The sequence below is a fragment of the Fusarium graminearum genome, chromosome 2 (assembly GCF_000240135.3).
Source record: "Fusarium graminearum PH-1 chromosome 2, whole genome shotgun sequence".
Taxonomy (NCBI): Eukaryota; Fungi; Ascomycota; class Sordariomycetes; order Hypocreales; family Nectriaceae; genus Fusarium; species Fusarium graminearum.
The window spans coordinates 892,291-959,808 of NC_026475.1; the positions used below are offsets into that span (position 1 = coordinate 892,291).

The window sequence follows — 67,518 nt, forward strand, 5'->3', positions numbered from 1 at the left end:
GGAAACACACCAGGGTCCACTGGAAAAAATAGGCCACTATCCATCTGCAACAGCTTGGCATTGAGGTCCTGCCAGCCAATACTGGGCTGCACTACAACGTCCATATCATCTTTGTTGAACTGGATAATCTTATCCATATACGCGAAATCCACACTGATTCCTCCATAAGGGGCAGAGAAGTTTCCTTCCAGGCTTGACCCTCCAGAGTAAGGAATGATGGGAACTCGATGTTCGTGGCAAATCCGGGCTATCACAGACACTTGTTCCGTTGTTCTAGGGTATGCCACAGCCACAGGTAAGGTGTCGGGATTGACTGTAGACCACTCAGAGTATCCATGTGCATGCAAATCCTCTGGGTCTGTTGATATAAGTCCTTCTATCCCGATCTCTTCCTCGATTCTTCGAATAGCCTGTTCTCAGAGTCAGTCTATGGTCATAATGGTGCTTCTAAGGACAATTTACCTTCTCCATATCAGATACACTGGCGTAATGGGGTGTAGATGACCAGATAGGTTCACCATCGCCGTTCAAGTTGGCAAGCCCCCATCCAAGAGCCCCTGCTCCGAGTGCAACTGCAAAGACCTTTGGTTGAGACCATCCCGACGCCTTACTGGATCCGCTCTGGGCAACCTTCTTTATCTCTGGAGCACGAACATGAGAAGAGATTCTGAGGCTTCGTCGCACATCCAATCTCTGAGTTCGACGGCTCAAAAGAGCTCTAGCAGTGGTTCTGCTGACAAACATTGAACAATGTTTAAGCAGCAGATAGTCTCGTGTGTTGTAAACGGCTCAGGTCCGCAAATGCAGTTATGTGGAACCAGTATCGATCCAGTACCTAAACTCTATCCGTTTGTCGCAATGAACTCTATTCGCGTATGTATCATTGACTCTTGCCGTATCTAAGCGAATCTGAACCGAAATGCCGAAAGGGAGAGGGTACACGTGAGATGGAACGAAAAAAGAATGACCAGAATCCTTCGTTTAAAGCAACGAGGTGAGAGAAAGCCACTCTAAAGGAAATCCGGACCCGGAGGAGACCTCGATGGGCCCGCCTTTCATTTATAAGTGCCTGAGCCAGTCTCAGTCAACATCGTGGGGCAACGGGTAAGGGAACCTTAGCTCAAAGGGTCCTCTTCTGCTACGTGGTAACCATTAGCTTCGCTGATGCAATCCCGATGGCGGCGATGCTGTACCAGTGAAGTAAATAGATGACTCTCCATAGCTGGTGAACCTGACTAGTTTGGTCAGGTAGCGGGTCAAGTGCTACAAAAGGTGACTGTGCACACGATTCATGTATGTTGTGTGCGTGTGGTCTTGTCGTACTCCAAGAACATTGGACCGCTGAGCCTCATTCAGTAACTTGGCTGGCATATTATGCGGTGTTCCCCACGCATTAGACTATGCTCAGGTGCGCATGAGACTCGCATTGTCGAATCGCAGCTCCTCGAGACGTGGCCATCAGCATAACACAGCCGATGAGGATCTGACAGCCGCCATAGTGGGTGTAGTTCTCATTAGTCATGCATTTCCAACCCCGTACATAATTCCGACTCGGTGCTGGACGACATGACCTTTCCCCGCTCTCCAGACAGCTCGGCTTGCTGGCCGAACCAGGATTCACTCGGTTTGATTCAACTCCAGAGCGTGGGAGGGTGTGGAGAGGAATATAGAGAGGAGACAAAGAGGAGTCCACTTGATCATTTATGCATTTGGGGTTTAGAGGATCAAGCACCTCACTCAATAGATAATAAGTTGGAGAACCGTGACTGCTCAAGATAGAGGAACATTCATGCGTGGTTTTTTTCATTTCTCAGCACAGGTAACAATCACCGGTCTTCCTACGAGACGTGGAGTAAGAGAAAAGAACCTGGATAGGAATTCGCCTACGTCCGATTTTCTACAAGAAAGGTACAACCCGCTCCGCTATGTATGTTCAACCTCACACATCACTTAGTAGGTCAACTGACCACCCCTGTATATGGTTGGCAGGTATTTCTCTGTCATCTCGGGCTCAACTTGAAACAACACTCGGCAGTACTCGGCCAAAACGATATCTCTGTTTGGTTTAAGCTACATCAAGTAGTGTGGTGATGCCAGTATGCCTACTCATTTTCGGCCGAAACTACTACCCTGCACAAAGAAGAAAGAAGAAGATTTTTCGGCATTTGAGACAGTTATCGCAACCGATGTCTCAATCCATTGTACCGTAGGATAGCGGCACAATAGACCAAATCCATAGACCAAACGACGCACCAACATTCACATTTATCACAAAACAAGAGCGGCATCTGTACGGAATCGACACTTCGTGTTGGGCTTAAATTTATCTTTTATCATAGCCTCATTGGGGCTGGCTATCTCCAGGTTAGGTAGTTAAACCCGCAAAGTAAACGTCAAATCCGGACTCCAGACCACATGCCATTTTTTACCATTCCTATCGCAAATCCACAATTTAGTGAGAGATGGCGTAAGCGCGTCGGCGGTCACGCTCCTCAGCGATGGTGAGCTTGACACCCTTGCCCTTGGGCAGAGAGATCCAGGGCTTGTCCTGGCCAATGATGAAAACGTTGCTCTCACGGGTGGCGAAGCTGTTGTCAATGGCATCCTTGACGTGGACGATGTTGAAACCACCATCGTGACGCTCACGGTGGGTGATGACACCAACACGACCCATGTTGCGACCACCAGTGACCATGACGACGGCGCCGGTGTCGAACTTGATGAAGTCGGTGATCTTGCCAGTGGCGAGGTCAATCTTGACAGTGTCGTTGACCTTGATCAGAGGGTCGGGGTATCGGATGCTAAAGATATATCGTCAGCAATGGGGTTTGGGGAGGGTACATACAACCGTCAAATAAAGCTCCTGTCTTGTCGGGTGACTTGAATCGACCAAAGCTTGATCCAACGGCTGAATGATGTCTGACAGAACTCACGTTCGTGCATCGTGCGTGACCAAGAATGGGATTCCACCGCGACCAAGCTGGACACGCTTGACCTTGCCCAGCTTGTACTCGGCCTCCTCGTTCTGGATTCGGTGGACGGTGAATCGACCCTTGGTATCGTAGACGAGACGGAAGTTCTCGCCAGTCTTCTCAATGGTGATGACGTCCATGAAGCCGGAGGGGAAGGTGGAATCGGTGCGGACCTTGCCGTCGACCTTGACAAGTCGCTGCATCAGGATGGCCTTGACCTCGCGGTAGTTGAGAGCATACTTGAGTCGGTTTCGGATGAAGACGATCAGGGGCATGCAGTCGCGGAGCTTGTGAGGACCGGCAGAAGGCTTGGGAGCGTAGGTGCCGGACAGCTTGTCAAGCAGCCAGTGCGAGGGGGCGCTGAGGCGCTTCTGGTGCTTCTTGCTATTGAAATTGTCAGATGCTGGGTTTCCAACAGCGGGGCGGCAAGAGAGAAGCCCAGGTCATGTTTCGATTTTGCAATCGCTGCGATGACCGTTCTTCCCATATCTTCTACTCACATTCCGCGGGCCATTGTGTCGGTTGGCTGGTTTGTCGGCGGTGATGAGGAGGATGGACGAGAGGGACCTACTTCACAAAGAACAAATTTGGAGGATAGGATTGACGCACATTTTCGCTAGTAGGGGTTTCGATGCCCTAGATACTTCGAATAAAAGTGGAGATACTGTGCACGTGACTCGCAGATCTTGAGAAACTGGTGAGATGGGATGGAGCCTGCTTTCCAACCAGAAAGAGGCACGACGAGTTAATGGTTATGTTGCTCTGGCTTTTGTCATTTATTTCAGTAGCTTTGGCGCCAAAACACCCAAGAAACAATTCGTCTTCAATTAGGTACCTAGGTATGTAGGTATCGTCATATTATTGGCGTATTAGAAAATTCTTATCATACAAATTTTTCTCATCCTTCTCTACCAATTAGGCAAACTAAATTTCCATTCCTTCAAGCGCCTTGTCATGCTCAAATTCATACAAGTCAACGCTTTACCGCGTGTTTTGTGTTCTCGTCCAGAGTCATGTATCCCAATATACCTAGATGTACTCCCAATCATGTCATTGCAAAACAATTTCCCGAACTCCCGTCCTATTTGGACATCCGTAACCATTAAACACAAAAAAACGCCGTTCGTTGTGTGGCATCTGTACTTACTCAACCCATGACTTGGCACTATTTTCTTGACTGATGTGTCTCATCCGTAACGTGCCTTTTCTGTGGAGCATTGACGTGTGGGGAAACCCCAGGGACGCCATCGATCCCAAAGCGTGAAGTCGCTGGCGAGAGCTTAGCATCGTCAAGTAGTAGACGCGAGATGTCCATCTCACCACCCATGAAAGGCACTGCGACCTCGCCAAACTCAAATACTTGTGCGGCTCCTACGCTTTCGTTTACATCAGTTCTTTGGTGAACCGGCCATCTCGGAAGATCCTCGCGTGATACTGATGAGTTCGTCTGCGGCTCCAGTGTTGTGCCCTTGGCCACCTTGAATGAGCTTTCGATGGATATGCTCACCGATGGCTCCATGGGGCCGTTCCCTCGACCCGTTTCTTTGGTCTGGAAAGTGCCTTTCTCTATGCGCTGGTAAACATCTGCGTACTTGTTGCGTACTCGATCTCTCAAATCGGTTGGTTGTCGGCTTGAGAGATGGAACCGTGGGTCCCGCTGAATCTTGGTCCAAGAAGGGCCATGAATTTCCAAGCCCTCGAGAATTTCAGTGTCATCTTTCTCAGTGAACAGTCGTCGTTCGCGACGGCGGGATTTCTTAAAGGGACCATGAATACCAAGCTCTACAAGATCTTCCATTTTTTTGCGATGCGCACGGCTCTTCTTCCTCTTGGGGGATGTGTCGACGTCTTGCTGTGGAGTCAGAGTGGCATCCTTTGCAAATGCAGCATCTCCATTTACCAATCTCTTTTCCAAGTGAATGTCTGTTTTGCCCTTGACCGGCATCTCTCGACCAGACCATGATGGTAATTTTTTACGAAGCTCGTCAGGACAGCAAGTCCTGAACCGATCCTTCAGATCTCCAGCCGTGCGGCCATCAAACGTGAAATCGGCGTCCTCGAGGATATTTGTCCATTTCCCTACTCCGTGCCGGTTGACACCCAGCAGGAGATGGCTTGTTTCCTCCTCGGACCATTTTCTTCTTGGCTTAGCGGTTCGCTTGCGTGCCTTGTAAGCGGCCAAGTCCAAATCGATTTCCTGACACATTTGCGCAAACTCCGGCAGTTTCTCTGGCAGTGCCTTCATCTGAGAACCATCATTACTGTGGAATGACTCAGATGAGATGGGTGGGAACAAAGCAGCATGTGGCGGAGGTTCATGAAGTCCGTTAATGATCGGTGGCATAACCGGTACTTGTTGGGCGGCCTTTTGTTTTTTGAGAGGTTGCGGAAGCTGTACAAAATCATCTTTGACATGGATACTGCGGTGTCGCTTCTTGTTTGTAGCGTCGTCGATGACCTCAGGGTCATCACCTAGAATCCGGCTTATCGAATTGGTGAATTCTGCAACTTCCGAATCGCTTGTGACTGTACGGAACGGAAATGCCCCAGAAGATGGCGCGAGCCTTCCATCTTGGCCAGGTCCTTCTTTGCGATGATCAAATGCACCATCATCACTGGAGATTTGTATTGAGCCACCTGCGCTAGCAGCAGATTGTGTGTCGGGCCCTGGTCTGTCAGCGCGATGATTTGTATCAAGCGGTTCGAGTGGGGGTAAAGATCGATCTGTAGTCGTGGTGAAGGAAAGGGAATGAAGCGGAGGAAGATCGGTGTGATTGATTTGCGATTTTGTCGGCTCGTTGAGCAGATGTATCAAGCGTGGCTCGATTGTGGCCATCGTGGGCTCTCGGCCATCGGTTGGCGCATTGAATACAAATAAGTCGACACCAGTGGAGAACGCACGTTGAGATGCGATGGCGGGGAGCGAGGAGAGCGAAGGATGAAAGGGAGGGGTTTGAGCTGCAGTCGGCAAGAGATAACAGTTCAGAGCGTCATGTTGATTCGGTGCCTGTGAATGGACACTGCTTCACGAGAGTCGGGGTCGCGAACGTCTTGGTGTGGTCTCACGGGCCGTCCGTCTTTCTGTTACGGTTGCAGTTGCAGTTGCAATAACACGTGAAATCGCCCCATATTGAAGCTTCCATGTCGTAGGTACAACTCTGGGGCCATGCCGGTGATTCCCGGGCGTTTATCCGGGCTTCAACAAAAAAAAAAATAAGCGGTGGAATAAATATTGGTCCCTTTCACATGCTAAAATAAATGGTCTCTCAACGCTTTGGAGCACATGATAAACCATTTTAAAATCGATGCCTGTCGCCATCATGTGTGAATTATGATGTTTTTTATTTTTATCTTTTAGATAGTGCCCCTTAGCTTCTTTAACGTCAGTATCAACAGCGTTTCATAAGCACAGTGGGAACTAGTAACGCTTTTGTTTCTTTTTAATACACGGTGCCACGATCATGCATGGGATCGAGTGAGCGTCTAACCCTTGTAAGGACTGGGACCGACCATCAGCTCAGGCTTAACCAAAGTGTCAAATTCCTCCTCAGTCAGAGCGTTTAGTTCGAGAGCACTCTGCTTGAGGGTAAGGCCCTTCTTATGAGCGTTCTTGGCAACCTTGCTAGCCATGTCGTATCCAATCTTGGGGTTCAGGCAGGTGACAAGCATAAGCCTACAAATTTTATCAGTATGTACGTCGTTATCAATTAAACGGAAAACTTACGACTCCTTCATGATGCTGGCAATCTTCTCCTCGTTAGCGTTGAGGCCGGCAACCAGGTTCTTCTCGAAAGAGCGCATGCCGTCAGTCAGAAGACGGGAGCTGTGGAGCAGGTTACGAATGACCAGAGGCTTGTAAACGTTGAGTTCAAACTGGCCGTTCATGCCTCCGATAGTGGTGGCAACGTGGTTGCCCATAACCTGGGCGCAGACCATAGTCAAGGCCTCACACTGGGTAGGGTTGACCTTGCCAGGCATGATACTGCTGCCAGGCTCGTTCTCGGGCAGGTTCAGCTCACCAAGACCGCAACGGGGGCCGCTACCAAGGTATCGGACGTCTTGTGCGATTTTGGTAAGAGAAGCAGCCAGGGTGTTGAGGGAGCCGTGGGCCTGGACAATAGCGTCGTGGGCGGCGAGGGCCTCGAACTTGTTGGGGGCAGTCTTGAACTCAGTACCGGTCATCTTTGTGACCTCCTCAGCGATAGCCTCGGCAAATCCCTGGAAAGTGTTGATGCCAGTACCGACAGCGGTACCACCCTGGGCGAGGAGTCGTAGGTCGGGCAGAGAGCTCTCGACACGCTTGATGCCAAAGTCGAGCTGGGCAACGTAACCGGAGAACTCCTGGGCGAGAGTGAGAGGAGTGGCGTCCTGAAGGTGAGTACGGCCGATCTTGATGATCTTCTTGGCCTCGAACTCGTCGACCTTCTTCTGGATAGCGTCGCGCAGGCTGCGGAGAGCAGGCAGGAGCTCGCTTTCAATGTCGAGGACAGCAGCAATGTGCATGACGGTAGGAAAAGTGTCGTTGGAGGAAGCGCTGCGGTTGACGTGGTCATTGGGGTGGACAGGCTTCTTGCTGCCCATGGTACCGCCAAGAATCTCAATGGCACGGTTGGAGATGACCTCGTTGGCGTTCATGTTGGACTGAGTACCGGAGCCAGTCTGCCAGACGACGAGAGGGAAGTGGTCGATGAGCTTGCCATCAGCGACCTCCTTGGCAGCCTGCTGGATAGCGGCACCGATCTTGGGGTCTATGGAAAGCAATTGTTAGTTAGATGTCAATCTGAGACAAAATCCTATCTACATGGATGATGCTTCCGCTACGCCTTATACGCAGAGAAATGTGCAAGTCGAGCTATTGGTCTCGACTGTACAACCAGTTCTGACCTCCTCCGAGAGAGACAAGCAACAATTGACTCTTATTGTGACTCACCAAGTCCATATTTCATGTTAACAGTGGCGGCAGCACCCTTCAGGATACCAAACGCCTTGACAATAGGTGGGGGCATGCGGTCCTGGGGCTGGTTGATACGGAAGTTCTCGAGGGATCGCTCCGTCTGAGCTCCCCAGTAGCGGTCGGCGGGGACCTGGATCTCGCCAAAGGCATCGCTTTCTGTTCGTGTTTGAGACATCCTGACTGAGGTGCTGTGAATAGCTCTGGAGAGTCGAAGACCAGCAACAGAAGACTTGCTTTGGAGTCGCAGCTGCGGGGCAAGCGAGCATGTGGGAGCTGCTGCTTGGGAGACCCGAGGCAGAGCTGACTTCATAAGGCCCGAGGCGGCAGCGCGTCCCGTGACAGATCGAAGCATGATAGGCAGTTGGCGACCAATTGGGTTGTCTTGATTCGACTAGAGGTGGTGGTGGGAGGATTCTTCGGTGTCAGGATACCGGAGATGTCGCACAATTGCAGAGAAATTTGAATAGGTAGTCGGAGAGAAGACCAATTCCTTGTCTTCTCGCCTTCGGCTGTTAGATTTTAACGGCTCAGCTTTAGCTCAGGCCCCGGAAGTACAGTTGAAACGGAAAAAAGCTCCAATATTGCCCGGTTTTATTCGCCGGACATCCTTGACCGGACAACGATGCTGGTTATGCTCCGGTCCATCCCGAGCGATGCCGGATTTCTATCATTTGGTGCGGCTCTTCCTATTGGTTGGCAGCCCACTCGACCGGAGGTCCTTTCTGGGGAAGCGGGAAATCCAGTTATCAGATCCGTAGTCTATAGAGTACTCACAAGCTCTTCAACCTCATTTGCTTGGCTACTGCACATGTTACTGGTCAATATACAAATTACTACTGCCCAATCATGGCATCTTCTCTTCCGACCTTCCCACGTGTGGTGTTTACAATCATTGAGCCCATTTCATTGTAAGATTTACAACTTCAAGGCCTTGCGCTATTGGCCAATAGCGGTTTGCTCACATCCGAATAGAGTCGCTGGTTTTGTTGGTGCCGTCATTGATCCAGCCTGGTTCATGAACGAACAAGTTCCCCAAAGCAATGTGATCAACCCTTCTGGAAACAGTATCATGGTGACCTGGCAGTTGGGAAATCTTTATTTGTTACTAGGGTTTCTCGGTATCGCAATCCTGTCAACGACCAACGAGATCAGGGTCGTCCGGGCATACCTTGTTGCCCTATGGCTTGGAGACATTGGCCATGTAGGGTTCAGCTATTATGGCTTAGGGTGGGATATGTCAATGAGTCCCATGAAATGGAACGCGGTGACTTGGGGAAATATCGCAATGACAGTAAGTCAACGGAACGAGGTGCCTATTGTAAAATTGGCCAACCCTTCTCATAACAATGCTAACATGCTTCTAGTTGTTTCTCTTCTTCACAAGAACAGCCTACTTTACTGGGCTCTTTGGCACAGATCACGTCAAGCCTTTCACTTCGAAAAAGGCCATTTAACGGCGATGGGCGTACTCCCACAAACAATAGCGCTTGGATAGTATGTGTAACAGAACCTTGTCGATTTACAATATGAGTGCCTTTATAATTTGTGATATTCATAGTACGGGCAGGTGGGTTTAGAACTAATGTAACACCTATAGATGGCGGACGGTGCCTTGCAGGCTGGCTTAGCTCCTTAACTGGATCTGGGGTAGCTTTCACCTTAGGGGCGGCCCCTGCACCAAAGTACAAAGTCCAAACACCAAATCCAGTGCAGGGTTAGGGTTACCTTCGATATCGTTCACTCTTGGGGTCAGTGTTCGGGTTAACCAGCCTTCGGTTAACGGTGGAGTTGGCGCTTATTGGCCAGTCTTTCAAACTTCAATAATAACCAACGCGTCGCGCTCTGTTCTTGCATACTCATCTTCGCACAAAGATGGAACACCTGTAGACCACTTCACGTGTTGACGACCCAACGGCTACATCAGCCTCAGAGAGTTATGCGCAACACTCGAAGTAACGCAGCGGCGGCTGCAAAGGCACCAAGAGAGGCGCGCGATTCCCCGGCCAAGCCACAGATGTCAATCGAGCAAGAAACAGTATCGCAGAGATACCCATTAGCTCGCCGCAACCCTCCGCTTGAGGCGGCTCAACGAGGGTCCAGTATCTCAACCAACCCAGCGAGGCCTGACGATGAAACTGAGTTTATAGATGATGATGACGAGTATTTTCAACGTGACGAACCTGGCAGCCAACCGAAGGAGGTCGAGATATCGAGTGAACACTCCCGGTTGAGCCCAGAGCTCGATCCTGAGAAATTGAAGAATCTTAAGATCCTCGAGCCTCTGGTCCCAGATTTGGCCAGGGCTGCTGATAGTCTGTACAAATTCTCGAAGCAGAAATCATTGGATAAGGAGAGTTTTCAAGGAACCTTGGGCGTCAAGAGACACGCTTTCGATAGCATGCAAAACAGCTTTAAAAGGCTTGGGCAACCCTACAAGGGCGACTTCGTTGAAATCACAAGCTTCATGGGATTAGGCTCTACACAACAACAAAGATCTCTGGTTGGTCAGATCGCCCGCGTCAATACCGTTATAGCCTACGACAGAATCAACAATATTGGGGATGACCAAGCGCCAGAAATCTTCAAGTTTCTCAAAACTTTCAACGAGGCCTTCCCCGACTACTTTCTTCTGGCCCCTGAAATGTTCCAAGAACCTGAAGTAATTTTGGATATGCGGACCTGGCTACTCGTCGAAGCCCTTTCAGGTACCGACGGTCAAAGTAATATTGAAGAAGCGCTCGTTGAGATATTCTGTGATCCTTACAAAATAGGCAACCTCGCCAGCGTGGAGGAACAGTCCAACTACCCAGCGCTTTTGTCAGGGCACTACTTTCGAGAAGTTGGCGACAGTGGTCACGTCGACACTGAGGAACTCTGCTCAACACGCATACTCGAAATAATCGAAGTCTTCAAAAAAAAAGGAAACCGCGATGCAACCTCACATCTATTAGAGAAATATCCTCTTCGAGAGCTGCTCAGAAATCTCAGCGACTGTTTTGACGCCATGTACAATATCTCGGCTGACGAGGAGAGTGTTCCCGTCGACACCCATCCACCATACCCTGATCACCAGGCTACCGTAGAGAGTGTTCCAGTTGGTACTCAGTCATCGTACTCCGATCAGCAGCCTATTGTAGAGAGTCAAAGTGATCCTTTCGGCTCTGACTCTCAGTCGATCATTCGCGCAGAAACTCAAGACGCAGAGTAAGTAAACATGCTCTCAGAGCAGGGCTAGCAACTAACTGGTTCTTCAGGCCCACTCTCTTCGTTGACAAACGATCACTTCTCGCTCTAGAACGTGGCACCCAGAGAGATGGTACTCTCCCACCTCCCAACCAGCAACTTGCCAGGCCCAAATCAATTCCTCATGACTACCATCAGCATGCAAACGCCGACCTCCTAGGCAGTCCATTTCCTCCTGCGAGTTCTTTCCGAGTCGTTTCCAACAGCGACAGAAGCCAGTATCAAGGTCACAAACGACCGCGATCTGTCACAACAGAAGACGACGACGAAGATGATCCTTTTGAAACTGACGACCGTCGCGTGAATCCGGCGAGACGTGCTGAATTGAAACGACAAATGCCCCCACCGCCCAGGCCAGAGTCGATCTCTAGATCTCTCCCGAGACGTGTCCCCGTTCCTTCGTCTGCAAGATCTGTGCCTCCTGCTTTTGATCAGGAATCCCTATGGGATTCGACTTCCCAAGCGGATTTGCGGCCGCCATCGTCCTCCGTGGTCAATTACGATGCACTTAAGAAGGCAGCATCCCAAAGAAATAGAGAAGCACGTTTGGCAGATCCGGGCAGACAGGGGCCAAGACAGCGCGTCCCTTGGAGCGATCATGACACCCAGCTGCTACTTGATTACATTCAAGAACATGGTGCTCGCTGGTCGATGATTGAGTCGGAGTGCAAACATTATTTTGAGTATCCACGAAATCAACAGGCTTACCGTGACAGAGCACGCAACCTCAAGACTGAGCTTCTTATCACGGATGCGGTCCTGCCGCCAAACTTTAATGACGTTGTTTTGGGCAGCAAAGAGATTATCAGGGTAAAGGCGGTCGGAAAGAACCCTGATCGCAGGGAGGAGGATGTCGACGCCGATGGGGACCCTATAAATACTGAGCTTCCGGAATCCACATCGTTTTGATTTCTTTGAGGTGCAAGGGAGGTTGGGGTTGTAAGTCGGGTATGGCGACTCAGGTTTATTTGTAACTTCAAATACTTTATATATTGATATCGTATTGCATGTACCTATATTATCACATAACGAGAACGCATGTTTGGTTCTAACCTCAGGTGTGAACGAACGTCAAGTAGTGAGGTACTGGTTGACTCAAGTAGCACTTCCACAGTTAGGGCAAAATGTTGCAATGTATTTCTAGTAAAAATGACTAAAGAAAAACAACGTGGTTGTACAGTCGCCGTAAACATACTCTTTGTACATTCCCACAATTCTTGCCTAACTCTGTCGTCCTGAAGGCTCATTGTGTTCCAGGTCACAACAGATAGAGCTGTTTACTCCTAGGTTTCCTCCTCTGCCTAGGAATGAAAGCAACGAGCCTTTCTAAATTGTGAGTTCAAGAATGAGCGTAAGAGATTTGGCAGAGTAACCGCGGAATGAGGATTCGAAGAGAAATCCTCGTTTGAAATCGCTGACGAAAATGCCATCGCTCAAGAATCCCTCCTTCGTGCCATAAGGAAAAAAGAAAAAGTCAAGGAAAACGTCGTAAGCAATTGATGGAACTTTCGAGCTCGCTCGTCCACTGGTCCAATAGTCAAAAGCCATGTAGTTGAGAGGTTTCAGTCTCACAAAAAAAAGGGGTATCAGCCATAAGGGCAGTGAGCGCAATGCCTATATACACAGGGCAATGCTACTCCCCGCAAGTTCAGAAAAGAATATAAGGTATCAAGGGGTATGCTGTAGGTTTCCGGCAATTTGCATGACAGGCGTAATGTCAAAGTAATGAAAGATGTTCGGAGGTGGACGTGTTGTTTACATGTCGCATCAAGCAAAGACATGTTTTGGCTGCAAATCCGGCTTGTAGGAAATAAAGAAAGGAGTCGTGAGTCCCCCTGAGAGTGCAAACAACGCTACTATTCGCCAGCGTTTATCTATGGCGGTGAGGACCGTCCTTCTGCTTGAGGCGATTTGTTCTCCATCCCTCATACCACTGCTCCCGACTGGCTTCACGAAGCTCAGCACGCCATTCGCTAAAGACGGCCTCTTTGAGTCGTTGGAAATCGCAATGTTCGTCGTTGTAAGGATCAGCAAAGCCCCATGGGAACTGTCGACCAATAACATCAGGCTCATATAGATCGGGGCTGATGATAGAAAGCGGCAAGAAGGGGATCTCGTCTTCCTTCTCTTTAGCCTCCTCCTGTACTCGGTGTCGCCGCATAGAGCTGGTGGACAGTCTTTTGGAGCTTGGGGAAGCCGTCGGACTTTCCCGCTGGCCTTGCAGAGGGAAATCTGGGCTTTCTGGTGTTTGTGCACCGTCCCGGTTGTTTTCAAGATCATCTTCCTCGTCTTCCTCGACGATCTTCTCAGAAGAAAAACTACTTCCATCCTCATCGTCAAGGCCGAGCGCCTCTAAGGGATCCAGGCCAGCTTTCTTGATACTGTCCCAAACACTTCGCTTGAGAACATTCATGTGTTTAGTGGTGATCGTATCCGCCTTAGCAATTACAGGAATAACCGTTGTCTTGCCCTGTAGAGTGCGCAGGGCATTCAATTCGAGACTTTCGTCCAGGCTGCCGTATACGCGAGAAAAAAGTTGGCCGTTCTGTTGACCGTTGATGGCTGGGTTCCTTGCTGATGCAATGTTGCGATCCAGGCGAGAGGGGTCGAGAACGAGGAATGTTGCATGAATATGGGTATCTTGTACACCAGGTGAACGCACAACCTTCATCTCCTCGGCAAAGGTCTCTTCAAACTTGCTCTCGAGAAAGGCTGACATCTCCCTAAGTTGCAGGTCGACAACGTTATTCTCCAAGCCCTCGGAATCCCATATAGTGAGGCCGATACGCTCCCCATCAATCTCGGTCTCGAGATAGTGAGGAATAAATCTTCCAGACGGAATGCTGTGGTTCTGGGATACTTCATCGTCACCCTTCTTGGCCCGTTTCTTGGGCGGAAGCGCAAAGGCTGTCTTGAGGAACTCAAGGAACGAGGTTTTGCCGGAGTTTCGAGTGCCAATGACGAGAATGCTAATTATTGTGTCAGTGGACCAGGTATTGAGAGTTGTTTAGATGTAGAAACTTACTTCATAGGCGTTGGGTCCTTTCTTCTGCGAACGCGACGAGGACTGTTGACCGTGCTGATAGCACTACTGGCATAGCTGTAACGGCCACGGTTCGTCATGCTCTCAGTCCTGGCATATGGGTCAAACCCATTATTGGGCAGAGGCGGAACAGGAGGGGCGGCATGCGCAGCATTGCCGTAACCTCGCGAATATTCACCTGATGGTCGAATGGAAGAGTAATCTGCCGACCGAGGGACGTTGGCTGGGGATTCGGGGCGCAATTCGGGGCCAAAGGAATTGGAAAGCTGCTCGGTATGGTTGGCGAACTCTGGCAACTTGGGAGCGATGCGAGTAGAGGCATGGCGCTGGCGTTCAAGCTCGGCCTCTTTGAGGGCCTGAGCCTTACGGCCGGCTTTGCCCAGATCACCACTCTTGCTGCGTCGAAGTAACATGCCGAAACTGGTACGGCGAGGTTCCTCGTTATTCATCTTCTGGGGGAAAAGTCACAAAAAGAAAGAGAGTCGCAATCAGGAGACAATGCCCAGAAGGGTATGCGCGGGCAGCGCAAAGGAGGTGCGGAGCACGTGGAAGCGGCGAGGGACTAAGACAGAAGGATGGGGCAGTAACCAAATAGGCGACTGCAAGTGAAGTCGAGAACGAATGGAAGAAACTTGGGGGTGGATGAGCGGGAGCGATCGAGCCGATGGGAGGGTGGGCGTACGATAGTCAGTCGAGTGTTTGGCTTGATAGTTTGAATGCCAAAGCAGTTGTTTTTTTGGCAGTCAGAATGGCCAGCTGGTCGAAAAGGAATATGTAGTTTGAAGACAATGAAACAGAACCTTGGCCATCTGAGTAAGTTTCGTAAGCCAGAGATACAGAGATAGATTAAAGAACCCAGGGACAGTACGGGTTCAGACAGACCTATAGAAGAGGATGAATTGATACCCAAAGCGCGTGGCCGCGTGCACACACCTCTTGTGGAGAGCCGCCAGTGTCGGTAGTGGCTGTCTGAGATTCGTAGAAAGTGAGAGGGTGTGAGTCGAAGGGTCCGTCTAGAGGACAGTAGCTTCCATCTAATTTGCAAAAGGTGGAATGAGTCGAGCCTGGATTGCCTGGTATAGCCCTGCTTTGTTTTATTTGCTGGAGATCGAAGGAACAGGATTGATGCGCGTCCGAGGTGGGTGACTGGCAAGATTCAGAAATGGGAGACACTTTCCAGGGGAATTAAGGCCGTTTCGAGTGGGAAAGGGTAGTTGATTGGCCGCGAGTAAAGTGGTGAACGGCCAAAGGCGGTACTGATGGGAGTTGTAATTATTAAGGGCATGGGTTTACAGGCATTGAATAAGCTCAAACCACTGTGTACAACCTCCAGACAATCACGGAGCACGCACCAAAAAGGACAACGACTACCTATATTAACAAATGGTCACTGTATTGACACAGTAACTCTGGGATATGACACCAATGGCCGGGTTTGCGCATTTACTTTTAGCGAGACACTGAACAAGTTTAGGATCGGTACCCCATACAGGTGGAGGTGATATCTGCGAAACATTTTCACATTCTATCAAACAACAAGAGGGATTGTTTTGTTTTTTTTTGTTTCATCGACTCATGGGAATAACAACTGATGCCAATCTGCCTGTCTGCTTACCCGCCAGCGTCTTATTTGCTTTTTGTCGATGTTTCCATCGGATCATGTATCATAATGACGGCCTTGAGATTGGGCCTTGCACGACCTAAGACTACACGACCACATTGACTCTCCCTGAGACAGTCCCGTCCGGATGCGGATCAATTAGAATGATTCGCTAGTATGAAGGCTACGTTCTTTTCTGCAGCGCTAAGGTAATGTCCGGGTAGGGTCCAAGACAATCTGAGTGGGTGGGGTTGTCAGGGGAATCAGGGGCGAGGGGGAAGCGAGAATGATGGATGAAAAGCCCACTGCTAACCTTAGTAGGCAGGCACCTACCTTGCAGGTCCGCTGATATGAGCTGGCGGCTGTTTACTATCAGTTACAATGCATATTTCCGAGGCATGCTTGACAATAAATTCTTACTCTATTTCCCTCTAATAACTTGTACATGAGGTAGCGAGCAAAGTCTCAGCTTAGACTTCATCATTCAACTGTGGGCCTTGATGAGTGGGGAATGGAGATGGTTCGTTTAATGGTTAGAACAGTCCATGTTAGTACAAATACTCAACCGCCACAAGCAGGTCCACGATTAAGTCCCTGAATTTGTGTTTATATGTCTGGCCCCATGTGTAGATACTACTCCCATGTACATTGAACCGTATGAGCATAGACATTAATTATCACTCATCAACCAGAAATACATATCTCATCTACCACAGCGCCACATGCCTAGAAAAGCAGACCCTTCTCATACTAAACTATCGGACCTTTGTTCAACTTCATTTGTTTTATATGGGACGAGCATCTGGCGTCTGTAGCTTAAGGTAGCCCTCCAGGGCTGCATCAAGCGAATCGACCCACCCGCTGACGCAGGTACATGACGCCCGGGCTGTCAGTGCTCTTAAGCACGGAAACTGTCGCTCCACTTACTCCATTTCCCAACTCAAATTCTGAAAGGTAAAGTTGAGTCGAGAAGCAACTTTCATGTTCGCCGAACCTGAGTGGACCTTGCAGGGTGAGATGATAAAATGATACGCATGTATCAAACAACAATACCCAATTGCGGAGACAAAGAATTATCTTAGATTGTGTGTAAAGGATTAAAACGCAACGCTTTTGATTGCAGGGTCCTGATGCATATAGTAGCCGAGGAAACACAAGGTTAACGACGCTAGCTTGTTTTAAGATAGATTCCCGACACATTTGGACTAAGATATCAACCTAGTGCGCTGCGTCAAAGCTGGATTCAGGTCACATGATCGTAGTGATGGCTGCTGCGAACATACAAGTCTCCATTGCTCGACCTGAAAGGGCTGTAATACAAAGTGGTAATTTTACTGAGGCTCAGTCTGCAGATTGCCTCTAAGTTATAAACTAAAGTGCACCAGGTATCGTGTAGGGATGCAGAAGATGAGCGTTATCCGGGTGAGCGATATATGGGAACATTATTGCGTGGTTGATATTTGAGGGTTTGCTATATGTCTTCACTGTTTTGACTAGGATCGTTTCCATTGAATAGGTAGTTTGTCCAGCGTCAAAGCTTGAAGTATGATCATAGCGTGCAATTAGTACAATAGTGCCCGTCACGCTATGTTCAATACAAGACCCGTTGAGCGCAAGGTTCGGGACGGATTGGAAATTGCTCCATGCAACTTCCTTGCAAGGTTGTAACAGAGACGGGCTGCGGATGTACTGCATTGTTCGTCTGACAAATTGACACAGCGCTATACATAAATGATTAACGTCAGAAGCTACAACACACAATATACCAAGAAATAAGAAGCAATGTTAACAATTTTATGTGAAGTCGTATCCTTGGTACGTAACCCCATACTCCTCTTTCATCCCACAGAGATGTTTCAAGTCCTACTAATATTAGATAAGTTCCAAAAGAGCTTCCTTCTCTCTAGATCCTCTAACTGCTAGTGATTGGTAAATACAATACTCATCATCTATCGGTCTAAATTATACAAGCTTTCATGGAAAGGATTCTTTGTCATAATAGTGTACATAAAATAATGCGAATCGTCACCAACATCGAGAAGGCTTAGCCATCGAATACGTCGTGCTGAAGTTCGATGCCAAAGTCCGATGCGACATCCTTCATCCTCTTCTCCATCTCGTCCTCCATTCCCCCTCCGAGACCTAACCATTGGCGTAGCTTAAACATGTAAAACGCTATGTCCGATGCCGCCATAACCGTCTTAAATATGAGGTGTCGCCAGCGATTCTGAAAGCGCTGACTCAGTGGCAAGTGAGGATCTTCGAAAAGACTGCGGCTTGCCCATTCGCCCATCATTTTGACGCGGTTGACAGGTGAACCAAGGTATTGGTTATTGCCTTGTACAATTCTCATGTTTCGGCCGATGAAAATGAGTTCTTGTGGCCATTTCTCTTCATCTGCCAGTATTTCCCGAATTCCTTGCTTCATCCGCTGCTGCATCGCGTAATGGCGTTCGGCCGGTGTCTTGCCTTCGAGTCCTTTCATGATACCGTTACGAGTACGACCATCTCCGCCCTCGTATGGTCGTAACAATGTCGCGCTCGCGAAGAGGTCTGCCGCCTTGATTCCCCATGCATCAGTCACTCGCGAAATTGTTTTGTTGTCAAAAGTCATAAGCGCCTTCCAGAAGGTAGCATACTCATTTCTGAACTTTTGTGACATGTAGACGTACAGGCCATGGTCAATGAGCACAAGTTCTGCTCGACCGTTGGGCAAACGTCTGATGAAAATATTGCCTGGGTGCGGATCACAGTGAACGACTCCCCATTTGAAGATCTGCGCAGAGAACAGGTCCACCATCGTAGTCATGACCTCTCGAGAGGATAGGCCCAGTCCGCCTCGGCCTCGTCGGCCTCGCCATTCTTGACGTTCTGGTTTGAGGTTTTCCTGGTAGGGTCGCGTGCGAAGCTCGCGTCGAGCGGCTTCGAGGTCGATCTTAGGTAGTGGGCTTCCAGCGCCAGGTGAACCGTTTCCATGTCCCCCAAGCCATCTGGATGTCATTGCTTTCTTGTCCCAAAGACGTATACCCTCGATCCATTCAGTCACGAGAACTCGCTTCGTCGTAAACTCAGGGTACACTGTAGGAATATAGACTCGTCCTCTCAAAGACTTCTCTCCGTTGACAAGCTCCCTCATTTTCTCTGAATTTTTTGCCTCATTGACAAAATCAGTCTCCAGTTCGAGCCTTTCAGTGATGAAGGGCACCATTTTATATAATGGAAGGTCGAACCATTTTGAGTAGATCCATGCAACTGTTCTATCTTATGTTAGTAAGTGCATGTGCACTGGCTCAGTATGTACCGGACTTACTTAAAAGCCCATAGATCCCATGATATTTGTTTAGCAATTTCTCGCTTTTGGATCTTGATAGCCACTTCCCGACCATCTGGAAGTCTAGCCCAGTGAACCTGGGCAACACTTGCACTCGCCCGAGCCTTGCGCTCCATCAGACCCATACCCTCCTTACCTATGAAGCTAACGCCAAATACTTCTTCGACACTCTTCCCAAAATCTTGCCGTATCACTGCTTCAATGTCGGCCCAGTCGTCTTGTGGCGCATCGTCAAACATGCGACTAAACATCTTTTGGAATTCGGGCGGGAGCACGGCGCTCTGCATTGCGATGGCCTGTCCAATCTTGAGGTAAAGCCCGCCGTTAGAGCGCAAGACGTGGAATAAACGTTCAGCATTTCGGTTATGCAAGTCTTGTACTGTTCCGCCGGTAATAGGCTGCGGTCGAAAGTTAAGCTTGTAATCAAAGGCCACAAGCAGTCCAGTTCCGAATGTGCGCAAGGAGCGAGTAAACCCTGAAGCGTATATTTGACGGTCACCAAGATAAACGATACCTCCAACGGCTGATATAATCAGAAACTTCCTGGCCCACCGTCTTCCACGTTGGTACTCTTTGGCTCGCCTGGGCGCACCGAGCTCCTCTGGTGACGGAGGCCGCATAGTCTGGAAAGGACCGCCGGACTGCAATCTTCGATATGGTGGTGCCATCAAGGCTCTGGGTCGGCAGCGCATGGTGGCGCGCGCCGATGGACGAAGCATGGCGTTGCGCAGCATGCTGAAGGCAAATGATCAGCTACAGGAGCGCAGCATGGGCGGTGCAACAAAGCACACGTTATATTAAAGTCAACAGCGAACGGCTGGTGTGAGAAAGACAATAAAGAATAGAGAACAAAACGCGACAATTTTCCTGTTCTATCCCCAGTGTCATGGATGACGTCCGACATAAAAATTGCGGACTATTTAGCTTATCGCCGGAGCGGCTCGGAGAATCAGTGGGCGATGTGATTATATTCCGCAAGTCGGGTCAGAATCGCACCGATTTCCCGGCTCGCTCCTGTGTTGCTAAAGACTTTCCAGCCAGGCGAGCATACTTAGTTGGCGTGATAGCATCCTCAATTTTGTATCTGGCATCAGCGCGCTCGTGGTATTGATTTCGGTTGTTCTGATGTTATCGTGTTTATCACTGACGTCATTAGATGTGATTCACACATATCACCAACAACCCATGCAGATGATTACCTCGAAGGGCTGTTCAAATATCTCTAGAGCATATTATTAAAAGCATATATATTGATGAGCTTAAATACACTACACACAAATAGAATGGTTCGCGCTAGATTTAGTGATTGTTAAATAATTATTATTGCTAAATTCTTAATTGCGTTGCGATATAGTATGTTGTTGTTCTCCAGGGTAGCAGAACTACAAAGGCTCAGGATCAGGATATTGTTACACACATTCAGTCATATGCTCGCAATTGACTAACGGTATACGAGATTAAGGAAAGAGGATATGAGATTTGAGTATATGATATCTCTGGGTAAAGCTCATTTCTCTATTTAGACGACTAGCAGACGTCACAAATACTATCTCTTGGTCCTTGAAAGTAGGTCATGGTTGGCGACAACAACATTTTCTCAAGGTCTTGACAAGTACTTTCAGTATTGCATATTGAAGAGACAATTTCCCAGCCCCTGACTGTACATTGTTAAGTGAATCAAAATTGTGATGCTACATTCTTCACCCTCGCGTGATAGCTGATCATCACAACTCATAGAGAAATGTAGGCTTGTACCGAAATACAGCATTGTGCTATTCGAGGTGGAAACTCCACATACACATTGATGACTCGTCCATGTCCCTCGACGCCACACTAATAGACAACCGCATACGCGTACTTGAACAGCCACAAGAAGATGAAGCATTCACATCGCTGAACGGACCAACGCGAGACTTGACAGCAGGAGTCGAAACGTGGAGCTTCATGCAGTTTGTTTCATCATTGGGACGAGCTTATTGAGGATCGCCGTGCTAAAGTTAGTCCCACTGAAACGGATTTGCGCGCTCTCAGTTTCAAAAGCAACTTGGACCAAAATAACGACATAACAGGCCCTCCGGGTATCAGAAAAATCGACCGCTGGAAGCATAAGAGACAAAATTATTAGGGCAGCTTATGCCACTTAGACTAAGTTTCTTAGACAACTTATTTTTATACCCTAAGACTTAGGAGGCCAACTTTTTTGCTACCCACTAACTAGCAGGCGCAATTGAACCTTTCCAGCCGATGTCTTGGCTGACAGGCCCAGGCCCAGGAATATCGGCCCGCTGCATATTCCCCTTCTCCAGCCAAGCGAGAAACTATGTGACTTAGCAGGTATTGTATTTGTATACGAGGGTTGGCTGGCATTGATGAGACTTGTTTGCCAGCCTACCTATAACAGACAAGCTTTCTTGGAACTCAATTGACTTTGGACGCGCATAAGCAATTATTGCATACGAAAGAGGCACAGAACACGGATACTTCCTTTCACCTTTGCTCTTTGACTGGTGTTAGCACCAAATCTGGCAAGCCTGGGAAGCTTACGCCGCAATATGACCAAGTCGTCTCAGATTTAGTGAGTACTGAGGCAAGATGGAATGAAAACTTGTTAGATTTGAGGATTGTGGAAATGGAGAAGATGCAAAATCAGACAACTCCCTAGGTAGCCAGTCGAGCCGTGTTCAACTAGTGGTATCTTTAGTTTGTATTAAATTTACTCGATCTTGGTAATTGCTTTGAAGTCGAGCCGAGCCAAAACCGGAAAGACGATGAGACTCAGCCGAAGCAGCAAAGATACGATAACTGATTCGTATGACTGCTTGCGAAAATGACGGTCGCGACGCGTGGGATTGGTGGGCTTGGTGTAACGGTAAAGGCCCACATGGTGTCAACCTTGCTCGGGCTTGCACAGATTGGATGCTGTGATAAGTTAAGTTAATACCTAAGGTGTGGGATGGATGGATGGATGGTTGGAGGGATAAGCATGGCACGACTGAGAAATTAAACTTGTGGCTAAGATTGTTTTATTGGCAACCTCCCCAAGGCATCATGGACAACCTGCATATGTTATTGGCGCAAACCTTGAATGCCATGCTCTCGCCAATTGAGAAGAATCCGCGTGGGACAAGGAGGTCAATTTGAATGGGACGGGCAGATCAGATCAAATTCAATGCATGGAAATATCCATATTTCTGCGACGACTCTGGGTCTGATTGCTGGCGAGCTGCGAACAAGAAGGCCCCTGTGCCTGGACCAGCACACCACTTCTGACCAGGGCACCATGAAGCACTAACCCGCATGAGACTAGCGCATCTAGTTCCCCCAGCGCTCTGCTAAGCCACATGGAGCCAGGTTTGATAGTGAAGAGCAAAGCAACAAGCACATTAGTGGAGATGGGACCTTGTCTGATTACAACCCAAGACCCAAGGTGCTCTCCCCTCCTCATTACTCGATTCCCGACCACATACACTCGTTCCAACTCGATTCTTAACTGTTGTAGCGTGTCGAAAGGCGTTGAAGATCGCGTCTGCTGTCGAAATTACTGGCGGATTCATATTTGAATTGCTTGGCCACCATCGTTCATATCACCAAGCTTGTCGATTCGACGATCAAAACCGGCGCTTGTGACTGCGTCGCATCTTCACCCATTCACCGATTTAACCGTCAAAATTCGCGCTGAGGTCCTTCAGCAGGCGGACAAACGGCAGATAGTCGGACAGACAATTATCACGAGGAATCGACACGAATTGGATCAGATCTACTACTCGCCAAATGCTTCTGGTACTTTGACCCCGTACTTCACAGAGCTTTTCGCCTTCTTTTTCACCTATGATTTACACCAACGCTTCTATCGAAACGAAATCCTGTGCAAGGGCTAGAATTTAAGCCCCTGAGACGTCCTGTCCCCGCGTCTTCACGACGTCGGCTGCTTGCTCTGTCGTATTGCCATCAGTTTTCTACCAAGCGCTTAGCGCACCGCCGTCATGTTGCGGCCCGGCACACCACTGACTCTGCTGCTATTCGCAGCTTTCGCCCTGCTTCTATTAGCCGTCATATCGACACCGATAATCGAGGCTATTCCACTGAGTGACTTTGGTGGTGTTACATATGGCGTGTTTGGCTACTGCCAAAATGGCAAGGGATGTAGTGGTATCGGAGTTGGATATGATACTGGTTAGTTTACAGTGACGACGGAAACGTAATCAGTCTCCTAACCTTTACTGACGTTTCTCGCAGCTAAATTAGCTGGGGATAATTCCCAAGCATTTGACCTGCCATCCGGCGTTCGAAATACCCTTTCAGCTATTCTCATTGTGCATCCAGTCGCGGCACTCATCACCCTTGTCATGACCATCATGGCAGCTGTGTCTCATTTGCATGGACCGTCGCACTCTACGAGATATCTCCTCATTTTGTTTATCTTTTTATTCATCGACTTCCTGGTCTGCTTGCTGGCATTTTTGATCGACGTGCTACTGTTTGTGCCACACCTGGCATGGGGCTCATATCTGGTTCTGGCGGCTACTATTCTTGTTGCTATGAGCGGATTGGTGACCTGTGCAATGCGTCGCACTCTGGTCAGCAGGAAAGACAGGCAGAGACGTATTGCCGATAACGCCGAGATGAGCGGTCAAAACTATTATAATAGAACCGCTCAGGATAAGACAGCTGCTGAGGATGGGATCACTAGACAGCCGACGCTGCCCACTCAGCCTGTCGGAAACAGCGTTCATGACAATATCCCAGCCTTTGCGACGTTTGATCAAAAGAACCGAAGCGATCAAATCAGCGAAGAAGTCCCGCTCACCCGCCGGGCAACATCGAACCGATCTCCAGGTGTCCCTCATGAGCCAGTCAACGTCGGCGAAGCGGCTGCTTTTAATAGAACTCCCCAGAGACAAGGTTCTCAGGATCAGTTTGGGAACCCGATAGACAATGGCATCGACCCGTACGCCGGTCGAAGAGGGCCTTCTCCAAGCATGAGCAACCGCGGAAGAGGAAATGGAGGATACCGTGGTGGAAGAGGAGGCTATGGCCGTGGAGGATATGATAATTACGGCGCCCCTATGCGAGGCCGCGGGGGCTATGGCACACCCGGAAGAGGCGGCTATGGACCTAGAGGTGGACGGGGAGGATCTGGCCCACCAGGTCGAGGCGCCTATGGCCCAGGTGGAATGAGGGGAGGCCCAGGTCCATCAGGGCACAGCAATGGACCTTACGACCGAAGACCATCTCCTGGTCAAAACTACGCTTCAGACTTCCAGCCATCGGAGCCATCCAATGGGTATAGCTCGACGAACCCATCGATGCCCAGCTTGAACACCTACACTGCCTACCGTCCTGAGTCTGAACTACCGCGAGCAGAATCGCCGCCACCATTACCAGGAACTGAACCTGCCACTATAGGCGGTCGACCAGTAGAGATGGATGCTTCCCCAGCGGTTCATGGCCATCAGGGTGGAAACTATGGTCAGCTCAGGGACAGCGACGTAGATGTTGCAGGTATGGTCGGTCTTCAGCAGGGCCAAATCCCCCAGCGAAATGATACTATCATGAGCGAAGGCAGCAAATACAGTAACGATGAGTATGATACGCACGCACGCACGCACGCACCTCTCTATAAACACTAACTTTATCGCAGGCAATACGCTCCGCCTCGTGCTGCTTGGAATCAAGGTGATGGCCGGAACTCACCTAAAGCTCCGCCTCCCCTAGCTACGAGCCACCCTCTGGGAAGAAACACGCCTCCTGTTACGCAACAGCCCGCAGTTATGGGGAACAGCAATTATTATGAAGATGTAGATCCCCGTTTTGCCCCCGAGGCGTCCCTGTCAAACAACAACCTCCAGCCACCGCCGATTGAGCCCATCTATGAGGATGTCCATGCTAATAATGCGGGTGCTCGAAGCCCCGCTGAGTCCGAGCACTCGACTTTTACTTCTATCTCCCAGCGTGGCATCAACCCCCGTTGGAACCCCGGACCTCCGCCACCAATGCCATATCAACAAGGGCCTCCTCATCGACGACCTGTCCATCAACAACAGCAACAGCGTCAAGATATGCTTCTAGATACTCCGGACTTTCAATTACCCAGTTCGCGGAGTGGGCGAGGTCCTGGTATGGTACCAGGAAGTGCCTACCCACCAGGCGGCTTCTAGTGAATCTGCCGAGTAGGCCTCAGTGCTGGCTCTGACCAAAACATTTCGTTTTTCTTCAATCGGCAAATTAAGCCCGGTATTCATACGTTTCAGCCTTTTATTATTCCTAGGGCTATTTGCCCAAGAGACACCACGCCCTCTAGACTAATATAGTGTCTTGTTGGTTGGTTATATCTTCTGGTTATTACCTTGCGGCCTACTCTTTATTCTGTTGCCCGAAACGGGCACTCTAGTTCTAGACCCCGGATCCGGGTGTTATTTAAACTTTGTTCCTTATGTTACGGTTCTTGTCTTCTGCCAGTTCATGTTTTGGTCTGGTCTTTGATGTAGCGCGGGACGCTGTGATGCCTAAATAGGCGGATTTCGCATTACAGTTCACGTCTTGCGGCGAAACAGGAGTTTTATTTTCTTTAAGGAGAGGAGGGCAGTGAGAGGGAGAGGGTATTGTACCAGAGTGACAGGACATGCGGATATGAACACGACCTTCTCTGCAGACAAAGAGGATATCTGGAGGCGATATGATTAACGAATGCTGTAAGGGGCTTGGAAGGTAGTTGAGATGGCATCTGCCTCTGTAGATATTGGCTTGTGTGGAGCAAGAGAATTATTAGTCAACTGGGCCTTCATATTTGCTTGTGATATCCAATTTTCTTATTTCTTTTGCCAGTTGTCTAAACGCACTGGACCTGTTTATACACGAATGAATGGCGTGTGAGAGATACCTAACAATTTGCACTAGGTGGCTGCAACTGCCAAACAACTGATGGACGGCTTTTGCTTCTGGCAAAATACCTTGCACATGCATCCTTTTCACTCTTGGGGCAACATATGACTCTGGACCTCAAAGTCTTTGTGAACGAATGCAAAAGCTGGACTCTCAAAAGGGGGCAAATAACATAACTCTAAGTTTACGTTCCAACAACGTATAGATAGGTGCACCCCGACAAGCTACCATAAGGCAAATAGGTGGTCTCGTTTCTTAAAATGCGACAGTTAATTCTTCTGCGGCCCAAGGCTCCATTGTATTATCTGGGTAAATACAAGTCACCACCAAGGTCACTTCAAAGAACACGGTAAAAATTAAGGCGCGAGTTAGAGAGCATGCGATCCACCAATTGTGAAGCCTGTTATATCTTGACCTGGGGTTCTTAAGTACAATATGAGAGTTGAACGCCCAGCGGTGATGGTATCACCAATATATCTGGCTCCTTCGTTTTTACCTGGCACTATTCGGTAACAAAACTGCTCGACCGAGCTGGAAGATATGGTATGGAAAACTACCTGCATGCGTTGAGTATGCAACGTGATCTTGCTATTGGCAGGCGATATGAACCACAAGTTACATAGAAGCAGTTACCATTATTGGCGAGGAGTAATATGGACAGCTGGAATCAGAACACTGCCTGACCGCGACCGTGACATAGGTACCTAAAGTCTATTCAGCCAATCGAGTTTAATTTTTTCCAGATGTTCCTAAAAGCTTGCTCATAAATGGGAAGTTGATCTTGTCGGAAGTACTTACACCGATTTCGCCTGTTGACACTGATGAGCACCGTCACAGTCAGGGACAATAAAACTTGGAGCAGCGACGGCGCAATTGCGTGCATATAAGTATCACGCGGAGTTTTAATGAATTAAACTCCTCTTCTGTGCCGGGTCCAACTTCGAGGTCATCTTCTTTCTTCGTCTCTTTCACCTGTGCGTTGGATCTTCGGACCGAGGCAGACGCTCAATGAACGTAAAACTTCATTTATTTATATATTCAACATTTGGGCTACTGAAACTTTTGGATCCATTGAGTTCCCGGTTCGTTTAATCTATTCAAGTTTACGTTGGCAGTGTGCTCCTTCCATATCTCCTTCCGTGTTGCGCAGCGCGGTTTGTAGAGTAGGAGGAAGGCACGGTACCTTCCCCCATTCACTTCACTTGCACCCTCTCTTACACCTTCCTCGCACTTCCTTCTTCGCCCACTCTCACCATCCCCTTTACCACTTCACCCTTCACTCTTACTTTCTATCACCCCAATTTCTTCTATCATTGCCCGCTACGATCATCGTTCAGGTAATGGTGAAGACCTAAGGTCGCAGCCACTCGTTCCACCACGTTATCTTGCGCTGCGAATATATTCATCACTTTGCACCGCTACCCAATCCTCCACTTTTGCTGCAGCAATATTCACCCTTTTTCTTTCCAGGCTTATTCAACAAGTCTAATTTCCAGGCGCCTTTGGACGATTTAGCATTCCAATCTAACCGGCACTTTCCTTAGATTTCAGGGATCAATCGTCCTTACCATCTCTGGCAGACAGGATGTATCAATCTGATTCTACTATGGAAGACTTATCCTCCCCCGTCAGCATCACCTCTTCCACCGCGACCGCCCCGTCTTCGGCTTCAAAGGTCACTTACACTACGGCTGGCACCCCGTACAACCCTAGTACTTCTCAGCCACTGCAACCACCTGCCCGACGAGGTCGCTTCCTCAAGTGGCCTGCCAGTCTTCCTGCGGCGGGACTATCTCTCCTGCCTAAATCCGTCCTTGCGACGCTGCCTATCAAGACTACTCGCTCTTCATCTCTTCAGCAGTATAGCCCCCAAACACAGTACGACGGACCGTCCAGCCCCCTGACTGACACCGACCACGGATGTGTCAACATGTCTGCCCAAGTTCCCCGACTTGGATCTTCAGCAACGCCGTCACCACTTGCATCTCTCTTCTCAGAGATCGAACAAGATACTTTCACTGATGCTGACCCAAGCGACGAGAGCGACGATGACCGCGAGCCTGGCATGGACCCGCTGCTGAATATGACAGTGAAGTCTCTTCACAATCTGGCTTCTTACCCGAATCCGAACCAGAAGAAAGCTCAAAGGACCCTTCTACGAGGAATCAAGCCGGCTCTGAGCTTGAAGTCAGCGACTCGCAGTGACGAGCCATGCTATCCACGCAGCGGCTCTCCTAGCCTCCCAAAGACACTCAAGTACAGCACTGATCCACTCGGCAACTTGCAGCCACCTCGAAGAGAGGCCAAACTATTTGGGAGGTCCGCCGAGGATGCGATCTGGAACAGCCGCGACGATAGGTCGCTTAGCATCCACCCTGTGACCTTGGAGAGCTTTGATCGCGCAGTCGGTAGCAATCCTACCCTCGCTACCAACACCCTTGGTTCAGCTACTCGTGTTACCTCATCAGGTGCACCACTGCCTCTGACTGCTGGACCGCCGGGCCAAAGACAGTACCGCCCATCAACCTTTGAATCTACCTTCAAGGCACTGCACACTGGTACACCCACTCAAGACTCCAGCCAAGAAGACGATGACGATGTTCTCATCATCACTCGGCAGACTCTACGACAAGCAGGTGTCAATCCTATGAGCCTGGAGCAGAACTCACATTCTCTCAAGACAATGCCTCCACTGGTATCCAAGACCCCACTGCCCACATCAACAGCCGCTGTAGACTTTACTGAGGACTCGGACATCAGCGCCAGCGCTCGAGCCAGCGAATTCGTTAGCTACCTCACACAGGAACAACTGCATCCCTCAAATGTGACACCCTCGTGGGCCTGGGGGTCTACTGTGGCCCCTGACTGCTGGGCGTCATCGCGAAAGCAGAGCCAGCATCAGTATTCTCAAGGACCTCGAATCCGGAATGCAAATGACATCAAGGCTCGCAGCGAAGATGTCAACCGTGCTTGGTACGCAGGAGCTGATTTTCTCCTGGCATCATCTGAGGAAATTGCCATGCAAATCCAACCACCCACGGGCAAAGGGGATTTTGGCGCAATTGGAGATGGACGCCCTTCCAAAAAAGGTGATTATCACTACCCGATGAGTATCAATCATGCCAACCGCATGACAGTGGCGGAACATGCTCGACCACTGTTCAGCATGGCGCATGCGAACGTACAGCAGTTCATCGGAGAGGAGTGGCAGAAGAACAACGCCAGCCATACTCCACCAGTTCAGGCTACCAAGTAGTGGGCCGTTGGTTTGTGAAAGATATGAAGTCGGGAGTATGAACTATCCCTTATGTGATGCATTAGACATGTCAGCATGGTATGGTTTCTGGGAAGACGTATGCAGACTACAACCTTGCGTTGGCCAATGCAGGGCAGGAAGGTTGGATGCCTTTTGGGTTGACTCAACATGGAGGTAGTTGCGATATAGTCTATGCCCTAAAGGACATGAAGTTCTAAATATATGTACACCCGTCGACTCGCACAATAGCAATATAAAAACTGATGGAAGGACTGTCTGCTGCTACCTTAGGTACCTAGGTAGACATTTGAATGAAGAAAACAAATTGTCACTTGCTGTTTCCCGTTGTATGACTACTAATAGCACATGCGTAGTCTTAAAATCTGCGCCTTGGTTAGAATTACTTGCTCCATATCCATACTTGGTAACTTGACCAGTACAGGGGCCAAGATATTAGAGCTGTAATAAAGAGGCCGTCACGGGGCCGTGATAGCACATGTCAAAGACAAGACATTGATCAGCCACGTTTACGGGTTATTAGTGTAGATGACGAAAAGACATGGAAGTGTGGGTGGACCCCATGACGTTAGATCAGGGGCCCCCGTCTTCGCTTGGGGATCTTATCTTGACCAATTTCCCATCAAACAGTGAAACAGGAAGATCCTCAAAAGCTTGAATTCACGCGTACGTGTTTTTGTCCAGGTGGCTCTTAAGAAATACGGTACTTATGAAAACACTAGGTACGTCACACCTATCAGTGAGCATCAACGAAAAAGACTGGATACCTAGAAAATCCTTTTTCTTCTACATCTAGTCCCTCTTCCCCTCCTGTCTCCAGAGTCGGGTCTCTGATCGGTCCACTTTTCGATCCTGCTGGCATCTTTTGCTTACCATTTGACCTTGCCTTTCGGACTTCCCCATCTCAGCTTCTGACTTTTTGAAACAGAGCTTTAAACAACCACGTCTATCTGCTGTACACCTGTACCTAGACTGCGACTCCTGCGAACCTTTGTCTGCTCCGGGAATCCGAGTTCGAACGCACATTACTGCACGATCAGCCAAGCGAAAGCGCAGAGCGGAATCGGACACAACACAGATTTTACCCACTTGAAGGAGAAAAAAAGGCCACGATATTAAACGATCGCTTTGCATCAACCAAAACGCACGAACATCTGAGAAAAGAAACCGCAACTGAACGGCTGAAACTTCCACTATGGTCTACGTGCGGCAAAAGGAGCTCCCGGCGCTCAGGGAGTACAAGTACTCTGGAGTTGACCATTCGCTGCTCTCCAAATATGTTCTCAAGCCTTTCTATACCAATTTCGTTATAAAGTGCTTCCCCATGAGTATGGCCCCGAACGCTATCACCTTAACGGGATTTTCTTTTGTCGTTGCAAACTTTTTGGCCATGCTGTGGTACACGCCCTCATTGGACCAGGATTGTCCCTCATGGGTATACTACTCTTGGGCCCTGGGATTGTTCCTGTATCAAACATTTGACGCTGTAGACGGAACCCAAGCGTAAGTAGACTCGGAGGAATCCCTCCCTTTCGCGAGACATGATTGTGCTGATCCAAGTAATGTAGGCGACGAACCCGACAATCCGGACCTCTTGGCGAGCTCTTTGACCATGGTGTGGACGCTTGTAACACATCACTCGAAGTCCTTCTATTTGCCGCTTCTCAGAACATGGGACAAAGCTGGCAAACTGTGGCTGTGTTGTTCGCATGTAAGTTTGCACTCATAATTCTGCCAATACCATGATACTGATTATCTCAGCTCTCTTGACCTTCTACGTTCAGACCTGGGAGACCTACCACACCAAGACTCTGACTCTCGGCATTGTCAACGGTCCCGTTGAGGGCGTTCTCGCAATTGTCCTGGTTTTCATCTTTACAGGATACGTCGGCGGTGCGCACTTCTGGCAACAGAGCATGTTCCAAACCATTGGTGTACCTTCCACCGTTGGCGTCCCTTCTTTCATCTACAATCTCACCTTCACTGAGTGGTATCTTGTTCAGGGCAGTATCATGCTAGTTTTCAACACCGTTGAATCTTCTCTCAACGTTATCCGTGCTCGTCGAGCCCGTGGAGATCGTTCTCGTGGTGCTCTCCTTGGCCTAGTGCCGTTCTTCAGCATCTGGTCTATGGTCGTCGCCTATCTATACCTTCAGCCCAAGATCCGCCAGTGCCATCTCGTCCCATTCGCCCTCTTCGCTGGCCTCGTCAATGCTTACAGTGTTGGACAAATGATTACAGCTCACCTTGTTCACTTGCGATTCCCTTACTGGAATGTGCTGGGTCTGCCCCTTGCTTTCGGTGTCATCGACTCCCTGGGACCCATCTTCCAACAACATCTTGGCGTCGGCTGGCCTAGCGCTCTTGGTGATAGTGTTTATCAAGTTGCCTTCATGTTCATGATGCTCGGAACCGCTGTTGGTGTGTATGGCAGTTTCGTTGTTGATGTCATCGTCACCATCTGCGATTATCTTGACATCTGGTGCCTGACCATCAAGCACCCTTACGTCGAGAACGAAGGACCCCAGGCCAACGGTACTAAGAAGGACTAGATTGTTACCTACACACTGAGACCTGGAGCAATAATGGGACTGTGATAAACCAAGTCCTTGTACTACCTAGGCAACCCTTCAGTCGTGTATCTCGTCCGAAGACTCGAGTATGGATGAATTGTTGGGAGGAGACAATGGATACGTTGTCCACTAAAGAAGAGAGGGGAAAATCAAAAGGGCTACGGTATCTAAAAGGGGAGAGAACGAAAGTAATAACGATTGCTACATAGACCGAAGCTTGAGAGATATTGTTTCGGGTAGGTTTAACGAGGGGGGATATGTATGATTTTCATGACGAAGGGTTTTGGTTTTCTTCCGGAGTTCTGCAGCGTATCTTGGTTTGTATTATTGGCACTCGAGATGTGCTAGTGTCTTGGAGGCTGATGTAGTATAGTTTTGTATCACGGAGATTTTCCTGTTGTAAATTTTGTCATTATCTGTAATCCAATATTTGCTGTCATAATCGTGACCAAGCACGAACGGTTGAATAATGTTTGATTGATCCCTCCATGAGGACCCGCCAAGAGGAATTTGACAATGGGAACGCGTCTTTGGTAACCCCCTAATAACACCCTGCAGCTAGGTCGCGTTTATACGCATACAAATGCTGCATACCTTCGCCACGAAGTCCCAGAATGCCCCTGGATGAATCGTTAAATCCCGAATACAAAACGCCACGCCATAAAGCCCCGACGGGCGGGGGTATCATAGATTATCCACTGATTTCCTTCATGTGATATACGTCAATCATGATGAAGCCACACATATATCATTTCTGCTGAATGGCCCCTTTTACACCTCATTTGTCGTTCAGAGGAGGTCATCAGTGCCGCTAGCAACACTTTGCTCAATGGCATTAGTGATTGAGCGTTCTGAGAAAACAGGGCCTTGGCCATCGCATCTAGCGCAGTTCTTGAGACGCTCGCTCACATCAGCTATATCGACCAGACCTTTCTTGAACAGGTCGTGAGAAATGATAAAATCCCACGTGGCACCTGCAGCAAGAAGTCGTTCGCCATCATCCGAGGTGACAATGCGGTGGGAGGGTGATTTGTTCGTGTGGTTTTGCAATACGTTGGAGTAAAAATCTGTAGGCTTGAAGCGCAGCGGTCCAGTTGCAGGCTCAGGAGAGATGGAACCATGACCCGTGTGTGACGTGGCACGCAATATCTCATTCTCGGTGGATATTTTCTGAAGATCGCGCTTCAAGCGCTCGTTTTCGATAGACGATTGTTGCTGCGCAGCCTCGAGACCAGCGAGCTTCGCCTCTAGATCTTTGACATGCCTCTCTTTTCTCTCACGGAAGGCGCGCTGTCTATAGAACCATATGTTAGCTTGATGAGAAAATGAGAACAGCTCGTCTGGAGTAATTGTATATCGAGACCCTCCGCTTGACAAAAATCCGACTTCATGGATCTGCATAAGGACAAGAGCGTCGGACAAACTTACGCAGCGCGGTTTTGTGCCTTTCTTCGAGACTGGGCAGGAGTCAGATTTTCATCCTCTTCACTGCCCCCTCGAGCGATTGATTGTTCATCAGGAGACCCGTTTCTCATCGAGCCTCCTTGCTGCCGGTGGCCTTGCATTTGGGAAGCGAAGACGTTCTGACCTGGAGGTGTGGGAGGTCCAGGGAAACCGGAGGCAGGCTGGTGAGGATTGGCGTTGAAGCCTTGGGCGGTTGTATAATCGAAAGATTGGAACTGGTCATTTTGGTGGTGGAAGGGCCGTCGTAGTTTTCCTATGTACATGTCAAACCAGACGTCAGCTTATATGCGCTAGTGTCATGAAATAAACGAGCTGCAGGTACAACGGAGAAGAAGCCAAAAGACGTTGGACATCTAAGGCTGAAGGTTGATAGAGTAATGCTCAGGTAAGAGAACGCTAAGGCAGGGCTGCACCGGGGGAGTGGGGGGAGAAGAGATCGCGGAGAAGAACATTTACTGACAGGCGGGGATGCATTGAAATCATCGGAGCCGGCGGAATGAGAGTGTGACGGCGTCAGAGGAGGAATTGGCATGAACTGGTGGTAAGGCTGAGGGTTGGTGAAGTTGTATTGCCCGGTAAAATCCATTGTGATGGTTTCAGAGTCGATGGTTGGAGATGAAATAGTGACTGTGGCGAAACAAAATAGGTAGACTAGGCGGACAAAAAAGCCTGAGATGGATGCGATGAGCGATGGTGGGCAATTGGCAACCCAATGCCGCTCAGGGAACGAAAGAGTTGATCGAGCTTCTTGATTTAAGTAGCAGAGTATAGCAGAGCAGAGCAGAACAACAAACAGTGGTAATGTCGTATATGATTTTTGTCCAGGCAGGAAGGCAGGTAGATAGATGGTGTTGAGTGAGGAGGAAGAGACAGGGCAGGAGGGAAATGAGAGCAAGTGGTAGGTAGGTAGGCGGGTGTAGGAAGTCAAGCTAAGGTGAGCACGGAGCAGGAGCGACGCAACAGCCGGGTTAAGGAAGGAAGGGTCTCGATAAAGTATAACGTGGAATCCGTTTTATGAACGGGGGCACGGGAAAGGTTGGGCCTGGGTCCTTTTAAGAGACAGATGTGGGTTCTCGATCTTGTCCGGGCTAGACGTGATGCAGTAAGATGGTGGTGTAAATTATTGCTGGGCACGGCACTTACCTTTTGACGTGCATATTCTATTAGTAGGGTTGCCAAGTTGGAGCAAGGCCAGGGTAGGAGGATATCAACATATCTAGGTAGCCAGTCCCGCTTTTGGGAACTAACATGCTGTCAAGAGACACTTCAATTGATCAAAAAACGAAGAAAAAGGCCTCAGAGACGTTGTTTAGACTGACGGAAAGGGTTCCATGTCGCGTTCGAAGCTAGAGCACCATCTAGGAGGAGTTTGGACGGGGAAGCTGCAGCTGGCGGCCGACGTTACTGTGCACCTAATTCGTTCTTTAGCTTGTCTCCTCTGTCTTCTTCTCGCTGCGTCTTTACTTTGCCCGCCAGCTCAACGCAGTCGATTCAGTCATCTCACCGGGGTCCTGATGGCTGTGCAGCCGTTCGAAGATAGCCCGGAAATTGCGGCTGTCTTTTCTGCATGCAGGGCTGCGTTAGTTACCTTGGACGGTAACGTTGATGCAGGGAGGTATGAAGGGTTGTGGAAACCCAGGAATACTTCTCTTAACCCAATGCTTCTCGAGTGCCCATTATGGTACGATATTGAGCGATTTCACATCGTGTGTGGCGTTGACCTTAATGTCAGTCAGTCAGTTCCAACGTACGTCATGTTTCAGATACACAACGTTGAGATCTATGTATATACCACACATTCCAACAACCTTATAGCTACCTAGTACCTGTCGACTCCACAGACTACCTTAGTACTTACCTAGCTGATGGACTTTTAGCGGATTAGAAGGTACATGGAAAATTGGTAATGCATATTCGATACTGACAGTATCCATTTTCTAGCCCCCGAACAAAACGACAGCGCAGTATTCTCTTAATCTTCCTCCTTCTATCTTAGGTCGGCTGTGGGGCATCCTCGTCTACCTAGGCAGGCATGGCAGGGTCTTCCATCACGTGGGATGGAATGGGGGTCGCTATGGATCTGCACTTCATGCCTTTGTCGGGACCATGTAAGTTGAAATATCTTGTCAGTGTTCAGTAGTATTCTACGATGTAGTTATCTTGCCAGCAAGACCGAATAGAATATGCGGCATCCTCGCACCTGGCACACGGGTTTGCTATGCCTAATCAGGTAGGATCTGCAACTGAGTATCCTGTCCTTGTGAACTTGGGCCTACTGAACAACACCAAAGCTACACCTCGCGACATATAAAACGACCCTCATTCGCAGCCTTACAGGGCCAGCAAGTAGTTGATGTATATTTCTCGGCCCTTTTCTGAACACGTAATCCACTTTGATGTCTAAATGCTAATTATCTAAGTTCAGCCTGGTCTTGCTTGCTCACCGAGCATAGCATACCATACCTGGCACATGTCGCATAATAGACAACAACTTCAGCCGTAGTTCCATCTGCATCCAACTTCTGCTTAGTCGGCCGCCCGCCCGCTTCGCCCGCCCGCTTCACCACAAGACCCTCAGAAGGATCCTTCATGGTTAGTTATGCAACAGGAAGCCCTTGCTCGTATCTCTAGTTTCTACTTGTGCGGTAATCCTTAGCTCAAACATGGCTCGGCCGACATTCTGAGTTCTCTCGGGTTTTGCATCCCCACCGCACCCCTCGGGTCTACATGGGAAATAACAACTGCAAACTCTGATCATTGCATGGTTGCATGCGAAAGAAACTGGAGGGTACCCGGCGATAAGGTAAGACTGCCGAATGGTTGGTTGTTGACACTCGCCTCAACCTCGATGAGTGTGTATTAAGTGCATAGTGCATGCCTACCTACTAAAGGATGTAAGTAAGTAGGTAAGACCTTTGGTAACTTTGTTCCAAGCTTGTCTGTATGAAGACACGCAAATGATATGCCATGTACGTAAGTAAGTAATCGGAGACCATGGATAGCCTGGAGCTATGCTTCTGTGAGGTCCCCGTACGTATCATCGTTAACACATCGACATTCTGTGTAACCAATAATAGCCAAACCTAGCTTCGCGCATTCCCCCGCTGAACCCGCCTCGTAAGTAGTATCCCAAGACCCTTGGTGCATGGTAGGTATGTATAGTATGCAGCAAGCTCTCAGGCCCACCAAACCAGGTAAGGATAACGGTGATTTTGTTCCGTAGTTCGGCTTTACCTTTCCCACGACATGTGGGCTCACAAGGCCTGAGAGAACCATCAAACGGGCGCATCGTTGTGTGGCTTGGTTTCGGTGACGGTGTACCGTGAATGTACAAAGCATGTTGAAAGTTGTAGAACGTGGGGAACGATGAGATCTTACGCACCCGCTTAGTGGAAAATCGCACACACCTACCATTGAACCAACCCTCTCTATCAGCTACCTAGGTAATCAGGTCGGCAGGTAGTTACATCCCACATCCAACATCAATCTGCACTCGGGTACTATAGCCATTCGTTAAACAGCATTAAGAAAATGATAGGAGGTCTTTGCCGTGAGTCCGACCTACCCATGAATAAGCGCATAACTACCTCTAATGTAAGTAAGACAGGGCAGATCATTGCTGAGTTTGAACTCAATCCGACTCCCTAGTTCTTCGTGCCTTTCAACCTCACTTACCTCCCCATTCCGGAGTTCCGTCTAGGTCTACCAACCGTGGCTGCAGCATCCACAAGAAGGCTTTCAGTCTGTTCGCCCTATCAACTTCTCGAGACAACAACGTCGTGGGTGCGTGTAATATGAGCTCATAGGTCAAATGCACGCCTAAAAGTTCAAAGACCATCACGCAAGCGTTGCAACCACACAACCCAAATCAATGCCACCACCGCCATGAATGGGGTTATTGGGCCAAGAAAAGATGACCACGTCTCCGTTCACGCCTTGACCTTTTGAAGATGTTGAAATGTGTGTCTCTCAAGTTCCGCAATAGTGGCCGTATTTAGTGAAAGGTCAGTGTTCGCGTCATTGTATGTAGCGTGTTACCCTAACGAGGACGAAACAAGCATTAGATATATGTGGAAGAATGATTGGCAGAGGATAGTTTATTTGAATACAAACACACACAACTTGCCACTGATTGATCTCGAGCAAGACAGCCTTACCACAAGACGTTTACTCACATTTCCACGAATGCCCGAATTAGCAATTTGTATTATTGTATTATACATTCCTTCAATGCCACATTCCTTCGTCTAACGAAATTAACTTCAAGAGTCACATAAAATATTACCCTTAGAAAAACATATCTATCGAAGAACAAAATCTCACTCGCAACTTTATATCGCCTCACTTGTCTTACCCCTGAACGCCGATAGGTATCAAAAGAAACCCTGATGATGCAACGTGCAACCTATACAGAGAACATTCATTGCCCTTCCCTCGTCCTGAAACTGGTATCGGTTCTCATCCCATCTCAACTTCTTGGACGCATGGCTTACTGACTATACGTGAAACCTGCAACCCCAAGGATGCTAATTTGAGGACATAGATTCGGATTTCTCGCATGTGAAAAGATTGATGTGGTGGTCACCTCGAGCAGCGCATCCTAGGATTGGCCGATGAGGGTGGAATGCGGTTGCTGAGATAGCCGAGCTGCGATTCTGTTGCAAGAAGCTCGAGTAAGGCTCAACGCTCGAGAGCTCATGACCATCAAGGTTGAATACTTTGACGGTGTGAGCCGATGTGCCCCTGATAAGAAATTAGCCCATTTTGTTTCCAGTTGGAGATCCTACCAAGGTTGATACGTACACTGCAAAGACCGGTAGGTGTTCATGTGTGCTGGCAGTCCGAAGCGTGTCTCGTGTTGTTTGGAACGAATGCAGGGGCTTGTCCATACGGATATCCCAGATTTTCACCTTACCGTTCCTGCTTGCGCTCACAAGCTCCCGTTGACCACCACGCTGCATATGAACGCTCTTGACCCATTGCCGATCCGATTCATCCTTCCACTTGCGCACCATTGACTCTTGAGGTCTGTTCCTTGTATCGAAGACGCGAACAGCACCGTCTCCAAAGCCGGCAACAAACATGTTGCCAGTCATTTGATCAGAAGTTAGGGAAGTAACGCAGGATCCCGAGCGCGCTGGAATATCCATGACACAGGTCTCATAAGCCGCATACCATACCCGAATAACTCGAACATCGCCAGCAACGAGGACCCGGCCTGTGACCTGCTGCCAATCGAACACCATTCCTGAGTTGACGTTACTGGGTACCATGTGTGTCAAGGCGCGCCAAGAAGAAGCAAGCTCGATGGCTCTGTCCGATTCGTAGTTGCGATATACTCTGATCACACCATCGGAAGACCCTGTAAGCAACATCGCTTGGTCATCCTCATTGATAAATTTCATATCGCTGATCTTGGAACCTTCTGGATTTCCGTTGCTGAAACGGCTTAATCGACCCTGCTTCTTCCAATCCCACACGTAAACTGTGTTGCCCTCATCTGCAACAGCAAGATGGTCCTCAAATTGATGGAAGGTCATCTTTGCAGGCTGAGCCCCATTATTAACAATTCCAAGCTGATTGTTCCACTTGTGGCTTCCCGCTTGTTGCTTTAATGGCTGAGTTTCTCGGAAAATGGTTTCATTTCGAGCTCTTCGCCAAAGCCGTTCATTGTACTCGGTGCTTCCCGGCTCGTCTGCTTCGCTTGGTTTCATCTGTGGTTCACGGAAGTACTCAATGGACCATTCCAGGAATCTGCTCTTGAGTGGGAGCGTGGGGGGCTTTGTCAAATCTCGCTCTTTGAATGCACCTGAATACGGTTCATGCGCAACATTGTACAACGCCTGCGCTGAGGTGCGGTCGTTCTGTTCAGGAGGCACGGGCACTTGATTCGGAACGAGTTTCATCGACGGTGATCGAGGCAGGGTCGGTGTTGTTGGTCTCGATTTGTCTTCATTGATGACTAATGAGGGAAAGAGCAAACTGGCTGTTCGGCGCAAGAGTCCCGGTGAAGGTAATGGCTGCGAGATCGAAGAACCAATAGTATTGTTCCGTTGGCTTGTGTTGGGCATGTGCCTATTTGCCATTCTTGTCGCACGCTTTTGAATCTCGGCCATGACAAGTTGCGTCTGAGCTCCGACCTTTGAGCTGAGAAGCGCGTGGTGAACATAGTCTACCACAATAGTAGCTTCTCGTTGTACCTCAGGGTGAGGATCCACACTGAGTACTAGAGCCAACTTCCATAAGGCCATGTATACGGTGTTATGAGAAAGACCATGGGCCATTGGTTTGATGGTGCCGTCCTTGTTGCGGTTTTCTGGCCTTGCGTAATGCAAGCCCATTTTGTGTTCCTGGCCATCATCTTGGGGAGGGAAGATGAGATACTCCTTCTCCTCAACTAGCTGTTCGTAAGCTGCAACTAAGAACTTACTTTCAAAGCGAACAGCGAAATGTGACAGGAAAACGACAAACTCCTTGCGAACCATCGGGCTTCCGTCATTCCCCATATCAAGTATGGTCCATGCAATTGACTCCTCAATTCGAGCCACTTCCTCTGTTAGATCGGGGATGCCAAGGAATGTGGTCATGGCGTGAACCATGGCGGCTCGCACCTCACAACAAGGGTCTCTCACGAGATAAGCCAGCTTGACGTACGCGTTCTCCCTGATACCTCGCCATTTCGCCTCTGGGAGGTCTTGCCATAACTGGCTTATGCAAAGACAAGCCCATTGTCGGAGGAGGGGGTTCTCTTCATTTTGAAGATGGGTCAAGCAGTAAGTCATAATGTCTGTCTGATTACAAACCATCTGGCCATTCTTGTAGTCTTTGCAAAGCATTGCCAGAATGAACGCGCACATAGCTTTGTGCTCATCGCTATCAACGACAGGCAACCCCTCAGAAGGCTTGAGGATTTGTGCAAAGTAACTGTAACCGCTGTCTTTAATGAGATCCTGCTGACAAGAAAGGTCCACAGCAATGAGACGTGCCCAGATAAAAACCATGACGGGCTTCAGTTCAGCTGCAGCAGACTGCAAAAGTTTGAGAACGTATGGGAAGATACCTATACTCAGAGCGAGCTGAACAGACCATGGGCCCAAGTCAAGGAAACGCCCAAGTAAGATAAGAGCCCGAACACGATGCTGTTGGCTGAGTAGAACCTGTAACACGACAGGCAACTGATCGGGCGACTTTTGAGCCATTGCATCGCCTCTTGTAAGATAGACATCGAAAGCGGTAAGTTGTTCCGTGAAGAAGCTCGAGTTCTGATACTCGTAGTCATAGCCTTCGCTCTCCTTCTTCTCCAGCGCGGGGAGCTGAGATAGCGCCATATCTACAGCCAAGTCCCAGGTCTCCCACAATGGATGTTGATGAGTATCTGGCAGCTTGGGATAAGACTGAGGGTGGCAGCCATAGACAGTCATAACACGCTGGGCCAGCAGGAAATTGCGGAAGAGAGCTGCCACCATGAGATCCTGTCGGAAAAACTTGCGAAATAGATCACGCGGCAACGTTGTCCACGCGATGCTATCTGTGATGGCGGTGAATATCCAATTAAGCTCACCAAGTGGAGTTCGCCGTTCTTGAAGTCGGCCAGGCAGCTTTTTCGCTCGCTCTGGACTGACTTTTGTTTTGAGAGGGTTTTGTAGAACAAAGAACCAAAGAGCCATCTCGATAGGAGTAGTGAGACAGGCAGTAAAGAGATCGGCAGGCAGCAGAGGGTTTGTTGGAAGATTCTCCTTCACAGCACATGCAGCCAGGTGAATATAGGGCCGGAAATTCGTCTTTGTGTAGTTGGGGTCCCGCTCTGCAGCTTCATCCTCTTCCTCTTCGTGCTTCTCGACAAATCTGTGATAATTGTTCAGGATATTGCCAGCTTCAGAACAATCCCAAACAAAAATAGTAGGAGCTTGCAGCCAATGTTGTAGGTCGTACAAAGATACTGGGATATACTGGGTATAATTCTTATTAAAAACCCATATTTCGCCTGATGCTGTGGGTTTGGGAACACCATGTCCGTTGTAATGGAGAAGAACACGTTCCTCTTTGGCATTTCTACGTAGTGAGATGCAGAATTTCTTCGTCTCTTCGACAGAAGGATCCAGGTACTGTTTATATCGCGCTCTTATCGCGAGAGTTTCATATTGTGCCTGTAGAGCCTTGCCAATGTTTTCGAGGGCTTTTTGAATTGGGGGAACGGTCGGATCTGTCCATGCCTCGAGTTTCGCTCCTGGGTTGGTTTTCAGTTGGTCGGGAGGTTCAACTCCTATGTTCAAGCATACTGCAAGAGCTGCAGATACTGTTTTTAACCTGTCCCTCTGTCGCCAATCTTGGAGCTCGTACTGGGGTGGTTTTGGTTTGCCTGTCGTTTCATGTCGTTTATCGGTATAGTACATGTACCAATTCTACAAGTAGCGTTAGCTTGATGGGTCGAGAACTGGCAGGCATGCCGCGAATACAGAGTGCTCTTGTCATGAGTTCTGCAGATGTCTGTGTGTGTGTGTGTGTGTGTGTGTGTGTGTGTGTGTGTATGTGTGTATTCACAACAGAGCCTGGGGAGAACCTCCAAGCGGTTGAATGGACCAGGTGAAGATGTCCGCAGATCAGTGAGGTGTTTTTTCCCACGTGCCACAGCATATATTATAGCCGGGATCCTTTGTCTTGCATCAATCGAGCATGATACAGAACTAGGGGTGCACCGGAACTGACCGACTGGTGCACAGGGAAGAATCAATGAGAAGTTCAACTCACGTTAGCCAGTTGAGATATAATATCTTCGGATTGATAATGGTCTTCGAAACCGTGTCTAGCACCCCAATCAGGTATGTCTTCTTCTATAGGCTCAGGCTCATCCATCGGCCGTGGCGCGTAGTCGCTCTTCGATCGGAGTAGTAACGGCTTCGCAGGCCGCGTCTGCTGCTGGTGCTCGATATCGTCTCTCGTTTCCAGGGCTATGCTTCCGTTTCGACGGCCTGGTGCGCTCAAGGGCCGTTGGTCGTTTTCGTCGTTTCCAGTAGTATCGTTGGAGGTTGAGCGGCCGTTCGGTCTGGGTCTCGCTGCCGAGGCGACTCCATTTGACTCAGCAGTGGGCGTAGAGGTACCATTGATATCGGATCGCAGCGCCATGGCGACCTAATGATTGCGGATTATCGCTATCTACGAAGTAGGTTTGTTGTGGCCAAGAAGCGCGTGTTGTCGTGACGAGCACGAGTTGGCGGGAGTCTAGGTCTAGCGTTGGCGGAGGAGCTTGCAGTAAGGCGGGTGCGGGTAGCTGGATAAAGAGATGTGGAGGAAGTGACGTCTATTGTAGCGACAGCTGTCATGCTCTGCTATGTAGCTTAAGCCGGTATTGCGAATCAGTGCTCAATTTGTTGAGGCCGTGACTTAAGTCTCCTGTTGAATCGCTCGATAAATACAGCCGTGAGTCTCTGAACGGTAGAATGTCGTTTTTTTCAAGGTGGACAAGAGGAGGAAAATATGAGGCTTAGAGTTTCGGTCTACAGTTGTTAGTCCATGTGGCTGACCAGGATAGCGCCCAAAAAGTTAGGAATTCCTAACAATGACCGACCAGCTACTGCTAGACTAGTTGTGCATGTGTTGCTTACATGCTGAATCAGAATTCGCATCCTGTCCGTTGAGTGCGATACTCATAGCAACTGGACATAGTCAATTCCCATCTGATTGTGACGATTTGATAGTGCATAGATATTAAACCCAAGTTTCGTAACTAGGTATTGACCAACTTCCATATTGGGTGCCCACCTCTACATTGTTCGATTCTCCCTGTTCAAACTTTAGGCAGATGGAAAACCCTGAGCTATTTGGGTCAACCAACGTCGAATGGGCTCTGAGGTGCAAGCAACAGAGCGTTAAACTGCCAATAAAAAGTACAGGTTAACCCTGGTTGTTCTGGATGTTCAACGAAGGCCATTAGAAGTGCAACGCGTGACCCTACACGTGGCTACCTGGGGAGGTTTTGTTTGAAATCCGAGCGCTTCAACTACCTACCCAAGGATGATATATGCCTAATAATAGCAGGTACCTACTAATGTATGTTAACTTACCACCTAATAGATACCACCTGCACATTTCTTTTCGCCTTATTATCATCATCACCATTTCCTACTGATTTAATTCTTTGTGATTCCACAGCGATATGTCTCTACTGGCCTTAGTTTTCAATGCAAGAATGAACCGACAGCTGACTCTATCGGTTCAAGTGAGAGATGACACATCTATTATTCATTCACCTGATTACTTCAAAGTTGGATCATAGCATCGGTACCACACTGGTTCCGTCGCCCTCTTCTCCGTCCTCACAACTCGCTGCAGTACTGATGATAGGTAGCGTTTCGCCCCTTTCTTTTATCACCTTGCTAACCAAAAGTAATAGGGTGGGGCAGAAAAACAGTAATCACCGGGAAGCTTGGCATGGGTAGACCGTTGAGTTTGACCACGTTAGCGTCCGGGAAACATGAAACGACACAAATATGGGTGCTGGTTCGATCTTTGCCATTTCTTATACATAGTACATAGGTAGGTGCCTACTTACTTACCTACTAACCACTGAAGTACTGTACTAATCAATAATTTGTTCTTGAGTCCATATTAGCGTAAACTAGCTAATTGTATAGCACTTTATTACACATGTAGTTTCTTATCCTTCGACAATGCCCACTCGTGCTAGTTTTTTTTATAATTTTTTTTTAGCAAGATGATTGACTACTTAGCACCTATCAGGTACCTAGGTAGGTACCTAGGTATGATATAGATGATAGTGACCCAGTGGCCTTTAATGATCCGAGTAACGTTCGGTGTTGAACCACCCATGACAATAAAATCAGGGCGGTGTAACTCAGCTTACAACTATCTGTATTGCTTATTGCATGCAGCTAATTTTACGCTCATACGAATTTCGAAGAGAGTGCATATGGTATGAATAATACAGAATCATTTGTTAGGGTCATGGCGTTTTCCATTACTCTCGGATGTAGCTCAAATGTTTGTGTATAGCAAGCTTTAAAGCTTTGTAGCCACAGTGTGATTTCAAATCCTTGATTATCTCTTTCTTGTGCATTAATTGGCGATAGAACGAGTTACAGTTCCATCGCTCTTCTGCGGATTTAAAACTATAACCAATTCGTAAAGTGGCTTCCTGTCAGGTACAGAACACATGCACAAAAGGGGCACATCGGCCGGTGAGTGGGCAATTGGATGGACCTTGCCATTCTCTTGTCCCCGGCCACTGGGGTATCGGTATATCTCCACTCCTCGAGGCTGGCATGGAAGATCTACCTATAAGTAGAAATAGTATTCTGTAGAATAAAGAGACCCTTGGCAGAAACGAATGCACATAGCCGGAATGTGACATCAAATCGCATAAAGGTATACCAAGCAATTTAACAAAATGCGTCCTGATTGAGACGACGATTGATGACTGCCGTGCTTCTTGATTTGTGATATATATTGCATCATAACAGATGTTGACCAAAATTCGTTCCGTACCTACTAACCTAGAGACCCAAAAGTTTTATCCATATCTGTACAAATATATGAATGCTGAACATCAAGTAAACTTGTCTCAATACCCGGTATCAATTACACACGCAGTACTGGCATACATAGTCCATTCTTTAAAAAGATCAAGGAAAATATAAACATTTGCTTCCCTCGATTTTTAGACACAAATCCATGTAAATTGTTAGTAGTTAGCTTGTTGCATTGGCACTCTAAGTTGGCCAGAATGGAACCCCTAATACGGCCCAGGATGATGGGCCGGGTGAGAGCCGTCCAGGGGAATCTCAAATCCTGAGGTCTGATTGGTTGTGGGCTCCAGGGATCAGAAGAGAAACGTGCCTGGTCTGTCTGAATGCCCTTACAGTACTCTGTAAAAGACAACAAGTTAGTACTACTTAGCACCTACCGAAGTGTCAAAAGGCCACTGAGGCTGTTGTACCTAAGAAGCAACCTAGCAATGTATCCTCCAATCTATATCCACATCCACATCAGAAGAGGCAAGGACTAAGCCCCATCTATCATTGCGCTGCCCGTTTCCGTTCCGTTGCAGCTGTCGCAGGCTTTGGCCGCTTATTTCGTACCTGACCATCACCACCTGCTTTTCCATCTCACATCTTTTCCTGCGCCAACCCAACGGGGGCTTTCTATCCGCCGCATCGTCACTCATTCATCCTTCTTTCAAGCCACCTGATGTTTACGACCATTTGAAACAACCAGCAACTGCGTGGACGCAGAACGATACAAAAGAAACTCCTCTTGTTGCTTAACAGCGTGCGACAGCGCATCGTCCACCCCGAGGCCAACCCCCTCCCCTACCTTAGACTCCCCGTAATTCGGGAGGTTGACCACGTCTCTAAATCTCCAGAGCACGATTCGCGTTCTGCCAGCACGTTCGCCAATGCTGGCCCAGCCATTTCGAAATTCGAACATCGATATTCGTACCTGTTTCTACGTTTGTGGCTGGATCTCCTCCGCAGTCGGAATATCCGCTTTGTCTCCTGGTGATCCTTAACACGCGACCGCTATACCACGATAACGTCCGATTTCCCGCGACTTTTTCCCCCATCGCATCCTGCCTAGTTGCAAGACGACAAATACTGCTCTCGAATCAACTTCTCGCCGCACCGCGGCCCCTTCACGCTACATAATGGCTTTCCTGTTCAAATCGAAGAAGCATCCAGACAAGTCACAATCTGGTAGCCGCGACGCAGGCTCCGGTTCACAAGGGTCGATTCAAAGCATCACCGCTCGCGCCGCTGAAAAGGGCTCTTTACAGCACCGTGCAACTCCTACCGGAAGCGTGAACTCAATAGAAAATGAAGCTACGAGTGGAAGTCCTGATCAGGGACCTGGGCCTGCACTAAGCCATGGTCATGGGCGCCGTGGTGGAAGTGCTGATCAGTCAACTCAACAACCCAGCGACCCATCTGTACGTTCCATATTCACTTTCATCTGCAGTGTTGATTGTCTTGACTTTCCAACAATCGCTAACACACTATATAGTTAAGAAATGGACCTCCTTTGAATGGGCCTAATGCATCGCTATACCCCTGGTCACAACGCCGATTAACATATACTTCCACTCACCCTCCACCGTTCCCACGATATGGGGCCGCTGTTAATTCTGTGTCATCGAAGGAGGGTGATGTGTACTTGATGGGCGGATTAATCAACGGCTCTACTGTCAAAGGTGATCTATGGATGATTGAGGCAGGAGGTAATATGGCCTGCTATCCCTTGGCGACAACTGCAGAAGGTCCCGGCCCAAGAGTTGGCCACTCAAGTTTGCTTGTTGGCAATGCTTTCATTGTGTATGGTGGAGATACCAAGATCGACGAGTCCGATGTCCTTGACGAGACGCTATACCTTCTGAATACTTGTGAGTTTCACTGCGCTTAACATTTCTATTCGCTAACCAGATCAGCAACGAGACAATGGTCTCGCGCCCTGCCATCCGGACCACGACCTTCAGGTCGTTATGGTCATTCTCTCAATATACTCGGATCCAAAATCTACGTTTTTGGAGGTCAGGTTGAGGGGCTATTCATGAACGATCTTTCAGCATTTGATCTCAACCAACTCCAGATGCCAAACAACCGTTGGGAAATTCTAGTCCATGGGGAGACAAGCCCCAAGATGCCGGCAGCCCGTACCAATCATACAATGATAACCTTCAACGACAAGATGTATCTGTAAGTATCGACAACAAGTAGTGCTGAACAGTCACTGACAGAATGCTAGCTTCGGTGGCACAAATGGTTTCCAGTGGTTCAACGACGTTTGGTGCTACGATCCGGCGGTTAACAAATGGTCTCAATTCGATTGCATTGGCTATATCCCAGCCCCGCGAGAAGGCCATGCCGCCGCTCTTGTAGACGATGTCATGTACGTCTTTGGAGGAAGGACTGAGGAAGGAACAGATCTTGGCGACCTTGCGGCTTTCAGGATTTCATCGAGGCGATGGTACACGTTTCAAAACATGGGGCCTTCTCCTTCCCCCCGTTCGGGCCACAGCATGACGACCGTTGGTAAATCGATTGTGGTTCTTGGTGGCGAGCCAAGCTCAGCAACTGCATCGGTTAGCGATCTGGGACTCCTCTATGTTCTGGACACCTCAAAGATTCGATACCCGAATGATGCGCCGCAGACTTCGCAGCCTCCGCGAGTGCAAGGCTCACGTAGACCGAGTGCGAGTGAGGGCAATCGCCCGTACCCTGCCCGAGACGGATCAAACGGCCCATCGGACTCGAGAAAGATGATCGTGGGAGGGCCATCTGCTCCACCCAATGGTCATCGATCACCACCCAACAGCGTAGAGGTTGAAGGTTCTCAACCCGCTATCGCAAACGCAAAGCTTCCGAGAGCTTCGGCGATGCCTCCATCAGGTCCTCCCCCCCAAGGCCCGATGCCTGCCAGGCCTACCGTGGACGTTTCTGCTGTGGCACGAGTCCGGGGGCAATCGGCAGAACGCGCTGGTGCCTCCGGTTCGCCAAGAACAATGCACTCTGGCTCACCGATCACACGTGAAGTAATCAGCGAGGTCGATAGCCCTGCATCCAACGGTCAACGAACACCTGTCCAGCAACCACCACGTGTTGCTTCACGTCAGGATCAGGTGAGTGGAGATGTGTCCAAGATCAAACAAGCTCCACAAGGCCGACCTCAAGGCCCGGCCGATGGTGCTCCAGAAGCCTCGATCAAACCAACAATCGCGCCTCGGCCAGCTTCACCACCAGTCCCTGCAAGACAACCCAGCAACAACATTAACAGACGGTCATCGGGAAGGAACTCACAAACAGTTGTTCTTCTGAAGGAGCTGGACTCTGCCCGGAACCGAAACGCGTGGTATGCTTCCGAGTTGGAGCTGGCACGGAAGGCTGGTTACGTCCCCAATACCTCATATAGTCCTTTGCTTGACAACAAGGCCACTGAGACTTTTGACGATGAGGACCGGCCACTCATAGAGGCTTTGTTAGCGATGAGATCTGAGCTTGCCAATGTCCAGACCGCAGTTGACAAGCAAGCCGTCGTCGCTGCCAAGCAGATTGCCGAGGCAGAGAAGCAACGCGATGCGGCCATCCAAGAAGCCATCTATTCGAAAGCCAAACTCGCGGCACACCTGGGTGGGAGCTCCGCAAGTACACCGCAGCTTGATGGCCCCAAGGACGATTCTGAACTCAGGTCTGTTGAGCTAAGTAGGAAGCTAGCTTCTGCGTTACATGTTCAAAAGGACCTCCAATCGCGACTCGATTCCGCTAGGAGCGAACTCGACTCGGAGAGGAAGGCTCGTTTGTTGGCAGACGACACCTCGAATGCGGCTCAGAAACGCATGGCAGAACTCGAAAGCTACAAGCAGCAAACGTCGACAGAGGTTGAGCGACTCAAGGCCGAACTGCATCTTGCCCAACATGAAGCAAGAGAACATTCGGTAGCTCGCGCCGAGGTTGCTGCCACTGTCGAACTACTCCACATCGAGAAGAACGACATAGAGCAGAAATACCATGAAGCTATTGGGAACTCCAAAGACCATAGCGAAGCTTTCGACTCTCTTCGGGCTGCTATTGTAGCTTCTGAGGATTCTACAGCTCTTCTGGAGAACAAGCTTGCAGAAGAAAGAAGCCAGCGCGAAAAGATTGAGACGCAGCTCAACAAGCTCAAGTTTGAGCACGAAGCTCGCACTGCCGAGCTTGTAGCTACCACACAACGTCTTCGTGACGCCGAACAACTTTCGGAGAAGCACGCAACTGAAGCTCGAACAACTCGACAGGCGGTTCTCGCAGGCCTTGATAAGATCTCAGCTCGAGATATTTCTGGCCCGAGCAAAGCGGATGGCGAACGTATTACGGCTCTGCAGACTCAGCTCGCCACCTCAAAAGAACTGGTCAAGAAATACCAGCAGGAAGTTGAGGCGGCAACTGACAAACTACGTGGCGCAGAAGAGCGTATTGCGGGTCTCGAACAATACCAAGAACAGTCAAGTCGCGAAGGTGTCACAATCAGAAGGCAATTGCAGTCTGCTTTGCGTGATACACAAAGCCTGCAGGCAGCGAACACCGATCTCAAGAACCAACTAGCTGCTCAGCAACTTGAGACCAATGCCATGACCGTGCAGCACAATGCGCTCAAAGACATTTTGAGCGAACGAGGCATAAGCCCCACCGCTTCTATTCGCACTCGTGGTATCACAAACCCGCGGATCAACTCACCAGCCATCTCTCCTGATCTGAATCGCGTTCGCGACCTTGAATCCCAGCTCGCTAGTTCATCCGCCGCCCATGAAGAAACCAAGCAAGTGTTTGCCATCCAAGTCCAAGAGTCTGAAGCGGCCTGGCGCGAGAAATTATCGCAACTTGAGAGTGACTATCAGTCCGCAGTGCATTATGTTAAGGGCACCGAGAAGATGCTCAAGCAACTGAAAGATCAATTGTCTCGGTATAAAACCGAAAATGCCCGCTTGAAGACTGAGATAGAAGATCTTGAGGACAACGCTCAAGCTGGAGCATCCTCGACATCCGCCAACTGGGAGAGTGAGAAAGCAGAACTCCAGGCACGAATCCGAAGCCTCGAGACTGAGCTCGAAAACACTGCGGCCCAGATGGAGAAACGACTTGCCGGTCTTCAAACAGAACTACAAGCGACCAGCCAGCACCACGAAGCGGCTACACAAAAGTTGAATAGCCACAGGAAGGATCTGGAGCAGCTGCAATCTGAGAACGCGCTCCTTGAGCAGCGCGCAAACGATGCTGAGCAAAAAGTGGCACTCCTACTGGACCAGGTTGAGCATTCCGTTGATAACTACCGTCGTCGTAGCCGGCAAGTGCCCAGCGTGAACTCCGAGGTGGCTGTCGGTGCCAATGGCATGGGCTTAGGGCATTCAAGACAGGAGAGCTCCGAAGGCGAGAGCGTCTACGGAAGCGCAAATGGGAATGGGAACGGAAGCGGAAACGGAAACGGAAACGGGGGCCTGGAAGCTAGAAATAGCGCAGCCTTGGACAGCCTTGCCAACGAGCTTGAAACCCTTCGGAGCCAGTGGGAGGCAACTAACAAGAACTATCGGTTGAGCACCAACTTTGACTTTGACGCATCCTCAGGTGTCAAGAAGGAGGGCGATGTCACTGCTGGCGTCGGCCTCAGCGAGAGTCTGGCAGATTGGCGCAAGAGACTTGACACGGAGGAAACCCACAATGACGGGACAAGCCTCGACACATCTAATCGCAAGTAATTCCTGGATACCGGATACCGATACGCCATCATGACACAAATATACCCACCCTCTTCATTTTGATTTATGGTCGATGGTCAATGTCTGTACATCCCGATCTTCGTAAAGGTGGAATGGAGTTTCAGTTGTCTTGAGTGACTGCTCTGTCATTTTCGCTTGCGGTCCCTTTCTTTTCTTTTCCCTTTTCGACTTGATCGATTTTTCTGAAAACTAATTCTTTTGAAGAAGGGTTATATCTTTTAATTCCCTTCTGCTCGCTCTTCGCTTTGGAGGGATGGGCCATTATACTTGTTCTAGTTGTTATTTTTGCCTGGTTTTGAAAAAAGGTTGTGTAAAATAAGAAACCTTTCTATTCTTCAATTGTATCGTCACGGAGGGGTCTTGGAAGACGTGGGGGTTATAGGCTTTGTGACTACGACGTATAGGTAGGTAGTCTTGACTTGAAAGCGAGCCAATCCTCTCTAGAAGAGTATGGTCATGTATGGGAGAAAGATGAATGAATAAATGATGTACTGTCTGGTTCGAAATTGAGGCGCTGCCAGTTTCTAGTGTGATTGATATTTACATGTATAGAGCAATTCAGTCATCGCTTGTGACAACTATGGAATGCTCCCAGTCCAAGATGTATGTCTCATCAAAATCTTGAGATTGCTTCATTGGCGTGCATCAAGTAATTCGATCGTATGAATGTATTAATCAATATTGACAAGAAGTTTCCCCGCATAATATCATGGTATCAATTCCTTTTCGCCGAGTCCCCCTATCACTTCTGGCAAGTTGACCTTTCTTACTACTAAAATTGCACACAAGAATACTCCAATACAATTGGTGGCTCTAAACTACGCGGAGGCGGTCATGAGTCCCTTTTGGACCCTCAAGCATCGCTTGAAGTCAAGTTTCCGACCTTCTCGGGGCATGTGCTCGCCACTCGCAATACAAAGCACACGCATCTTTGGGTCGTACCTGAGGCCAGTCAAGAGCTTTGGGGTGATGAGGAAGTATTGGCTTGAATGCTCACGGCATGCGATCTCAACCATTCGCTCGTGCACCATTCGCTCATTGCGAGGGTCCATGCCCTGGTTGATCTCATCCACAACACGAAATGGTGACTGTGCCAGAGATTGAAGGGCCATGAGGAAGAAGATGGTGGAAACAGCTCGCTCGCCACCAGACTGCCGATGTGCAGTCAATTGCTGTAGGGTCTCGTTTTCACTGGGATTGTTAGCTTAAGCGTCCACAAGTGATAATGGGAAAGAGTAGAATAAATACATACCGGAAACGGACCATGATGTCCAAAGCCCAGGCGTCAAAGTCGTCTGGTTTGTGGACACGGACCTCGCCAGCACAACTGATCTGTTCAAAGTTATACGCAAAGGCGTCGTTAACATGGGCTACCAGTTCGTCGAGTCGAGGCTCCCATTTTGATCTCAATTCTTCCATTTCTTGGGTAATACCATTGAGCTTGTCGGTTGACCCAGCCATTTTGCGTGTCAACCGAGCAATTTCCTCGGCACGTTTCTCAAACTCGCGTAACACATTGGGATTCGGTGTGTGCATGCACTCTAGTTTGGCTTCCTCAGCTCCAATTTCATCTTGGATAACCTCGGGACTCCTTCCTTCACAGAGCTCCGAGAAAAGGTCACGCTTTTCTGGTTCGCTGTCAATCATTTGTTGCACTCTCTCAGAAAGACGGTTGCCTTCTTCTCGGGCTCGGCTGGCATCCTCAGCAGCTTGTTTCAACGTCTCTTTCTCAGCATCGAGGCGCTCCATGATATGAGAGTTCCGAGCCATGAGGCCAACAACATCAGAATGAGCTTCAACCCCGCGAATTTCGGCCTCGAGAAGAGCCTGGTACGCTGTTCGAACATTCTCGATTGCCTCCTTATGGCGGAGGACCAATTGAGCTCGGCGAAGTACGGCTTCGTCCCACTCATATCGAATCTCGACCATTCGTTTGCGCGCATCTCGCAGCGATTGTTCGTGAGCCGCTCTGGAACGTTCCTCGGATTCTAAACCCATATTAGCATACCTGGAGGCCGGTGGTTTCATCGTGACGCTTGCCGATTTTCTCAGGCAGGGACTGCCACTTTTGATATTCCTTTTGCAAAGTGTTTTTCTCGGCCTTCAGTCGTACCTGAAGATAGTCAGCATTGTGTGCTCATACTGATAAACAGAGAAGAGAAGTCTGTGACTCACAATGTTGTCATGAATATTATTCTTTTGATCCTCAATGTCCTGGATTCTGCCTTGCAATTCACGATACTGGTCTTTAAAGATATCTCTCTCGCCATTCAGTTCCGTTAGGCGCCTGTTCATCTCTTGCTTTTCTTGTCCATCAACAGGTTGTGAGGTCCAGAATCTTCCCTGGGGGATGCTCTTGGTGACAGCCGTCATCGCTTGAGGTCCATACTCCTTGCGTCTTCTGACGATAAATGATTGATTTCCAGCTGCCCAAGAATTGACTTTACCGCTTCTGACTAGGCGGTCGTATTGAGCATCGTTGTGATCCCGTAGGGAAACACCCGACTGATGAAGCCTCTTCTCAGCACACAGCATCGCTAAAACAGGTTCTGGACCCTCGACAAAGTCGACAGCAAACCCATCAAGTCCTAATTCATTTGCTTCGTCCATACTGACTGGCCGCTGAAAAGCACTGAGTGGTTGTGCGCACGAGCGAATGACGACGGACAGACTTTGGACACGATATAACTGGTCCGACAGCTTTTTGTAATCGTTCTTTGTTTGTGTCGTGAAGCATGTAAAATCATCTGCTTGCAAGAGAGACTGTACTTGGTCCGAATATCGTTCGTCTTTGATGGAGCAGCTGATCATAGGTGGACCGAAAACTTCCTTTTCGAACTCGTTCTTGTTTTGCTGTATCCAGTCCCAGGCCGATGCCAGATCAGGGAAATGTTTTCGCATGAAATTAAGCTGTTGACCTTGTTGAGTTTCCAACAACCTGATGTTCTCTTCAACCTGTCGAATCTCGTTGTTGATTGACCTGCCTTTGTTTTTGATGTCCTCGCGTTGTCCGCTCACTTCACGTTGCTCTCCTTCTAACTCCCTCTGTCTGTGTTCTTCTCCTCGCTACACAAGCGTCAGTATGCTACATCTACCGTATGGTAGAAATTCTCACAATTTTTTGGTTGAAGTTCGAAGGATTGAACTCTTCAGGGCGGTTTCTTAGATCAGCCTGCAGGGACGTGATCCTCGACTTCGACTGGGAAAGCTCTTTTCTTTTGGCATCAAATCCCTTGCGCTCCGCTTCAATGCTGTTCTCAAACTCCTTGAGGTTCTCAGAGGCGGTGCTTGCATCCCGCGCAAGCTTCTTGGTAGCATCCTCTGCGTTTTTCAAAGCCGCCTTCCTTCCCGAGATTGCTTCATCAATGCGTTGAGCGTAGAGTTGTTTCGTATTTACCGCCTCCAGCGATGGACCGGCATCGTGTTCAAGACGCCTCAAAGACCTTTCCGCCATTTTTTTCCTTTCTTTGGCGTCTTTGAAGTTCGTGCGGGCTTCTGTGTATTTGGCAAAGACCAAGGCTGACCTGAGGTTTTTTATTTGTTCCACGATCTCCTCACGCTCTCGTAATCTGTCTACGTCTGCTTGAAGACCTTGCTGTCGGTTTTCCAAATTTCTCAGAGTTTCTACGTCGCCATGAGTAGACTGTTCCAGTTCTTTCTTGTCTTTGTCGAGTTCTTGGAGCTGCCTTTGCCAGGCCAGCATTTCTTCGGGGGCAGCTGCGCGCAAGGTCTCGCGCAGGAGATCCACAGGGGTACAGGCGGCAAACTCAACAACCCTATCTTGAGGAAGAAACTGGCATAAGTTGTCCACCTGGATCTTGAGCTTGTGCATTAGTGCATGGATCCGCTTGTGGCTGCTCTCATTGCCGTTCAACCACCACTTTTGGTTGTTTTGTTCTCGCCGAATTTGTACCTTGACAATCCAATTCTGGGGGTCTTTCGGTCGTTTCTGAAGTTCGATTTCTATTGTGGCAATATCTTTGCCGTGCTTAACAAATTCTTTGACAGAGCCGGCACGTCCAAGGTGCTTTGGGCTGTAACCCAATCCGAGACAGATGGCGCAAACCAAAGAACTCTTTCCAGTGCCGTTTGGACCGACAACCATGTTCAGATGTGGCCCCGGAAGGAACTCTGCCTTTTCGTAGGTAACGAAGTTTTCCACGGTGACTCGAACGATGGCACCTGGCTGGAAGCCACTGTTCATGTCGTCTTCCCTCGATGTGCCATTTTCCTGTCGCGCATGGGTTTCTTTGTGCGCGGAACCGCGATTCGAATCATCGTTCAGTCTCTGCCGCTTGGGGGAACCGGTTTCGTGTTGGTATTCGTTGTTGTTGTCGGGATTCTCGGTATCTGATCGCCTGCGACGACGAGACGATTCTGGTGCCATGGTGACAATAGGCAAGTAACGCCTTTCAAACAAGGCAGGTTGGGGAATCTCTGTGTCGCTACAAGTCAAACGAGATGCCAACGCACCTGAGAGGCTACCTTAAGACGTAGTCAGTGCCAAGGATTCATAGACCTTTGTTTGATGGAAATTGAACGCGCTCAAATCGCGTCCATGCACGCCTGGCAATTGTGGCCCCGATTCAGATTTAAAGTGGTGGGGGGAGTAACGTGCAAGTTACGTGTTGGCACTTCCCCAGGTAATTAGTACTACCTAAAAATAATGGGGCCTCAGTACTGTGGCATCAAACATGTAGACATCATCTCTTTGTCTTCTCGCACGTTCCTATTCATATCTACTAGGTAGGTAGTAGGCAGTTAATAGACACATGCTCTCACTTGTAATCATGCCCAATCTATCTAAACCAACTGTATGCTCCCCTATCAAAAGTAGAGAAGCATCCCTATACGCTATCTACCCGTGCCATACTATGTAATGCAAAGAGCTGTCGTCCTTGTGTCAATAATCACGACACTAATTCTCCAGCTGGCCTTTAATTAATCAATATTGCTTCCTAGGTAGTGTTAAGGTCAACTAATTCGTTGGGAGAGCATTTTATACATGCCTCCCGTCTTGGTTGTCTCAGTCCATCTAGCTTAGTCATTCTAGACTCCGCGTAGCCCCTTTGAAAGGGAGTCAGACAACATCACCCCTTAGAATTCCAGTTCCTGCCAGGTGACTTCATCATCCCATCTCGAATTTCTTTCCAGGACTGCATGTCTAATGATTTCTGGAGGAATTCGGAGACCTTCTTTGTTGTATTGACTGGATAAGCAAACAATCGCCGTCGATGTGGACGCAAGTATCCGCCGAGCGTGTTTCTCGACCCATCTGTCCACGGATGACTCTACTCTTGTGAGTTGGGTTGGCTTCCAGAAGTCTGGAGTAAAAAAAAGGGGGTTTGCTGCGAAGGAATTCCGGGCTCTTTTAACCCCTGCTTGGTATCTTCCACAAGGGGCGTTGGTGGTAGCACACGCTTCCCCATATTGAAAGACTTCTTCATGATGTGATATAGTTATCAACATCTTCGCATCGTCGAGCATTGGGCATCGGTTTCCAAAGAGCTCAAGACATAATGGAACGGCTGTTACGATGGCGTTTCAGACAGCTTGTTCGCCAAGTACTCTCTGCCTTCTCCCTGCTTTGGGAGGACTGCGGCAGCATTCACGCAGTCTTACTATTGGGCCATAGTCTCGAACTGCATAAAGAACTGGAATGCATCACGATGCCTTGATGGAAGAGAAACCCCTCCATTTCAGCTTTGACCAGCTTACTTTTACTAAGATTCCCCACCACATCATACCTGAGCGTGTGTGGTTTGGCAGTGGCAGATTGGCAGGTGTATGCAGGTGGCAGATGCCAGCCAAATACCAACGAAATACAAGTATTGTATTCCAGCCTTTCTCCCTTAGCATCACTGGCACCACCAGCCTGGCTTAACATCTCTCCCCACTGTAAACATTGCATTCCATGTTCAGCAACTTCCCTGAGCCCTCCCATCGCCCCAACTTGACTTTGTCTCTTGTTTTGTTTCTTCATCTGCGGTGGCCTAGATTCCGAATTCTTGAGCCACTTTCTTTCATTCAGCGCCTTCGTTTCTCATCATCTCTTGTCTGGCTGCTCTGCCATCTCTCTATCGGTCGCAAACATTGTGCGGTTTGTTTGCTAGACAACAATACTTTACCTACCTACCTGTCCACCTATTTCACTCGTCTTTGTGACTTTAATAGCAGCTATCATAGTAATCGATACCTCCACGCGCGAACATAATTTTGACAACCTCATCATTTGAAAAAGGCTTACGACTGGGGGCTGCGAGTACTATGTGCTGATTCACCACAGCCACAGCGATCACAATGGCGGATATTATGATTCCGAATGTCCGCTCACCGTTATCTGAAGCTTCGAATCGAATCAACTCGAACCATCCCCCTCAGGAAGCTCATCGGTACAAACCACGCCACGACCGCCCTCCCGCGTCGACCAACAACCCCCCACGCGCAAGCTATGGGCATCCCGCTGCATACTTTTCTGGCCGGCCTCCTCCTACGCAACCGCAGTCGACTGGCCCAAAACCACAAGGAAATCCTACACTGAAACCACCTACTGACATGGACGATGATCGTCGACACTCGGGGGCATCTTACGATTCTTCGGGCAGTGGTCACAGCAAGAAGAATTATAAGACGCACATCGGCCCCTGGCAGTTAGGCAAGACTCTCGGCAAAGGCTCATCTGCACGTGTACGGCTATGTCGCCACAACGTAACTCACCAGCTAGCCGCTGTCAAGATTGTCAACAGGCGAATGGCATATCTTGTACAGGATAGCAGTTTAGCTGCTCTCAGCAAATGGGATAATAACCTCCCAGAGCAGATTGATGGCGAGATACGTGTCCCCATGGCCATCGAACGAGAAGTGGCCATTCTCAAGCTCATCGAGCACCCGCACATCATGAAGATATATGATATTTGGGAGAACCGCTCAGAAGTGTAGGCACTGCCGATCCTGTCTCTTCTCCAATGTGTGCTGACAGTATAGTTACTTGATACTCGAATATATTGATCAAGGCGATCTGTTCACCTTTATCAATATGAAGGGTCGCCTTAGTGAGGAAGTCTCCGTCTACTTTTTTCGACAAATCATCAGCGCCATCTCCTACTGCCATTCCTTCAACATCTGCCACCGAGACCTCAAGCCTGAGAACATACTGATCAGTGCTAACCTCAAAATCAAAATTGCTGATTTTGGAATGGCTGCTCTCCACCAAACCGACACTCATCGGCTCAATACAGCATGTGGTAGTCCCCATTACGCAGCACCCGAACTCCTCAAGAACCGACAATATCGGGGCGACAAAGCCGACCTTTGGAGTATGGGTGTCATCCTTTTTGCCATGCTCACTGCGACTCTTCCATTTGATGATCCGGACATACGCGTTATGATGTCTAAGACGAAGAAGGGTCAATATGAGATGCCAGATTACCTCAGCCCAGAGGCCGAGGACCTGATCAGGCGAATGCTGCAGGTCAACCCCGACCGGCGCATCACCCTCAAGGAGATATGGCGCCATCCTTTGGTCAAAAAGTATGCGTATCTTGACAATCTTGACGATCTCAACAGCCAACCTCCTGATATACGCAAAGGATTTCAATATACCCCTGTGCCCGCTCAAGACGTGGATTCTCAGCTGGTTCGTCAGCTGCGGTCCATGTGGCACACGTTCAGCGAAAACGATTTGAAGCTGAAGCTCACATGTGATGAGTAAGTCCACCACGCTTTTTTCCATACCCATCCAATAGCTAAACTTTACTAGGCCCAACGATCAAAAAGCTTTCTATTGGTTGTTGTATCAGTACCGAGAGCAACAATTAGAAGACTTCAAGCCCGAAATTGCTCACTCGACAAGTGACTATCATCACATGAAACCAGGTACATGGAAGAAACGTGTGTCAACTTGTGAATTCGCGCAGCCGGGCAGTAATGGTCATGGACGTTCCATTTCACGGTTCACTGTGATCTCGAATGCAACTGAACCAGACAGATCCGCAAGCCGCGAGCCTCTCCAAGAAGACGGTATGTTGCGATCTCGCACTTCCCAAACTTTCCAGCCAAGGTCATATATTGATTGTCACTCCTATCTAGACAATGGCTCTTACACCGGGCAACCAAAAAGGCTTCGAAGTGGATCAAGTGCGCGCCGTGGACGTGGAACATCAACTCGAACCTCCACCACAGGACGCCTACTATCATCGAGAGGCTCGCTGTCGTCCATGCACAGCAGTCGACAAGGCACGCCGCATGCACGCAACGCGCGCCACAAACGAGGAGTCGACTTCACGCATGTTAGGAAGAGGTCCACTTCTACCAACGGTAATAGGAGTGGCTCTGTGCCACCTTATGTCACGGAACAAGGATCAACCTACCAGCTTGAGATGGCTCGACCATTTACACCAGATGTTTCAGAACTCCCAAGTACTGTACTGCCAAAGACGAAAGACAGGCATGAGGCTCAAGTCAACACAAAACGCGCTTCTGGACAAGCAATGCGAATAGCATTAGGATCACGATATGCATCAGAGATCTTCAAGGAAGAACTACGCCATTTCAGCAGCAACATTGCTAAGGATTGCGACGAAGCTTTCAAGAGCTCATTGATAGAAGAAGACTCCATTGCTGGCTCACTCACAGAACCGGATAGAACCCAGTACGAGTCAACGCCCATATCCTTCACTATCGACGCTCCGGATGAATCAGCTCCAGACATTCTTGACTTGACGGCCAAATCTTTCAGTAACCGGCCTCTTCCGCCTCTCCCCACACCTTTACAGGGCCACGATGAACGTTCGCTAGCTCCAACCCCTATCGGGTCGCGACCAACAACTGGCGACTCACACTTGGAGGAGCTGCGTGCCGAACAAGTCAAAGTTGCTCAGCCAGTCATTCTCACGAGGCACGCAGAGCGCCGAGTCGTCTCAGCCCCAGCTTACCATCAGAAATCGAAAATGAATCCGGCTCTTCCGTCTATCAACGAAACAGGGGCCATATCTAACGACAAGGCTCGTATCGTGTCAGCCCCTCCTCACACGCCGACAAAGAGAGGGGTGGATAGAATCCGTGGCATTGAGTACCTTAGCCAAGTCGAAAACAGTATTCGAGTGGTAAACTCACCAGGAGATGAGAGTCCAGTCAAGATGCCTAAACCTCTCAATGTGCGAAAGAAGGTGACTGGACCTCGACATGGGAATGCCACTTCCTTTGCTCAACGTCCAGGGCCAGATTCGACGTCTCAACGCAGCGAAGATGAGGGCACGTCCGCAAATACAACACTCCTGGATCATTCTTCGCATGATAGTTCTGCGATAGCGAAGAAGAAGAAGAAGACGTCATGGTTCAAGCGTGCTTCCCAGGTCGAATCCCAACACGGTCGAGAATCTGTCGACTGGCAAGATTGCAACTCATACTTAACCTCTAGCGACGGCAAGCGAAGCGACTCTACTACAACAGATGCCCCCTCCAAGAAGAAGACATTCAACTTTAATTTCTGGAAGAGCAACAAACAAAGAGATTCCATCATGTCCATCACAAGTAAGTAACTTTCCATATTAACAACTAAAGCAACTGGACCTAACTTCAACAGAAGAGCCTGATGACAAGGAGGAGCGTCCTTCCGTTGAGTTGAGTGTCGTTGGTAAGACCAACACTTCAACAAAGGTATCGCAATCTAGGTGGCATGAGTCGAACTCCGGGCCAGTACGAAACATCGAAGTCAAACAGAACTGGCTCGCGCGTTTGTTCAGAGTCAAGCCAGCAACAGATCATATCTGCATGACTATTTCGAGAAGACGCGCACGACAGGAGGTTACCATTCTCCTGCGGGAGTGGCGCAAGTACGGCATTCGGGACATTCAGGTAGACAAGCAAAGGAACATTGTCTTTGCACGGGTCGCAGATAAGAACTGTACGTCATCATATGCAACGAGTACCACAACGTACTAACCTGGTCTTTTAGTTTTGAACCTGAAAGAAGTGTCCTTTGCAGCCGAGGTTATCACGGTGATTGAGCATGGCAAGAAGCAGCCGCTCAGCATTATCCGATTCACACAGGAGCGGGGAGCTGCTAGCAGCTTCTATCGGGTAGTTGATACCATGAGAATGATGTTCGAGACAAGGGCTTTGGTCATTTCCGACAAGAACAAGCAGAAGATGATGATCAAGACGCTCAACTCTTGATGTCGAAATTCTGCAGTCTCTTTTCAGTTCCTTTCTTCCAGGCTATGCTAGTGAAGAACGGGTTATGCCGGGAGTCAAACATTAATGTCTGGCTATCGTTATGTTGGTTGGATCGTCATATCCGTTACAGAGCCATGTACAATGTGTTTATTGTTAGGAGTTGGATGTGCGAATTACTGTTTTCTTATCTTACCCTGCTTTGAGGGAACGGCTTGGGGAGTCATAATTTCCTAGTATCCACATGGACTGGCGAATATCGGTGTCTGCGAAGGATTTGGATGATTGGGGGTCGACTGTTGTCTTCGTTGATAGCCCCTCTCCATTGACTCGCTCACACCCTTTGTACAATCAATTAGCCAGTCAGTTACTTGATAACTATAAAGATGAGCAAGCTTTCATTTTGACTTATTAAATATATTGTATGATCTCCAGTCTTAGTGTGACTCAGTAGCGTTGTATGTGCTCGATGTGTTCGATATTGTAGATATACCAGTAAGCGGGTGTGGACAAGTTGATGGATTGACAAGAGACTGGCTGTCCACTCGAATCATATAATTCAACTGTCCCTCCCATATAGATAGTACTGTCCATCTCCAATATTCTAAGTCGTCTTGGAACATATGGCACGAGATTCAACACTAGTCAGCTCGGTGCCGAAGATCACTTGGAAATTATGCTTGCCCTCTATTGTCTCTGCGTATACTTTGTTTTCTTATGTACTGATATAATATTATTAAAACGGATATGATGTCCCTTCGAAGCATTATCAACATTGAGAAAACAGTGTTATCCCTCAACCTTCCGACTACGGATGATCTCAGTGGAATATGCTACGCTTCTTTACTGTTACCCTATCTACTCATAGCAATTATTGAATACCATTCATTTTATATAGTGATAAATATCTATCATGAGAGTTTCAATACATGAATGCTGGCTGTTTGGTCTAAATCAAATGGCGATCGTCTATCGGGCACCGCATCATGAGAGTAAGTTGATGAATTCAACATATAAGCAACTCGAACCCTCTGTATTGACACTAAAAACACATACACTGGTATGCTACCTGAATGGCTCTGTTGAACGTGGGATCTGGACTTTTTGATATTCACTGTTGATTGTGACGTCTGACAATATGCTTCCACTGAAGACAAGGGCAATGGGCTTTGTGACTATGGAGTATTGTTCGAGTGCTCAATTCGCATATTTCATGTATAGAGCGTCGCAGGGGAATGTTTCATTGTTACCTAACATAATCGAGTAATCACTGCTTGCGTGAATTCATATCTTCTTTGCATGTGCCTTATTCCTCGGTGGTCGGATGTCAGTCCGAAATTGCTGTACAAAAGCTGGGGCATTCGGGTGATTGCCCCGAGTTTACGTGTTGACGAGGTACCCACTGTCCTCCAGGCGGACCTGGCAGCTGCTTCGGTTACCCGATCAGTATATCCAGGTCCACGATCTGGAAGTTGGTGAGAAGGCTATACATAGATTGATGTCTTTACCAGGTTCTGTGTCCAGCGTTTAACTTGTCGTAGGTAAAATTGACTCGACCACAATGCGCAACATTTGAAGGGAGCAGCATGCTCTTATCCTCGGCTCGATGGTTCGGAGGACAAGGCCGACGGTGCCTGTGTAATGATTTCGGAACACAGCCGAGGTCCAAAGAGTGTTGTTAGCGTTCAAACTTGAAAGGCTTTTGTAATGACGGAAATCGAACTGTGACGATTCGGTCTTCGACCGAGTTAGTGATCTTGAGGCAGGTGAAGCCATCAATTCCAATTTCAAGGGAAATGGCCTTAGACAGGCAATGCAGCCATTGGAAGAACATGGGGAAGCTCCTCCAATCGTGGGGTACTTGCCCTCAGCCAAAGGCATACATTGCTGTGCCCACGACCCCCGCCAAATTTGGTGGAGATTCGTCCATCTGCAAGTATTTTTTTCAGCGATCTAAGTACCTCTCCATGGGTCGTCACGGCAGTTGGCCACCTTCTCTCCTTCCCCACAAGCAGTTCGTTCACCTTGGATCTTTTAGTGTCAGATCTTGTCTACTTTGGTGACTGCATCGAGCCCATGAGCTTCACTCCTTCCACCCGAGCCAGGCCGATGGCTACCGAGCGGGACGGACGATGGCCGGTCGGTTTAGTCACCGAGTTGAGACGTCAGCATGGGAATTGCATTTCCGTCTGCTGGCAGGCCGTCATTGCTGTAAAAAGCTCTACAAAGTTAACTGCTCTGGCAAATACTTTGTAGATTCCATGCGACAAAAGAATTGCGATGAGTAATATCATATAATGTACAATCTCACTGATCTAAAAGTTGACCTCTCGGACTTCAATATACGAGACGAGATGATCTCGGCATCATGTAGAATGATTTCATGGGGATGACTTTATCTTCCCCAGGCCCGGTGGTACTAGTGACGTGGAGACACCTCTCGGCTGTAGTCCGAGGCACGTTCCGTGTTTGGGAATTCGATATGCGGAGCACAATTGCTTCAATTTCAATACCTCGAGACTATATAACCTCCGTGTTGCAAGTCCCAAGTTCTTTCGTTCTGTGCTTTATACTTAATTCCTCATCTGTCGCTGTCCATCTTTACAGTGAACCCGAACTCCAGAAGCATTAGCTGCAACTTCACGGCAACTACCAGAACTTCTTACACGTGCCCGCATTAGCATCTCATTGCCGGAACCATCGTCACTCATCTCAATCGACACGTGAAAGTCCCTTCTACAGTACATAAGATACATCAGCCTTTCACCCCTCAGCACTCCCAGGCAAATTAGTATACATCCATTCATCTCACCAACAACTGCCTACCAAACACAATCATAATGGCTTCTCTCGATTCCGTCCTCCAGGGCGTTTCCGTCTCTGGCAAGGTCGATGAGATCCACCGGAAGATCCTCACTCCTGAGGCTTTGGGTTTCCTTGCTCTTCTGCACCGCTCCTTCAATGAGCGACGCAAGAACCTGCTTGAGCGCCGCAAGGCTCGCCAGGCTGAGCTTGATCGAGGTGTTCTACCCGATTTCCTTCCTGAGACCAAGCACATTCGCGAAAACCCCACATGGAAGGGTGCCGCTCCGGCCCCCGGTTTGGTGGACCGTCGTGTTGAGATCACCGGCCCCACTGACCGGAAGATGGTTGTCAACGCGCTGAATGCCAACGTCTACACTTATATGGCTGATTTTGAGGGTAAGTCTCTATCAATTAATGGTGCGACTGTTTCTCATGAATACGATTTTCAAGAGCAAATTAGCGCATAAGTTGGGAACCAGTTCGCTAACTTCGCAATCAGATTCAAGTGCCCCTACTTGGGACAACATGATCAACGGACAAGTCAACCTCTACGACGCCAACCGTCGCCAAGTCGACTTCAGTCAAGGACCCAAGGAGTACAAGCTTCGTACCGATCGTAAGCTACCCACTCTGATTGTCCGTCCTCGTGGCTGGCACCTTGAAGAGAGGCATGTCACCGTTGATGGCGAGCCTATTTCTGGTTCTCTCTTCGACTTCGGCCTGTACTTCTTCCACAATGCTTTCGAGACACAGCGCCAGGGCTTCGGTCCTTATTTCTACCTCCCCAAGATGGAGAGCCACCTTGAGGCACGTCTTTGGAACGATGCCTTCAACCTTGCCCAGGACTACATTGGCATGCCCCGAGGTACGATTCGAGGCACTGTCCTTATTGAGACCATTCTTGCCGCTTTCGAGATGGACGAGATCATCTACGAGCTCCGTGACCACAGCTCTGGACTTAACTGCGGTCGATGGGACTACATCTTCAGCGTCATCAAGAAGTTCCGCAACAACCCCAACTTTGTCCTTCCTGACCGTTCCGCTGTCACCATGACTGTGCCCTTCATGGAGTCATATGTGAAACTCCTTATCCAAACTTGCCACAAGCGAGGCGTTCACGCTATGGGCGGCATGGCTGCTCAGATTCCCATCAAGAACGACGACGCCGCAAACGACAAGGCCATGGAGGGCGTCCGCGCCGATAAGCTTCGTGAAGTTCGTGCTGGCCATGATGGCACCTGGGTTGCTCATCCCGCTCTGGCCAGCATCGCTACCGAGATCTTCGACAAGCATATGCCCACTCCTAACCAGCTTTTCGTACGCAGAGACGATGTCACCATCGGCCAGAACGACTTGCTCAACATGAACGTCCCAGGCACCATCACAGAGGAGGGTATCAAGAAGAACCTCAACATTGGTCTCGGCTACATGGAGGCTTGGATTCGGGGAGTGGGATGTGTTCCCATCAACTACCTTATGGAGGACGCTGCCACAGCCGAAGTCTCTCGCAGTCAGCTCTGGCAGTGGGTCAAGCATGGTGTCAGCACCGCCGATGGCAAGCGTGTTGACAAGTCGTATGCTCTGAAGCTTCTCAAGGAGACTGCCGACCAACTTGCTGCCTCTGGCCCCAAGGGAAACAAATACCACCTTGCCGCTCAATACTTCTCCGGTCAGGTTACTGGCGAGGACTATGCTGACTTCCTTACATCGTAAGTGCAAACCATACCCATGGCATTTCGTAAGATCATATTACTGACTTTCATAACCAGGCTTCTATACAACGAGATTACTCAAGCTGGACCCCCTAGCCCTGCTTCGAAGCTATGAGCGGAACCGGAACAAACAAAATGGATATGAGGAGTCAAATCAAGCATTTCATAATTGCGTGCATTGTATAACGAAGGGTTTCTTTCCCGGCCATGATTTAATGATATCATAAGTTGTTTTATTGTTGTATTTAGTTTCACAAATTGGAGTCCATCTATTGATGCTAACTATCTCATCACTTCACATTGCATTTAATCCTTATGGTTGGTATCTGATCTTAAAACAAAGTCTGAAATAAGGAAGACAATAAATGTCATCATGTGCTGATATATAGATACTGGCCCAGCAACATGGCTACAATGGTTCAATGGTAATTCTGTCAACAGTTTGTAATAATCGACAGAGTTACAAGTACGGGTCAACTTGAAGGAGATGAATTCGAGTAGTGGGGGCTCTTCTGTTGACTTTTTTTTACCTTCCGGTGATTCTTCGTCATACGCAGTCCTATCTCGAGGCATGGGGCAACATCGAGACCTGAGAGCATATCTTCGCCGAGCCCATCGAAGTCTTTACTGTACTCATCATCAGAAGTTGGACAGTACACGTCCCCTTGTTTGCTCATATGTCCATTTATAAACTCTCGGTAACTCTGTCTGGTTGATTTCAGACTCTCGATGGATAATTCATCGGCTCATAGAAACCTCAAGAACTATTTCTTCACGATTCCATCGAATTCAATTTGCAGAAAGTCCCTCTCAGCAATCACACAATTCGATGTCTTGGAGACGCAGCATGAGCTCACAGTAATGTTAAGCCAAGGTCAGGCCCTGCCAGGCACGCAGTAGTGGTGGCAAAGTGGGACACAATTATTTACCATTAACAACTAAGTTTACACCAGGTGTAGGTCTTCTCGACTTGTGAGAGGTTGGTCTTTGTGCCATGTTTTCGCCGCAACTTCGCCGTGAAGACCCCGATTGATACGCCACGGCAGTGCACGCCCGCTTCATCAACTGAGCGATCTGAATTAGTAACCAACTGTAACATACTGGTCTTGTTTGCGTCAATAACCTGTCATAGCATCTAACTTTACCCTGTATGAATGTGGATGATGAGACGTGAGTTTAACTTACATGGTGCTCGAAATACTACCCTATAACATGACCGACCATGCGAGTGGATCAACATACATAGAGCGAGTTCTAAGATCCTACTATAACCTCAAACATACAATGAATGAAGAACCACTTCTACCAGAACTATAGGAGCTTCATGGAGTATAAAGTTTCGGCGGGCGTGGGGCTCGGTTTCTAAAATCATTTCTTTTAAACAGCTCAGGGGCAATCCGTGATAGTGAGTTGTGCTTGAGATATTGGAAGTATGGAACATGATGAACTTTTAATATACATTGGCTTTTTGCACATAGTGATAAGAAAGTTCTCCGTCTGAAGTTCAATAATGTTAGAATCTTTCGTAGTTTGTTCAATGTATACATAGAAAGCTCAGTTTCGGTAGAGGAGGAAGCATGACGTCCGCTATTTCGGTAGGGAAGTCTGGCAACGGCAAAAAGTGACTCTTTGAGATCAGGCGCGCCCAGATTTCTATCAAGCACAATAAACTCACAGCATATGTCCACATAGTTAGTAAGTTGTGCGAACTGTGGTCTCTGCTAGATAGTAACTACAGACTGTCAAGTCTTGTGCGTTCGAGAGACGCACAGCCCCGATTACTTGCAGCTGTATGTGCTGGATACAAGATATTTCTTACTTATGAAAGGGAGCCATAGAGAAAGCGAGCCTCAATTAATAACGGCAAGTACCCGCTGTGGTAAGGGAGATATCATTGCCACCGAGCCTTCAGGGTTCTCACAAAACAACTATCTATGATAGCCAGGCGGCCAAATAAAAACGAAACCGAACCATTCAAGCTGAGACGCGTGGACGAGCTTGATAAAGCTGTGAATGGTGACCTGTCAATATCGTCAAACGGTGGACTGCCGTATCATACCATTAATGGCTAGATAGTGGCTCTGTATCACAAGGTTCTCAACACAGCAGCGCGTAGGTACTCTCTCTATAGCTTGGAGCGATCCATGAATATATTACAAGCAACAACACCAGGTAGCTCATAATGCTTATAAGCAGCATGAAGTGTGACCGGTCATGTTAGTCACTGGTGCCTAA

The 67,518-nt window shown here is 48.8% G+C and overlaps 18 protein-coding genes across 18 annotated transcripts in view; 9 read left to right on the top strand and 9 right to left on the bottom strand.

Moving 5' to 3' along the window:
* FGSG_08715 (D-lactate dehydrogenase) overlaps window positions 1-744 on the bottom strand; it is a gene marked incomplete at both ends in the record, with an annotated part of 1,984 nt that extends 1,240 nt beyond the window's left edge. The window contains 2 exons of the mRNA XM_011321715.1: window positions 11-410; window positions 463-744. Coding sequence (XP_011320017.1) covers window positions 11-410; window positions 463-744 — 682 coding nt within the window. The remainder of the gene's footprint in view (window positions 1-10; window positions 411-462) is intronic.
* A 1,542-nt stretch (window positions 745-2,286) lies between these two features.
* Window positions 2,287-3,573, bottom strand: FGSG_08714 (40S ribosomal protein S4). Its single transcript, XM_011321716.1, has 3 exons — window positions 3,473-3,573; window positions 2,934-3,356; window positions 2,287-2,801 (listed from the first exon to the last, which is right to left on the bottom strand). The coding sequence occupies exons 1-3, from the start codon at window positions 3,484-3,486 to the stop codon at window positions 2,453-2,455; spliced, it is 786 nt and encodes a 261-aa protein (XP_011320018.1). The 5' UTR covers window positions 3,487-3,573; the 3' UTR covers window positions 2,287-2,452.
* A 564-nt stretch (window positions 3,574-4,137) lies between these two features.
* FGSG_08713 (uncharacterized protein) lies at window positions 4,138-5,808 on the bottom strand (the record flags this gene model as incomplete). The annotated part of the gene is made up of 1 exon (XM_011321717.1): window positions 4,138-5,808. One exon carries the CDS (start codon window positions 5,806-5,808, stop codon window positions 4,138-4,140), a length of 1,671 nt encoding a protein of 556 aa, XP_011320019.1.
* A 585-nt stretch (window positions 5,809-6,393) lies between these two features.
* FGSG_08712 (fumarate hydratase) lies at window positions 6,394-8,278 on the bottom strand (the record flags this gene model as incomplete). The annotated part of the gene is made up of 3 exons (XM_011321718.1): window positions 6,394-6,645; window positions 6,697-7,720; window positions 7,903-8,278. 3 exons carry the CDS (start codon window positions 8,276-8,278, stop codon window positions 6,456-6,458), a joined length of 1,590 nt encoding a protein of 529 aa, XP_011320020.1. The 3' UTR covers window positions 6,394-6,455.
* Window positions 8,279-9,211: 933 nt separating this feature from the next.
* FGSG_13311 (uncharacterized protein) lies at window positions 9,212-9,380 on the top strand (the record flags this gene model as incomplete). The annotated part of the gene is made up of 2 exons (XM_011321719.1): window positions 9,212-9,217; window positions 9,291-9,380. The coding sequence occupies 2 exons, from the start codon at window positions 9,212-9,214 to the stop codon at window positions 9,378-9,380; spliced, it is 96 nt and encodes a 31-aa protein (XP_011320021.1).
* A 482-nt stretch (window positions 9,381-9,862) lies between these two features.
* Window positions 9,863-11,134, top strand: FGSG_13312 (uncharacterized protein; the record flags this gene model as incomplete). Its single annotated transcript, XM_011321720.1, has 1 exon — window positions 9,863-11,134. The coding sequence occupies one exon, from the start codon at window positions 9,863-9,865 to the stop codon at window positions 11,132-11,134; it is 1,272 nt and encodes a 423-aa protein (XP_011320022.1).
* Window positions 11,135-12,190: 1,056 nt separating this feature from the next.
* On the bottom strand, window positions 12,191-14,661 carry FGSG_08710 (uncharacterized protein; the record flags this gene model as incomplete). Its single annotated transcript, XM_011321721.1, has 2 exons — window positions 12,191-14,138; window positions 14,195-14,661. 2 exons carry the CDS (start codon window positions 14,659-14,661, stop codon window positions 13,040-13,042), a joined length of 1,566 nt encoding a protein of 521 aa, XP_011320023.1. The 3' UTR covers window positions 12,191-13,039.
* A 3,195-nt stretch (window positions 14,662-17,856) lies between these two features.
* Window positions 17,857-19,877, bottom strand: FGSG_08709 (uncharacterized protein; the record flags this gene model as incomplete). The annotated part of the gene is made up of 2 exons (XM_011321722.1): window positions 17,857-19,069; window positions 19,123-19,877. The coding sequence occupies 2 exons, from the start codon at window positions 19,875-19,877 to the stop codon at window positions 17,857-17,859; spliced, it is 1,968 nt and encodes a 655-aa protein (XP_011320024.1).
* A 3,249-nt stretch (window positions 19,878-23,126) lies between these two features.
* FGSG_08708 (uncharacterized protein) lies at window positions 23,127-25,301 on the top strand (the record flags this gene model as incomplete). Its single annotated transcript, XM_011321723.1, has 3 exons — window positions 23,127-23,316; window positions 23,380-24,727; window positions 24,785-25,301. The coding sequence occupies 3 exons, from the start codon at window positions 23,127-23,129 to the stop codon at window positions 25,299-25,301; spliced, it is 2,055 nt and encodes a 684-aa protein (XP_011320025.1).
* A 2,807-nt stretch (window positions 25,302-28,108) lies between these two features.
* Window positions 28,109-29,281, top strand: FGSG_08707 (uncharacterized protein; the record flags this gene model as incomplete). The annotated part of the gene is made up of 1 exon (XM_011321724.1): window positions 28,109-29,281. One exon carries the CDS (start codon window positions 28,109-28,111, stop codon window positions 29,279-29,281), a length of 1,173 nt encoding a protein of 390 aa, XP_011320026.1.
* A 937-nt stretch (window positions 29,282-30,218) lies between these two features.
* On the top strand, window positions 30,219-32,269 carry FGSG_08706 (uncharacterized protein). Its single transcript, XM_011321725.1, has 3 exons — window positions 30,219-30,802; window positions 30,868-31,010; window positions 31,061-32,269. Exons 1-3 carry the CDS (start codon window positions 30,495-30,497, stop codon window positions 31,849-31,851), a joined length of 1,242 nt encoding a protein of 413 aa, XP_011320027.1. The 5' UTR covers window positions 30,219-30,494; the 3' UTR covers window positions 31,852-32,269.
* A 392-nt stretch (window positions 32,270-32,661) lies between these two features.
* Window positions 32,662-33,922, bottom strand: FGSG_13313 (uncharacterized protein; the record flags this gene model as incomplete). The annotated part of the gene is made up of 3 exons (XM_011321726.1): window positions 32,662-33,166; window positions 33,301-33,589; window positions 33,793-33,922. The coding sequence occupies 3 exons, from the start codon at window positions 33,920-33,922 to the stop codon at window positions 32,662-32,664; spliced, it is 924 nt and encodes a 307-aa protein (XP_011320028.1).
* A 2,003-nt stretch (window positions 33,923-35,925) lies between these two features.
* On the top strand, window positions 35,926-37,284 carry FGSG_08705 (uncharacterized protein; the record flags this gene model as incomplete). The annotated part of the gene is made up of 9 exons (XM_011321727.1): window positions 35,926-35,928; window positions 35,993-36,139; window positions 36,228-36,234; window positions 36,271-36,313; window positions 36,424-36,453; window positions 36,499-36,530; window positions 36,875-36,930; window positions 37,058-37,119; window positions 37,170-37,284. 9 exons carry the CDS (start codon window positions 35,926-35,928, stop codon window positions 37,282-37,284), a joined length of 495 nt encoding a protein of 164 aa, XP_011320029.1.
* Window positions 37,285-37,862: 578 nt separating this feature from the next.
* FGSG_08704 (uncharacterized protein) lies at window positions 37,863-42,459 on the bottom strand (the record flags this gene model as incomplete). The annotated part of the gene is made up of 4 exons (XM_011321728.1): window positions 37,863-38,079; window positions 38,140-39,754; window positions 39,953-41,738; window positions 42,085-42,459. 4 exons carry the CDS (start codon window positions 42,457-42,459, stop codon window positions 37,863-37,865), a joined length of 3,993 nt encoding a protein of 1,330 aa, XP_011320030.1.
* A 3,538-nt stretch (window positions 42,460-45,997) lies between these two features.
* On the top strand, window positions 45,998-50,572 carry FGSG_08703 (uncharacterized protein; the record flags this gene model as incomplete). The annotated part of the gene is made up of 4 exons (XM_011321729.1): window positions 45,998-46,279; window positions 46,354-46,729; window positions 46,775-47,042; window positions 47,092-50,572. The coding sequence occupies 4 exons, from the start codon at window positions 45,998-46,000 to the stop codon at window positions 50,570-50,572; spliced, it is 4,407 nt and encodes a 1,468-aa protein (XP_011320031.1).
* An 839-nt stretch (window positions 50,573-51,411) lies between these two features.
* On the bottom strand, window positions 51,412-54,980 carry FGSG_08702 (uncharacterized protein; the record flags this gene model as incomplete). The annotated part of the gene is made up of 5 exons (XM_011321730.1): window positions 51,412-51,784; window positions 51,846-52,581; window positions 52,628-52,706; window positions 52,769-53,659; window positions 53,709-54,980. 5 exons carry the CDS (start codon window positions 54,978-54,980, stop codon window positions 51,412-51,414), a joined length of 3,351 nt encoding a protein of 1,116 aa, XP_011320032.1.
* A 1,913-nt stretch (window positions 54,981-56,893) lies between these two features.
* FGSG_08701 (uncharacterized protein) lies at window positions 56,894-60,769 on the top strand (the record flags this gene model as incomplete). The annotated part of the gene is made up of 5 exons (XM_011321731.1): window positions 56,894-57,528; window positions 57,842-58,300; window positions 58,353-60,124; window positions 60,177-60,497; window positions 60,549-60,769. 5 exons carry the CDS (start codon window positions 56,894-56,896, stop codon window positions 60,767-60,769), a joined length of 3,408 nt encoding a protein of 1,135 aa, XP_011320033.1.
* A 2,558-nt stretch (window positions 60,770-63,327) lies between these two features.
* On the top strand, window positions 63,328-65,565 carry FGSG_08700 (malate synthase). Its single transcript, XM_011321732.1, has 3 exons — window positions 63,328-63,967; window positions 64,071-65,280; window positions 65,341-65,565. The coding sequence occupies exons 1-3, from the start codon at window positions 63,607-63,609 to the stop codon at window positions 65,396-65,398; spliced, it is 1,629 nt and encodes a 542-aa protein (XP_011320034.1). The 5' UTR covers window positions 63,328-63,606; the 3' UTR covers window positions 65,399-65,565.
* The last annotated feature ends 1,953 nt before the right edge of the window (window positions 65,566-67,518 follow it).

Excerpts from the sequence above, each read along its gene's own strand:
- FGSG_08700 (XM_011321732.1), top strand. The coding sequence starts at position 63,607 with ATGGCTTCTCTCGATTCCGTCCTCCAGGGCGTTTCCGTCTCTGGCAAG. Across the intron at positions 63,968-64,070 it reads TTATATGGCTGATTTTGAGG|ATTCAAGTGCCCCTACTTGG; the intron begins GTAAGTCTCTAT and ends CTTCGCAATCAG. Across the intron at positions 65,281-65,340 it reads TATGCTGACTTCCTTACATC|GCTTCTATACAACGAGATTA; the intron begins GTAAGTGCAAAC and ends TTTCATAACCAG.
- FGSG_08714 (XM_011321716.1), bottom strand. Across the intron at positions 2,802-2,933 it reads GTCACGCACGATGCACGAAC|CATCCGATACCCCGACCCTC; the intron begins GTGAGTTCTGTC and ends ATATATCTTTAG.
- FGSG_08706 (XM_011321725.1), top strand. The coding sequence starts at position 30,495 with ATGGTCTACGTGCGGCAAAAGGAGCTCCCGGCGCTCAGGGAGTACAAG. Across the intron at positions 30,803-30,867 it reads GCTGTAGACGGAACCCAAGC|GCGACGAACCCGACAATCCG; the intron begins GTAAGTAGACTC and ends CAAGTAATGTAG. Across the intron at positions 31,011-31,060 it reads TGTGGCTGTGTTGTTCGCAT|CTCTCTTGACCTTCTACGTT; the intron begins GTAAGTTTGCAC and ends TGATTATCTCAG.